Source organism: Nicotiana tomentosiformis, chromosome 7 (assembly GCF_000390325.3).
Source record: "Nicotiana tomentosiformis chromosome 7, ASM39032v3, whole genome shotgun sequence".
NCBI lineage: Eukaryota > Viridiplantae > Streptophyta > Magnoliopsida > Solanales > Solanaceae > Nicotiana > Nicotiana tomentosiformis.
In genome coordinates, this window is record NC_090818.1 from 51,874,426 (window position 1) to 51,946,514 (window position 72,089).

At 38.3% G+C, this 72,089-nt stretch overlaps 3 protein-coding genes and 1 long non-coding RNA gene across 5 annotated transcripts; 2 read left to right on the forward strand and 2 right to left on the reverse strand.

Moving 5' to 3' along the window:
* Window positions 1–19,020: 19,020 nt before the first annotated feature.
* On the reverse strand, window positions 19,021–19,494 carry LOC138895600 (protein MAIN-LIKE 1-like). Its single transcript, XM_070180308.1, has one exon. The coding sequence runs from the start codon at window positions 19,492–19,494 to the stop codon at window positions 19,021–19,023; it is 474 nt and encodes a 157-aa protein (XP_070036409.1).
* Window positions 19,495–36,048: 16,554 nt separating this feature from the next.
* On the forward strand, window positions 36,049–37,835 carry LOC104116078 (fasciclin-like arabinogalactan protein 1). Its single transcript, XM_009626867.4, has one exon. The coding sequence runs from the start codon at window positions 36,245–36,247 to the stop codon at window positions 37,490–37,492; it is 1,248 nt and encodes a 415-aa protein (XP_009625162.1). The 5' UTR covers window positions 36,049–36,244; the 3' UTR covers window positions 37,493–37,835.
* Window positions 37,836–40,433: 2,598 nt separating this feature from the next.
* Window positions 40,434–44,434, reverse strand: LOC104116077 (nudix hydrolase 10-like). 2 transcript variants are annotated; one of them, XM_009626865.4, is made up of 9 exons: window positions 44,235–44,434; window positions 43,408–43,590; window positions 43,160–43,225; window positions 42,612–42,749; window positions 41,943–42,020; window positions 41,802–41,852; window positions 41,612–41,646; window positions 41,003–41,111; window positions 40,434–40,919 (listed from the first exon to the last, which is right to left on the reverse strand). In XM_009626865.4, the coding sequence occupies exons 2-9, from the start codon at window positions 43,564–43,566 to the stop codon at window positions 40,731–40,733; spliced, it is 825 nt and encodes a 274-aa protein (XP_009625160.1). In that variant the 5' UTR covers window positions 43,567–43,590; window positions 44,235–44,434; the 3' UTR covers window positions 40,434–40,730. The 2 variants fall into 2 exon arrangements, with proteins under 2 accessions (XP_009625160.1, XP_009625161.1); XM_009626866.4 differs by having other exon boundaries at window positions 43,408–43,617; window positions 44,235–44,318.
* Window positions 44,435–69,420: 24,986 nt separating this feature from the next.
* LOC138895191 (uncharacterized) lies at window positions 69,421–69,930 on the forward strand. The gene is made up of 3 exons (XR_011409414.1): window positions 69,421–69,494; window positions 69,605–69,646; window positions 69,841–69,930. It is a non-coding gene; the product is annotated as an uncharacterized lncRNA (long non-coding RNA).
* Window positions 69,931–72,089: the final 2,159 nt, after the last annotated feature.

Genomic DNA, 72,089 nt, shown 5'->3' on the forward strand with positions numbered 1-72,089 from the left:
CTGCATTGCGAGTCTCCCAAACACTGCAAGCCTCAACTACTGGATGCATACAACCACTGCAAAGTTGTCTGACATATCCAGTGTTATTGCAGCACAGTCATCCACTCTGGTACCCTAGATTCCTCCGACAATTGAGGATACATTGAAGAAGATCTTGGAGAACCAGACCACCATCATGAACACCTTGGTAGCACATGGAGCACTGATTGAGGAGCTGGGGAAGCAGGTAAAAAAAATGAAGAAATCCTAGGCGTCTAGGAAATCAGTTGACAGGCTGAGGAGAGAGGTGACCAAGATAGCAGCAGTTGGTGATCTTTCATTTGATATGCTCGTAGGGTCAGACCCACCAGCAGATCCAGCTGCACCATCCCCTCCAGTGTTACCAGCTGGCCTGTCTGAGGAACCAGACCTAGCTGCCGACACTGCTGAAGCAGTGCACCAGATGTTTACCAACCCAGTTACTCCCAAAGTCGATGATGATGAGATCCAGTTATAGGAGACTGAGGGCGGTGGCGCTGCTATGGACAGGAAGGTGTCCAATGCCACATAGGGAGTCTTTTTCACTCTTACCCTTCTTTATTCTTGTTTTGATTAAGCATTGGGGACAATGCTTATTTTTATTCGGGGAGGGGGGGGGAGGGGTGGAGTTATTTGCTATTTGGATGACTTTTAGATATTTGGTTTGTAATAACTGGTAATATTTTCTTCTTTCTCTTTATTCTGTATATATATTCTCTTCGTTCTCTCTTGATGTATATATTCTCTCTTTTCCTCTCTCATTATGTATATTCATTATGCTTTCAGTAGTTTGCTTTTAACCTTCTTTATTCTGTTTTCTTATTAGTCTATGTTTAATCTAGTAGCTTCTTTTTAATTTTGTAGCTTCTTTTTATGTTTTAGTGAACAATAAGCCTTTGGTTTTCTTAATGCCACAGTTCTTTCCAAAGGTAATTTTTGTGTGAACCGGGTGACTCTTCCCAACGATGGATGGTGTGACAACCTTCTTAAGGGATTGAGTCTGTTTTTGGTGTTTAGGTAAGAATAGTAGTAATAATGAATAAAAACATCTAATTGAGTCTGGATCGAAGAGTCAAATATGCTTCACTTGGTACCAACACACTTAACTACGTGCGTATGGTTAAAAACAAGGTTTTTGGAAAGAAATAGCTCTAGTTAGTGACCTTGTGACTCTTGTGTTCACTTAGGCAATCATCGACTGGTTTAGTCGAAATATAGTGATTTTCAATCTTGAATATGGTCGTTGTGGGGCCTCGACTCTATCCGCTTTAACAATCCAGCTGCGTGAGAGGTGAGATGTTGTTAGTGCAAGTCCAAGTACCCATGCAAATGGTCTAAAACTTGTCCCGAATGTGTTTCTAGGCAAAATTTTAAGTTTTACTTGGCTTGAGAAGTGATTATAGGCTCTCCTTGACCCGTTTGAAATTTTCCATGGCCCACCAAAGTTGTTATCCCTAGTCAACCCAATTGAGCCTAAAACCTTTCTCATTTGATCACCAAGTTACAAGCCTTTATCCGTTTTGTTGTGAACCTCTCTTGGCACCCGAGCTTTCCTTAACACTCATGTGAAACAATTAGCTAAAAACGTAAGTTTGGGGGAGAGACGAGGAGTTTGAAAAAAAGTATCAAGGCAAAAGAGAAAAAAAATAAATAGAAGGAAAGTCAAGAAAAAGAAAGAACAAAAAGTAAAATGCAAAAAGAAAGTGAATAAGTTGAAATGTTGAAGGGATTCAAAGAAAAGTAATGATGCAAAGCATGGAAAAAGCGAAGATAAAGATGAATAACATCGCCAAGAAAGAGTGATGTTAAGTCTCTCTAGTTCCCCTAAGGAAAAGAAAATTCTTCAAAGAGTTGGAAAAAGCATGAGCCGATAAAAGAAAATGGAGTGCTTAAGGAAAGATGAACTTGTTCTATCATAGCGTATCCAACCTTATTCCAAAAACCTTCATTGCATCCCGAAAAAGCCCTACGTGATTTCAAGCCGAGTAAGATTACATTAGTGGTGATTCACATGAAAGGCAAGCCTATGGTACTTAAAGCCGTACTTGCGACATTCTTTTGAAAGAGATGAGTAAACCTTTCACAAACCTGTGAATTTAGTGCTATATTCTTAAGTGAGATAGGCAAAAAGAGAGTAGAGGAGGAGTAGGGGATCCACAATGACCTACATAAAAGAGCGAGCTTCCTTGATGAATAAAGTAAACTCTTGATGCTCAAGTGTCACATTAGAACTATTTGTAATTAAAAGTTTAACTTGTTGACTTGTTGATAATTCATAAGTGTTATGTGTAATTATTGGTCCCAATTGATGTGGGGTTGATTAACCATTTGATTAGCTAGAATGGCTCTTAACTTGTGGAGGTGAGAATTACCTTATTTGCTTGAGGACAAGCAAAAGCTTAAGTTTGGGGGAGTTGATAAATGTGGATTTTGACTACTTATTAGCGCCTTTTCGCCTTCGTTTTAGTCCAAAAGCGCTTAATTGTGTTTCCGAAAACTGATAAAATATGCTTAATTGCAGGAATATTGGAAAATGAGCTCCAAAGATCAAATCCACTTCAAGAAGGAGTAATCTGAACTTAAGGACAAAAAAGCACAAAAGCTCAAAGTGCGGTTCGCAGAATACCATCTGTGACCGCAGGTCATGGAGCAATTCCATCAGAGAAGGTTACAAGATGCGGATCGCACATGAAATTGTGCGGCCACAGAAACTGGGTAAAAGCCAAAGTTCAGAGAACCTGCATCTCAAGCTCAACAAGAGTGCAGACCGCACAATTATTATGCGGCCGCAGAAGATCGTGATACATCCGCAACCACATTTGTGCGGACCACAAAAGAGCATGGTGCGGCCGTATACATATTTGTGTTGTCCGCAGAAAGAGAGAACTGCAGTCGCAGTTCAGAATTGTGCGGCCACAGGTTTCCAATCCTGTCAGGCTAAAGCAAAATGCGGACCGCACATGAAATTGTGCGGCCGTAGAACCTTCGAAAGGGTATTTTTGTCCGAAAATTCTAGCATTGTATAAATAAAAGAGTTTCACTTTTTTGTTAGGTTTTGACATCAGCTGCTACAATAGACGGTTTCTTTTACTCTTTTTAGTAGTTTTTTCTATTTTGAGCTTTTTGAATATTAATTTCATCATTTTAATTATCACTTCTTCTTCTTTTTCTTCCAATTTAAGCATGAGTAGCTAGATTTTCACTAGGGTTGTGACCCAACCCTAGTGTGTAAACTTAATGGGTGTTTGATTTATTGCTTGTTTATAATTGGGTGTTGATTATCTAGTCTAGTTCTTATTTTTATGTGAAGAATTAATGGTTGCAAATATTATTTCATGCCTATTTGACTTGGTCTCTACTTGAGAAAGAGAGACTTAGTCTAGAAAAACTTGGCTAGCAAGAAATTGGGTCAATCGAGAGATTGATAAGCCCAATTAAAGGGTTGAACCTAGAGATAGTAAAACCCGACTTGAGCTTATTATCAATTATTTTGTTCAATACCCATTTGAATTTGAAAAAGCCAAATTGGGCAAAAACCACTCTCTGGCCGAGAGGTAGTAAGTGGGTACTTGAGTGTTGATAGCTATAATATACCCCGACCAATAAAACAAGCTTTAAAGTTTACAACCCATTAGGCAAACACCTAGGTGAAGGTCACAGCCCTAGGCCTTTTACATCATTTGTAAAACAACAACAAAAACACTTTCCTAGTTTCAATTTTTAGTTTGTAATTTTAGCTTAAATTAGACCTAGAAACAACCCAAGTTTGTAGAGGTGCAATTTGATATATTTCAAGCTCATACAATATAATATATACCCCTAAGTCCCATTCATAACTCCATGTGGAAAATTGACCCCAACTCCTTGTTGCGTATTACTATTGCATCGGCCGTTTCGTAACCTTAAATAGAGGTGTCAGTTGGGCGAGATCAGTCTTTCAACGAGTTATTGAAGTCTGCACGTGGATTTCATGTCACTGCCATGGTGCGGATGCCATTCAAGGAGATGGCGGAGAGTTTTGTTGAAAGATCTAGATGTGCATCATCATTGATGGAAATGGGTGTTGAATTTATGCCAATACCAATGAAAAAATTTGAGAAATACAGGAAGCGAGCATAGTGGCATTCATTTTTGCAGTATTGCAACGAGCAAAATATTTTTAAAGTTCGCACTACTATTCATCACAACCAGGGGAATAATACACACACTGTCAATGAAGCCAGAAGGTTATGCTCCTGTGGGAAATGGTCCATCTATCACATGTCGTGCTCACATGCCATGAAGGGCTTTCAACATATTGGTTTTGCGGCAACGAGGTACGTTGACAAAGAATATAGTGTTGCTGCGTACTTAAACACCTATAGTGGATAATTGCAGCCAGTGGGTGTTGAGCATTATTGACCGCCGGAACCATTTAAAATGGTGTATAACAAGGATTATGTGCGTCAACGACAAGTGCAAAAAAGAACGTGTATACGGAACCAAATGGATGTTGGTGAGACCGTTTATGCGCGTAAATGTGGAATATGTTCCCAAACAGGACACGGCCATTGTAAATGTCCTTCAGCTGGTTTGGACAGCGGTGGTAATTTAGCTCCTGGTGGAAGTTCATCCAATGTGTCAAATTATCAAGGATACACGTAGTGTTTTGTTGTAGAAATTTGTTGTAGTAAATGTTCAGGTTGCAAAATGTATGAAATAAAAATATTTTTCCATTGGGGTTAAATCTAATTGATATTTAGCATTAATACTTCAGTACAACAATTTAACATACACCCCAAGAAACAAAATTGTCATTTGCCATTATCGTCGCTGTATGGCACTATTTCATTGTCATTGTCTTCATTTTCTTCCTCAACATCGTGTACGCACCCACTGGCACTATTTCTCGTATTTCATCGCTATCATCAATAAGACCACTTGCTTGATTTGTACAACAATATGGGATTGCTACGTCCAACATCTGTGGTAAAAACTAAGGTAGTTCCTCCCACTCGATAACTGATGGGAAAACAGGATAATCACTGTCTCTGTGCAATTTTTCATTTTCTAATAAACCCCAGTACTGATCCTCCATTCCTCCCAGGTAGTTAAGATCATACATTTCATGATGAACAGCTAGTGACTTTTCCATCCCTAGAATCTCCTTCATCAAATGCCGAATCACTTTTGGTTCATTTTTGTGTGTGTTTGTTTGAAAGGTTGCAGACAGTGCTTGTGGCACAACAAGTTCATGCCAGCGACATAGTACTTCATAATCACATCGTTTTGAGTAAAGGGGAACTCATTATAGTTTTTCGCCCTAAATTCGCATACCTTCAGGCTTAATGTGCCCTGAACTTTGAGATCAGTATGTATATTGATAGGCTTATTTTCCAAGGGACGCAGAACATCATACCACTTATCATCAACCAAATCAGTATAGCAACCTAGCATATTTTTTTCAAGGTGGGGATCGATAGTGTTAAGACGTGTTCCAACGGGATCTGTTGAACAACGTTCACCATTTTGCCTCTTCTTGAACCACTTATTAAATGTTAGTGTCATTTTTGTAATGGATGTTGAAATGTTTCTTCAAATGGTCTTTGAATACAGATCTCTTGGTTCAGTTTAAGAAGCCATCTTATACCCTAAATAATCATTATCACGTGCAACATAGCGCGCCACCAATATGCGTAATGTGTATTGTCTTGTCGACCTGAAAAAACTGCCGTTCTGGAAAAGTTGTCTTGTACCCTAAAGAATCATTATCACGCGAAACATAGCGCGCCACCAATATGCGTTATGTGTATTGTCTTGTCGACCTGAAAAAGTTGTTGTTCTGGAAAGGTTGTCTTGTACCCTAAAGAATCATTATCACGCGAAACATAGCGTGCCACCAATATGCGTTAGGTGTATTGTCTTGTCGACCTGAAAAAGCTATCGTTCTGGACAAGTTGTCTTGTACCCTAAAGAATCATTATCACACGAAACATAGCGCGCCACCAATATGCGTTATGTGTATTAGCTGCCTATAAAAGTCTAGCACATTTTAGTTATTATTTGCTCTTAACGAAACAAATAGGAAAACTTTCCATTAATTTTTCATTTTTCTTACATTACAAAAGGTCTGGACGCAATGACGTACCAAGGTGTTATTGTGGCAAACGTGCGATTTTGAAGCCATGTTGGTCAAATTGCAATATGGGGCGCATACGCTGTATCTGTCAACAACTTGGTAGGACGAAAATCAATGTGGATTACAAGAATGGTATGATGAACCCATTAACCAGGAATACTACAAATCATGGTTGGACTATGTTTGGAATATGACCGGTGAATACGAACTCCAGATCTTTAAATTTACAACAACAACTTGCGGCACTGAAGGAGAAACTAAAAGAGACAGAAGAAGAAAAAAATAGGTTGGAAGAGAAATTTAAGTGGTTGAAGCACAAAATAATGGGCGATAGTGACTAAACAAACACATGGATGTGTTGATTGTAGTATTTTATCTTTATGTTTTACGTGTCATGTATTATCATTAATTGTACCAAATTTAAATTATGCTAAGTTGTCATTTTTTTTTATGTTGTAGTATTAAACTAATAAATAACCAGAGAAATAAAAACATATGCGCAAATTATGTAAGACATAAATAATGTTGCTATTATATATTTAATTTCATATATACAGATAATAATAAATGTCAATGTGTCCCACAGTCTGCATGCTTTAAAGCATTGGCTGGCCTGAGGCGCATCCCATCCTGTCCGGCTACGCTATCAGGATCATCCTCATCACGTCGCCTCTTTATCGGAGGATGCGCTGCAGCATGATCGTCGGTAAGGCTGACAGACTCGGTAGAAGCAGCCATCGGTTCAGCAGTAACCTACAGAATAATAATAATAATATATTTTAGTCTATGAAATATAAATTACTAACGTAGGTGTTAGCTAAAAATATTTTAATGGTCATACCATGGTCTCGGCGGACTCCTAAATAAAATCATCCGTCTCCGGCATGTCAGTATCGCACAAAGTGGCCTCTGTGACGGGCGATGATGATGTCTTTAAAAAAAATAAAAATGCTTTAGATACTAATGACTAATCAATGTGATAAAAACAAATAGAAATAATAGTAATACAAACAAACCTGAGCCCGAGTAGCGACACACTGCTCTGTCAGAACATCGGGGTGTACTGGAGTAGATGAAGTATGTGAAACATCCTCAGCATCCCTCGATGATGAGCCATAACTCAGTCGTCACCCACTATGCACCTCTCGTATCGGATGATCCTCAGCAACCGTCGATGACCCTGGTCGATCAGGAAAATACTGATCCCACTCCTGCTGCGTAATGGTCATGCCTGCGATCAATAATGGAGCTGATGGGGTCAACTGCGAAGTCCCTGGCAACAACTGCAGGTTGAATGATGGCATATCATGAGGAGCATTGTGTGGCTTAGGGTGGTCGCCCGGTTGATCATCTCTAATATCCTCCACGGGTGCCTCAACTCCCCCTTGCGGGGGACCTCGTTCTCGCCGACCACCACGACCTCGTGGGACACCCCTTCCTCTCTAGCCATGCCTGCTACGTATACCACGTTCAGGCTCCACTGGTGGCCCGCGATGGTAGTCCTCTGGCAGCACATATGCAGCCTCGTATCCTAATCGCTCATCATCTTGGGCACGCCTCAATGTCCGGGCAGCCAGATCTGTAACCTGACAGCCATACTCGTGCAAAGCTGCCGCTCCCTCGCCGGTATGCTACAGCATCTGCATTCCCAACTGGTAGAACTGATGTAATCCAATAGCCTGCAGAACATGTCAAATATTAATTACGGAATGATAATTTGACGTTATAAGTCAGTATAACAAATAACATACGAGTGCCTCATGCCTCCTAGTGTATGGAATGTACCGACCACCAGCGCGATGAACGGAATTCCCGACATGAAGTCAGGTAACATTATGATACCAGCCCATATACTCATGTTCGCCATCCGTACGCTCAGGTGCAGGGGGTGGAGGAATCAGGTCATACATATGGTCCCAAACCTCAATCTGGGCCTCTAGCCAGTCCAAGTATGGCTGCTCAACCCTGGAACGATCATCCCGATGGTAATGTGTCATAAGCCAAGCGGGCGGAATAGGTACAAGCTACGGTCGACCAACCTGGCGAAGGACTTGCTCGGTGGCATGATGCTCGACAATATCTAGACATATCAGTGGGACAGAAGAGCTCCACATAGCTGGGCCGCGGGAGCAATAATCGAGAAAACCAGCTATGAACGCAATGATGTATGGTGTCACGACCCAAATTAACCATCCGTAAGGTGTCATGATGGCACCTAGTCTTTACGACTAGATAAGCCTAATATTACGAAAAATGAAAAGAAAACACAACATTTTTAAAGATAAACAGCATATTGTGAAAAAACAAAAGTAGTACCACTCGGCATATACAAAAATAATTTCCCAAGACCCGGATTATATCACTAAGTCACAAGCTGCTATAATCTATGTATCTCAATACAAAAGTCTGAAGATAATAAAGAAAGTCTCTAGGCGAGGGAGTAGAAGGGGACTCCGAGGATCTACGGACGCAAGCAGAAGTACCTTGAAGTCTCCTAGAATCAGCCGCACGCACTAACCTCGAGGCTGATAGCTCGTACCTGGATCTGCACACGAAAACATGTGCAGGAAAGGGCATGAGTACACCACAATGGTACCCAGTAAGTGCCAAGCCTAACCTCGGTCGAGTAGTGACGAGGTCAGGTCAAGGCCCTACCGGAGTAAATATAATAAATTAAAGCGTAAAAGATATAAGTAAAGTTTACGGTAACACAGTTAAAGAAATTCTCAAAACTTTAACAATTAAGGGAGCCCTTGGCTCAAAACAAGGTAAACACAATGGGGAATCTCCCGGAATATGTTCGTAGTCCCAAAATAAATATGCAAGGCAGGGGGATCTTCTGGAATACGTTTGTAGTCCCAATTTAAATATGCAAGACTGGGGGATCTCCCAGAATATGTCCGCAGTCCCAATTTAAATATGCAACGCAAGATAATATGACAGGTATGGCATCGAGTTATACAATTTAGACTAACACAGATAAGGAAAATAGGGGTCTAACTAAGCATGGCACACAAAATGGCAAATAGGCAGTTAAAACACGTAAACATGCTTCCCTAATCTAAACTAAACAGTTTAAACGTATTAGTATAATTTAATAAGGGAAAACAATTTTTTTGACTTAGAAAGGAAAAACAGGATTTTTGTTTTTTGCAATAAATGCCTGTGTACGTACTCGTCACCTCACGTACACGGCACCCACGCATCAATTAATATCAAACATCCTAAGGGGAAGTTCCCCAACACAAGGTTAGGCAAGCCACTTACCTCGACCGCTCAAATCAACTTGATACCACGTTCTTGCCACGAGTAAACGACTCCAAATTGCCCGAATCTATTCAAATTAATTGCATAATGTAAATATAACTACAAGTAACTAATTCAACTAATTAATTCAAAGCAAAAGCGTGAAATTAGGGAAAACGCCCAAAAAGTCTCCCCGGGCCCACGTCTCGGAATCTGGTAAAAATTACAAATTATGACCACCCATTCACTCACGAGTTCACTCGTCCAAAAATTATCCAATTCCGACACCTAGAACTCGATCAAAAATCCAAAAATTCAATTAGGGAACTTTTCGCCCAAATTCCCACTCTTTCACTCAAATCCCTTGATTAAATGAGAAACACTTGCTATAGACTAATGAAATATACACGAATTAGAGTTAAGAATTGTTACCCACTGATTTCCCCTTCAAAACCCTTGCAAAATCGCCTTCTCCCGAGCTAAAATTCGAATTGGTGAAAAGTGAGGAATGAACCCTCGAATCTGTCTCTTCAACCCAGCGATTTCCACACCTGCGGACCTAGGACCGTACCTGCAGTCACGTACCTGCGGACAAACCCATCGCAGATGCAAAGTCCACTTACTTGGGCTGGGTCCGCACCTGCGATCCCTGGGCCGCATCTGCGGACAACCAGCCGCACCTGTGAGCCCAGGTTGACAAGCCCATTTCCGCATCTGTGAGCTTCCGATATGCACTTGTGAGTCCGCACCTGCGGACCTCCCCTCCGCAGGTGCGAAACACTAGAACCAGCAATGCACCAGATTTATTTTTCCAAGTCTCATTTCCTTTCGTTAAGCATCTGAAACACTCCCGAGGCCCCCGAGACCTCAACCAAACCTACCAACCCTTCCTAAAACATCCTTAAAACTCAGTCGAGCCTTCAAACCACATCGAACAACACCAAATACATGAATTAAGCACGGATTCAAGCCTAAGAACTTAGAATTTTCCAAATTCTACAAACAACGCCGAACCACGTCAAATCTAGTCCGAATGACCTCAAATTTTACACACATGTCACAAATGACACTACGAACCTACAACCACTTTCGGAAATCTATTCCGAGCTCGATATCAAAAATTCCACTATCAGCTGATATCGCCGAAAATCTATCTTTTGCCAATTCAAGCCTAAATCTACTACAGACCTCCAAAACATATTCCGGACGCGCTTCTAAGCTCAAAATCACTCAATGGAGCTAACGGAGTCGACGAAATTCTATTCCGAATCCGTCTTCATACATTTCAGACTACAGTCCAATTTCTAAGGCTTAAACTTACAACTAGGGACTAAGTCTCCCAAAACTCCCCGAATTCCATAACCAATCACTCCGGAAAATCCCAAAAGTAGAAATAAATGTGGGAAAAGCAGATATTATGGGATCGGGGCTCTAATTCTCAAAACGATCGGTCGGGTCGTTACATCCTCCCCCTCTTAAAATAATCGTTCGTCCTCGAACGAGTATAAAGACATACCTGAAACTGTGAAAAGATGAGGGTACTGGCTGCGCATATCCTGCTCGATCTCCCAAGTCGCCTCCTCAACCGGCTGACCCCTCTATTGGACCTTTACTGAAGCAATATTCTTTGACCTGAGTTTTCTGACCTGCCTGTCCAAAATGGCTACTAGCTCCTCAATATAAGATAGATCTTTGTCCAACTGGACTGAGCTGAAATCCAATACATGAGTCGGATCACCATGATACTTCCGGAGCATAGACACGTGGAATACCAGGTGAACTCCTGCTAGGCTGGGAGGCAAGGCAAGCTTATAAGCAACCTCCCCAACTCGCCGCAATATCTCAAAAGGACCAATGAACCTCGGGCTCAGCTTGCCCTTCTTTCCGAATCTCATGATGCCCTTCATAGGCGATACCCGAAGCAAGACTCGCTCACCAACCATAAATACAAAATCACGAACCTTCCGGTCCACATAACTCTTCTTCCTGGACTGGGCTGTGCGAAGTCTCTCCTGAATCACCTTCACCTTATCCAGGGCATCCTGGACCAAATATGTACCCAACAATCGGGCCTCGCCCGGCTCAAACCATCCCACTGGGGACCGACATCGCCTACCATACAAAGCCTCATACGGTGCCATCTGAATGATGGACTGGTAACTGTTGTTGTAAGCAAATTCTGCAAGTGGCAAGTATTGGTCCCATGACCCTCTGAACTCCATCACACAGGCACGGAGCATATCCTCAAGAATCTGAATCATGCGCTCGGACTGCCCGTCCGTCTGAGGGTGAAAGGTTGTGCTCAGCTCCACCCTAGTACCCAACTCCTACTGTACGGCTCTCCAAAATCGTGATGTGAACTGTGTACCTCTGTCTGAAATGATAGATACTGGAATACCATGAAGACGGACAATCTCTCTGATATAAATCTCAACCAACCTCTCAGAAGAATAAGTGGTCAGCACTGGAATAAAATGAGCTGACTTGGTCAGCCGATCCACGATCACCCAAATAGCATCAAACTTTCTCAAAGTCCGTGGAAGTCCAACTACAAAGTCTATGGTGATCCGCTCCCACTTCCACTCTGGGATCTCTAACCTCTAAAGTAATCCACCCGGCCTCTGGTGCTCATATTTGACCTGCTAACAGTTGAGACACTTAGCCACAAACCCAACTATATCCTTCTTCATCCGCCTCCACCAGTAGTGCTGTCTCAAATCCTGGTACATCTTCGCGGCACCGAGATGAATGGAGTACCACGAGCTGTGGGCCTCCTCGAAAATCAACTCCCGAAGCCCATCTACATTGGGCACACAGATCCGGCCCTGCATCCTCATCACACTGTCATCACCAATAGTCACATCTCTGGCATCACCTCACTGAACCATGTCCAGAAGAACTAGAAGATGAGGATCATCATACTGGCGCTCCCTGATACGGTCATAAAGAGAAGACCGAGCAACCACACAAGCTAATACCCGGCTAGGCTCCGTAATATCCAATCTCACGAACTGGCTGGCTAAGGCCTGAACATCCAAGGCTAAGGGCCTCTCAGCTGCCGGAAGATATGCCAAACTCCCCTAACTCTCTGTCCGGCGACTCAAGGCATCGGCCACTACATTGGCCTTCCCCGGGTGGTACAATATAGTGATATCATAGTCTTTAAGTAGCTCCAACCACCTCCGCTGACGCAAATTAAGGTCCTTCTGCCTGAACAAGTACTGCAAACTCCGGTGATCAGTGTAGATCTCACAAGGAATACCATACAAATAATGACGCCAAATCTTCAGAGCGTGAACAATAGCTGCTAACTCGAGATCATGGACTGAATAATTCTTCTCATGCACCTTTAACTGTCTAGATGCGTAGGCAATCACCCTACCGTCCTGCATCAATACCGCTCCAAGGCCAATCCTCGAGGCATCACAATAGACAATGTAGGACCCCGAACCTATAGGCAATACTAATACTGGGGCTGTAGCCAAAGCTGTCTTGAGCTTCTGAAAGCTCTCCTCACACTCCTCGGTCCACCTGAACGGAGCACCCTTCTGGGTCAGCCTGGTCATCAGTGCTGCAATGGATGAAAATTCCTCCACAAAGCGACGGTAATACCCCGCCAAACTAAGGAAACTGCGGATCTCCGTAGCTGATGACGGTCTAGGCCAACCCTGCACTACCTCCACCTTCTTCGGATCTACCTTGATCACATCACAAGACACTATGTGGCCCAAGAATGCCACTGAATCAAGCCAGAATTCACACTTAGAAAATTTTGCATACAACCTCTTCTCCCTCAAAATCTGAAGCACGGTCCTAAGGTGTTTCTCATGATCTTCCCGAGACCGAGAATATAACAGGATGTCATCAATAAACACAATGACGAAGGAATCAAGATAAGGCCGGAACACAATGTGCATCAAATGCATAAAGACTGTTAGGGCATTGGTCAGCCCAAATGACATGACAAGAAACTTATAGTGACCATATCTAGTCCTGAAAGCAGTCTTCGTGATATCCGGCTCCCGAATCTTCAACTGATGATAGTCAGAACGCAAGTCAATCTTGGAAAATACCCTGGCACCCTGTAACTAATCAAATAAATCATTGATGTAAGGCAAAGGATACATGTTCTTCACTATAACTTTATTCAATTGCCGATAATCTATACACATACGTATAGAACCATTCTTCTTCTTCACAAATAAGACCGGAGCACCCCAAGGTGATACATTAGCCCTGATGAAACCCTTATCAAGCAACTCTTGCAACTGCTCCTTCAACTCCTTCAACCCAGGAGGAGCCATATGGTAAGGAGGAATAGATATGGGCTGACTGCCCGGCAACACATCAATGCCGAAATCAATATCTCTATCGGGCGGCATACCCGGAAGATCAGCTAGAAACACATCAGGGAAGTCCCACAATATTGGGACTGACTCAACTGTAGGGGTATCAATACTGACATCTCTCACATATGCCAAATACGCATCAGACCCCTTCTCAACCATTTGCTGAGCCTTAAGAAATGAAATGACCCTGCGGGGAGTATACTCTAAGGTACCTCTCCACTCTAATCTCGGCAAGCCTGGCATAGCCAGCGTCACAGTCTTAGCATGATAATCAAGAATAGAATAATGGGGCGACAACCAGTCCATGCCCAAGATAACATCAAAATCTACCATACTGAGTAATAACAAATCGACTCTGGTCTCAAAACCACTAAGAGTAATCAAACACGATCGATATACGTGGTCCACAATGAGAGAATCTCCAACAAGAGTAGATACATAAACAGGGGAACTCAAAGAATCCTGAGATATCCCCAAATGTGGAGCAAAATAAGAAGACACATATGAATACGTAGAGTCTGGGTCAAATAATACTGATGCATCCCTATGACAGACAGAGATGATACCTGTGATGACTAAATCTGAAGCGACGGCCTCTGAACGGGCTAGAAGGGTATAGAACCTGGCCTGGCCTCCCCCTCTAGGGCGACCTCTACCCCTCCAATCTCCGCCTCGAGCTGCCTGAAAAGGTGGAGTGGCCGTTAGGGCTGGAAGAATGGCCGGAGGACCCGGTGGAGCACATGGAGGCTGATAAGTCAGTGGAAGTGCACCTCTCCTGGCTCTGGGGCAATCTCTAACCATGTGATGAGTGTCACCACACTCAAAACAACCTCTCGGAGGAAGCGGCGACTGATACTGACTTGGACCTGGCCTGCTGGACTAGCCGGTAATAGCACCTCGAGTAGGAGGCATACTGGATATTGGCGGTGCATAATAGGGCTCCTGAGGTTTAGAAGGAGCTGGAACACCGCTGGCTGCTGGAAGAGCTGAATTAACAGGGCGACTCACAAAACCCCTACCATAGCGTGCTGCTGGTGCACGAACTCCTGAATAATGACCAGTCTCTCGAGACCTCTTGGGCTCTCTCTCCTCTCTGTCCTGGGTGAACATGCCCTCCACTCTTCTGGCAATGCTCACTGCCTGCTGATAAGTGATGTCCATCTCCAACTCCCTAGCCATACTGGTCCGAATACTGGGGTGGAGTCCCTCAATGAAGCGACAAACCCTCTCTCTAACTGTAGCAACCAGAGTCGGTGAATGGCGAGCTAACTTATTGAAACGGACTACATACTCCGACACAGTCATAGCACCCTAACGCAGCTGCTTAAACTCTGTACGCCAAGCATCCCTGAGGCTCTGAAGAACATACTCATGCAAGAACATCTCTGAAAACTGAGTCCAAGTGAGTGAGGCTGCTCGTCCGAACTACTCAGCTCATAGGCATGCCACCACTGATATGTCGCTCCCCTCAGCTAGAAAGCGGTGAAAGAAACCCCACTCGTCTCCACAATGCCCATTGTGCGGAGAATACGATGACACTTCTCAAGAAAACCCAGAGCATCATCTGAAGCTAGTCCGCTGAAAGTAGGTGGGTGGTACTTCTTGTATCTCTCAAGTCTGAGTTGCTCTGCCTCAGAAGCAGCTACCCAGGTCTCATGTTGAACCGGAGCCACTGGGGGCATAGGAATATACTCTGGGGCCTGATCAATCTGGACCCTCTACTCAGGAGTGCGGGCTACGGGAATTTATGCCCCTCCCCCGACCTGAGATGTACCGGGAGCTATCGGAAATAGTCCAGCCTGAGCCAGAGTGCTGAACATGCTCATGAACTGAGCTAAAGTCTCCTGGAGGGATGGAGTAGCAATAGGGATCTCTGGTGCTGGCCCTCCAGCTGGAGCTGCTAGGGGCTCCTCTAACGCAGCTCTCGCAAGTGCTCGGGCTGCACCGCATGGTCGTCCTCTACCCCGACCCCGGCCTATGACGGCTCTGGCAGTGGGCTCGGATGCCTGATCGTCGGTCCTCCCAGTACGGGTCCTCACCATCTGTGAGAAAGAATAGAATATAATTTTAGAACTTTTGATGTCAATAACTCGCACGACAAGGAAATCAAAGAAATATAATTGTTCTTAACAGTTACATAGCCTCCCAAAGATAAGTACGGACGTCTCCGCACCGATCCGTGAGACTCTAATAAATCGGCTTGTGACTCGCGACTCCTATGAACCTAGTGCTCTGATATCAACTTGTCACGACCCAAATTAACCCTCCGTAAGGTGTCGTGACGACACCTAGTCTTTACGACTAGGTAAGCCTAATATTACGAAAAATGTAAAGAAAACACAACATTTTTAAAGATAAACAGCATATTGTGAATAACCAGAAGTAGTACCACTCGGCATATACAAAATAATTTTCCAAGACCCGGAATATCACTAAGTCACAAGCGGCTATAATCTATGTAGCTCTATACAAAAGCCTAAATATAATAAAGAAAGTATCAAGGCGAGGGAGTAGAAGGGGACTCCGAGGATCTGCGGACGCAAGCAGAAGTACCTTGAAGTCTCCTAGAATCAGAAGCACGCACTAACCCTGAGGCTAATAGCTCGTTCGTGGATCTGCACACGAAAACATGTGCAGGAAAGGGCATGAGTACACCACAATGGTACCCAGTAAGTGCCAAGTCTAACCTCAGTCGAGTAGTGACGAGGTCAGGTCAAGGCCCTACCAGAGTAAATATAATAAATTAAACAGTAAAAGATATAAGTAAATTTTACAGTAATACAGTTAAAGAAATTCTCAAAAATTTAACAGTTAAGGGAGCCCTCGGCTCAGAACAAGGTAAACACAATGGGGAATCTCCCGGAATACGTCTGTAGTCTCAAAATAAATATGCAAGGCAGGGAGATCTCCCGGAATACGTCTGTAGTCCCAATTTAAATATACAAGACAGGGGGATCTCTCGGAATACGTCCGTAGTCCCAATTTAAATATGCAAGACAGGGGGATCTCCCGGAATACGTCTGTAGTCCCAATTTAAATATGCAACGCAAGATAATATGACAAGTATGGCATCAGGTTATACAATTTAGACTAACACAGATAAGGAAAATAGGGGTCTAACTAAGCATGGCGCACAGAATGGAAAATAGGCAATTAAAACACGTAAGCATGCTTCCCTAATCTAAACTAAACAATTTAAACGTATTAGTGAAATTTAATAATGGAAAACAATTTTTTTGACTTAGAAAGGAAAAACAGGATTTTTTTTTTTTGTAATAAATGCATGTGTACGTACTTGTCACCTCACGTACACGGCGCCCACGCATCAATTAATATCAATAGTCCTAAGGGAAAGTTTCCCAACACAAGGTTAGGCAAGCCACTTACCTCGACCGCTCAAATCAACTTGATATCACGTTCTTTCCACGATTATCCGACTCCAAATGGCCCGAATCTATTCAAATTAATTGCTTAATGTAAATATAACTACAAGTAACTAATTTAACTAATTAATTCGAAGCTAAAGCGTGAAAGTAGGAAAAACGCCCAAAAAGTCTCCCCACGTCTCGGAATCTGGTAAAAATTATAAATTATGACCACCCATTCACTCACGAGTTCACTCGTCCAAAAATTATCCAATTCCGACACCTAGAACTCGATCAAAAACCCAAAAATTCAATTGGGGAACTTTTCCCCCAAATTCTCTTTCACTCAAATCCCTTGATTAAATGAGGAAATATTGCTATAGATTAATGAAATATATACGAATTAGAGTTAAGAATTGTTACCCACTGATTTCCTCTTCAAAACCCTTACAAAATTGCCTTCTCCCGAGCTAAAATTTGAATTGGTGAAAAATGAAGAATGAACCCTTGAATCTACCTCTTCAACCCAGCGATTTCCGCACCTGCGGACAAACTCATCGCAGGTGCAAAGTCCACTTACTTGAGCTGGGTCCGCACCTGCGACCCCTGGGCCGCATCTACGGTTCCGCTTCTGCGGACAACTAGCCGCACCTGCGAGCCCAGCTTGACAAGCACATTTCCGCATCTGCGAGCTTCCCATGCGCACCTGCGAGTCCGCAGCTGCGAACCTCCCCTCCGCAGGTGTGAAACACCAGAACCAGCAATGCACCAGATTTCTTTCCTAAGTCTCATTTCCTTCCGTTAAGCATCTGAAACACTCCCGAGGCCCCCAGGACCTCAACCAAACCTACCAACCCTTCCTAAAATATCCTTCAAATTTAGTCGAGCCTTCAAACTACATCGAACAACACCAAATGCATGAATTAAGCACGGATTCAAGCCTAAGAACTTAGAATTTTTCAAATTCTACAAACGACGCCGAACTACGTCAAATCTTATCCGAATGACCTCAAATTTTATACACATGTCAAAAAATGACACAACGAACCTACAGCCACTTTCGAAAATCCATTCCGAGCTTGATATCAAAAATTCCACTATCGGCAGAAATCGCCGAAAATCTAACTTTCGCCGATTCAAGCCTAAATCTACTACAGACCTCCAAAACATATTCCGGACACACTTCTAAGCTCAAAATCACTCAACGGAGCTAACGGAGTCGAAGGAATTCCATTCCGGATTAGTCTTCACACAGTTCCGACTACGGTCCAATTTCTAAGGCTTAAACTCACAACTAGGGACTAAGTGTCCCAAAACTCCCTGAATTCCATAACCAATCACTCCGACAAATCCCAAAAGCAGAAACAAATGTGGGGAAAGCAGATATTAGGGGATCGGGGCTCTAATTCTCAAAACGACCAGCCGGGTCGTTATATATGGCTTTCATAAGAATTATTAATTAAACACAGGAATCATGAGTAAACACAACACATATAAATCCAGGCCAAGTAAACTTAAGAATACATGTACCTGCGCGCCTTCAAGCAAATCCAACAAATCGTTGTAATAGGGGAGATGATGTCGAGCCTCGACCTCGCATTCGTATCCTCGCCTATCAACCCACCTCCAAGCTAAAGAGAGAAACGGTGGAGGTGATGAATCCGGAGCGATGGGTGGTAGAGGTGGATGGAACTACAGGAACCGCTCCCAGACCCAAACCTAATATAGATTGTGGATGTAAAATTTAAGGTATTCTCACTCTATGTATGTTATAATCATGAAAAATAATTGACTATGTTTTCACCAGCAGCAGCGGTAAAAATTCGGCAACGTCTCTCTAGGTGCACATGGACGCTCGGCACATCTACCTATACAGGTAACCTAGAATAGTTGTACCCCAGCTATAACCAGGTAAATCATCTAGCTACTCAAGATGATGTAAAAATCTCAAGCTGACTAGGTTTCCCGAAGTGTTCGGGAATAGTACACCACCAAACATCAGCAGCAGCACCAATCTCGTGTGTGGATTGATAACCTCCAGCGGTGAATCATTCGTAATCTCTGCATCCATCGCCTCCAAATGCTGTCGGACGGGCGTTAGCTGCAAACGAGTGGCTCCACTCAATGTCGTCTCCTCTGCTGGATAGAATCCGGTGAGTCGTTGCAACATATGCAGGTAATGCAATCCCCTATAGTCTCTGAGAGCATGCGGGTAAGCTACAGGCAACCCATCAACCGGCAGTCCGAAAAGAACCTCCATGTCCTCAAGCGTGATGGTCGCCTCGCTGATGGGTAGATGAAACGTGTGTGTCTCCGGTCGCCACCGCTCTATCATAGCCGTGATCAACGCCCAGTCGAACTGCAACCGACCGATCTCTATGATCATGTAGAAACCCATATCCTGAAGGCGTATAACTATACGTGGATGGAGTGAGTGGGCCCTAATGAACTCTCACATATCGTCTATACGTCTAGCGTAAAATGTATGGGACAAACACTGGTCATCCCATATGTATGAAGACCTATGCTCGGCCTGTAACAACAGTAGCTCTAGCGATGCAGGTCCGGGATGCACAAGCGGAACCTCCATGATGATGACGGTAAATTGAACAATATTAATTAAAGTATTTTTCTTTTTAATTGCTTAACATCTTTAAATATATTGCAATATCTTTAATATTAAAATTTATTCGATATTTTTACTATATTGTTACTTAGGTTGATATATTTTTTATATGTTAATTTATTATTTTATATATTGGTTTATCATCTTATATGTTAGTTTATTATTTTATATATTTCATATGTTAGTTTACTATTTTATATGTTAGTTTTTTATTTTATATGTTAGTTTATTTTATATGTTTGTTTTCTTACTCACTTATTTTTTTAGTATAATAGTATTAAATAGTTAATTTTCATAACTATACATGCTTTAATTATTAAATATTCATATAAAAATACTTAGTTTGACAAATATTGTTGTTTTTAAATGTTATTTTCTTACGTTTGTTGACTAAAATTCGAGAGAGTTTGTGTTTGAACTATCATCTTTTTCAGATATTTTTGGGGCTAACAGATAATTAAATGTTTAATTTCAATAGCTACAAAGATACTACGCAAAAGGGCACTACATTTTACTATACTAAAGGGCACTACATTATAATTACGGGCACTATATTAAAATTACGTGCACAACATAACACTACAGGGAACTAAACAGCATTAAAGTCACATATTAATATATGTACAATAATAACATCTAAATAAGATTAATTATTCCTAAAATAACAATTTATCTACTTTATTAATCTTTTAGCACATAAATAATCTAATTCGGATAAAAAATAACAAATTGATTTAATTACAAAACAATCACGAAAATATATATACCATAGGAAAAAATAAATAATTATCATTTTTTATAACAACTAAAAATATTAATTAATCATAAAATAACAATTTCTCTATTTTACTACTTTGTTAGCACACTAATAATATAATCGGATAAAAAAATAAAAAATTAATTAAATCACAAAACAATCACGAAATAACATTGAACACAATAAAAAATAACTAATAGGCATTTTTTATACATGAGTTTTAATAAAAAATAAGTCGAAATACCTCGATTTTAATTTTGTTGAAAGTTGAAGATTTGATGATTTGGAGCCGAAACGAGCAACCCACTACGCGATAGCACCTTACAGCTTGTTTGGATTGTTGTTACCTATTGTATTGTATCGTATTGTTACTTTAAATACGATGTTTGTTTTGGTTGTTACTTAAATTTTATTGTATCGTATCGTTAAATCCATCGTTACGTAACGACGAAATGTGCCACTTTATGTAACGACCGATTTGGCGTGGTTGCGTTGTTATCTTGTCTTTTTCTCTCATCTCACCCTTCATTATTATTAAATAATTTTATTTTATCATGTACCCCACCTTTTTATATAATAAATTTACCTCTCTCATCTCACCCTTCATTATTATTAAATAATTTTATTTTATCATGTACCCCACCTTTTTATATAATAAATTTACCCTGTATCATAATTTTTCTTTATAATATTGCAAGTTTATTCTCCATATTGCTGGTGTGTGATATCATGAAATAACAACAAACGATACAATCTATCCAAACATTGTATACATCAAATAATACAATACAATACAATACATTATGAAACGATGTGTAACAGCCATCCAAACAAGCTGTTAGATACGATGTTAGCTTGCTACAATACCAAGAATCTATACTTTTCGTGGGACCGGTGGGCTCCAATGAAGCTTTTTTCGTTAAAAATGGGGGGGGGGGGAGGAGGAGGGGGGCTGTTGTGGAATAAAAAATTGAAAGGGAGGACTACTGGTTCGCGTCTGGTGGGGAAGGAGAAGGGCACATTTTTTATATAGGTATAGCGCGCATATGTACCGCGCTATACTATAGCGCGGTATATATGTACTCTATACCTTTCCGCCCATTTTAAGTTCAAATATAGCGCGGCTATTCACCGCGCTATACCTTAACGGACAAACGTATCGTTAAAGTATAGCGCGGTGAATAACCGCTCTATATATATAATGGTACCCAGTCTTTTTGTTTTACCTATTTTGGTCACTTGAGTCCAAAAATACCATAATTAGATTTTGAACTCCTGTTAGGACACATTTTGGTCAGAGCCACTGACCTGGCAACAAAGGTTTGTGGTTCATAATCAATCATTATTGGAACATAAAATTTTACATAACTCCTTGCTAACTCAGATAGCACAAGAGGTCTCTCAGGTTAAAATTGGTCAAGCAGTTTGGACTCCTCCTCCACAGATCCAATGCTAGCCAAGATTCGGAACAAGAACCTGCCTTGAAAGTCTCCTTCACTACTTTGGAGAATTATGAAAGGCAGAGTGCGAACCTGTTAGGGTTAAAAGCTTATTGCTAGATTGATCACTTAGTAGTTGTTTATGTTATTGTCGATATATATAGCTCTCCCGATGAAAGGTGAAAGATCCAGCTTAATAAGAATATTGAACAGCTGTACATTGTTCAACATTTTATAAATTTTTAAATTAGCTTTTATCTACCTAAGATTTGAACTTAACAACATTTGTGGTTTATTGGTAGATTTTTTTCAGAGTTTGTAACATTTTCACCAAAAAGATATGGATGATTATATACATAGAATTAAACTATATTATTAGTGTTCAGAAGGGGTGGGTAACTTCTAGAGTCAAAATGTGTATACAAATTAGACACATATTGCTGATTTTGCAAGTAATTAATTAGTAAGTAGTATAAATCGTACAAGAAATTAATCACTTTAGAATAGTGTACAAGCTTCATTAATTTCGCAGATTAATATTCAGCAGACAGCTAATTCATGATGCGTTGTCTATTGCAACAAAATTAATACTTAATTAAATCATCTATTCAAATAGGAATAAGAGAAACTCTTCTTATTTATGCTTGAGCAATTTCACGTACTACAATATGGATTCACACCGGAAAGATGACTCAATTATCAGGGTCAAATACAAGAATTACCTCCGGTTAAGAATGAAAAAATACCACAATCTTTGATGATCACGTGCTACAATTTTAAATGATTGTTAGCTAGAAATTCTCTTTTGTGTGTGCGTGTGTTTTTAGAAAATTTCTTTAATGATTTTTCCTCTATCTTCTCTTAGGATGATTATCATTTTCTATCATCAACAAGCAATCGTCAAACTCTCAAAATCAACAAGTACGTTGGTACATGAAGAAACTTGCGCACGCAGACAAACTTTACTTGTCACGACCCGAAATGTCACTTGTCGTGATGGCGCATATCTCAATACTAGGCAAGCCGATAATCTCAATAAACCACCATATCTTTTAAGTTTGAAAACATAATATCTAAATTCAACGGAAGAAAACTCACAAATACATATATAAACACTCCCAAAATCATGTGTCACTGAGTACATGAGCATCTAAATGAATACAAGATCTGACTGATAAAATCACTGTCTGAAAATATAGAACAGTACAATAACTAAAAAGAAAGGGAGTCAAAGTCTGCGGACGCCAAGCGGCTACCTTGATAATCTCCACAGAATAAATTCCAAAATCTAGCAACCGCCATTTCCGGGAGCACTTGGATCTGCACGCGAGGTGCAGAGTGTAGTATGAGTACAACCAACTGAATAAGTAACAAGAATAACCTTTGGGCTGAAAGTAATGACGAGCTCAGCAGGTACAGTCCAGTATAGAAATAACAATACAGAAATGTAGGCATGCTTTCAAGTTCAACAGTTATATATATATATATATATATATATATATATATATGTATATCCATCAACTGACAGTCAGTCACTCAATACTATATAAAGCTAATCCAGCTCATGGGAAGATCCATCCCCAAATATCAATGATTCGGACAAGATCCATCCCTCAATGTAAATACTTCGGGCAAGATCCATGCCCAGGGAAGATCCATCCCTATATATATATATATATATATATATCAACTACACTCACTGTGGGGGTGCAGACTCCGGAGGGACTCCTTCAGTCCAAGTGCTATAATAGCCAGATCCAGGCATAAATATTTAAACATAACTATCACTCAGTATCTCCAGTCTCTCGGGCTCTCAATAACATGAAGAATCAACCCAACATGTTGAAATGAAATATCAATGAATGACAACAGAGACTGAGTTATGATATGCAAGTAATAAATATGACTGAGTACAAAATTATAAATTTAACAAACAGTTCAACAATAATACGACCCATGTGGATCCCAAAATATATCGGCGCGTAGCCAAATCGTGATCTTTAACATGAGTCTTAGCTCAATTTCTCTAACGCGTGGAGGATATGCGGATAATGATATTTATTTAAGTATGCAACTCCACGGAATTAATTAAGTCATAATTCCTATGATGCATGCTCACACGCCCGTCACCTAGCATGTGCGTCATCTCCAAACAATTCATACAACATGTAATTCAGGGATTCATACCCTCAGAACCAAGTTTAGAAGTGTTACTTACCTCAAACAGTGTAATTTCTCACTCCGCTATGCTCTTACCGCGTGAATTGGTCTCTGAAAGCCTCGTATCTAGCCACAATTAATTCGATTCAGTCAATACAAATCATAGGAATTTATTCCATATGAACATACTAATTTTTCCAATAAAATCCGAAATTTAACTCAAAAATCGCTCGTGGGGTCCACATCTCAGAACCCGAAAACAGTTATAAAATATGAATGCTCATCCAACCACGAGTCCAACCATATAAATTTTACCAAATTCCGACATCAACTCGGCCCTCAAATCTTAAGTTAAAGTCTTTAAAGATTTCTACCATTTTCAACACAATCTTTACCAATTTGAACTCAATAATTTTTTCACAAATCTTATTGGTATGTGTATGTATAACTAATACTCTCACACCCAAGAATCATACTTTTAATCACCCATCTTTTACTCCAAACCCAAAATTGAAGAATTGGAGAAAGAAATTCTTACCTCTTTGAAACCCTAGCAAGATCCTTGTGAAATCTTCAAATCTTGAACAAGAATTGATGGATAAATGACTAAGTCTTCACTTTCTCCCTCTAAAATGCTCTCAATTCTCTCTAAAATATCAGATGAAACCCTTCAAAATGACTCCCAATAGTGTTTTATAAGAATGCGGTAGGGTTTATAAAACCAGAAAAATTAAGCCCCGAAACACACTCTACGGTCGCATACGCGACCGCATAACGCTTCTGCGGCTCGCGAAATGGCCGTGAAATGTGGCCTCCGGAACTGGGCAAGGTTGCTTCAGTATGCGGTCATTATGCGGTCCGCATACCTGTTCTGCGGTCGCATAATGCACCGCATAACTGATATGCGATCGCATAATGCGACGCAAACTTTCCTCCACACTTTCCCCACTCCTGATTCACTCTGCTGCCATTATGCGGTCCGTAGAATGATTCTGCGACCGCATAGTGGGCCGCAGAAATGACCCTTTTTCCGGCGAAAAATTTTCTTTACACATCGGTGCATTGTTCAACCCAAAAAGTCCGAGTCGTGGCTCGCAAGCTCGCCGCGAGAAATTTATACAACCTTTGTACTAATTAATCTACCTCAGCACCACAAAACCTTTTCAACTTAAGTTTTAGACCATCGAACTAAATGTTCCAAATCATTCCAAACCTCACCGAACCCGAACCAATTAACCCGATAAATCATAAAACAACTGAAAATCATAACTTGGGCAGTAAATAGGAATACGGGATTGTAATACTTGAAACAACCGGTCAGGTCGTTACAGTTGTTTTCCTCTCATTGCTTCACTAAGCATTTAGTTCTTCTTTTCTATTTCGATATATACAAGAAAACGAATAACAAATAAAACTCAGTTGTGTAATAAATGAGATTTGGGGGAAAGAAGAACTTGTACCAACTCTAATTTAAAGATTAAAGGTGGTATTTGAGATCAATAATGCCAAATTGAGTTACAAGAATGCAAAAGACAATGTCATATAATTAAATTAGGAATTTTTACATTTCTATATACTATTTGAAATTTTATTACCCTCCCTACTCAAGTTTAAATTTAATTACATCCTATATATAAATTTACCAATTATATACATTTTAGGAATTAAATGAGTATCCCTTTATATTAGGAATCAATTATTTCTCATCCTTATTCTCTCTCTCTCTCTCTCTCTCTCTCTCTCTCTCTCTCTCTCTCTCTCTCTCTCTCTCTACGTCTCTCTCTATCTCTCAATCCCTAATTCCAGTAATATAGAGCAAAGGAAAAGAGATCAGCAATTCCACCATTGACAGCCATTAAAAAGTTTTGAAGCTTTAAATTCGAATTTTGATTTTCAAAAATTATTATTTGTTTGTATTGGGTGTTGTTGCAAATAATTTAGAATATTTTTTGGAGTTTATCTCTCAATTTCGAGGGTATTTTGGTGAAGATTAGACTTGATTTTGGCTGAATTTCAGATTGAAACTCGAAGAAGAAGACATGCTATACATTATACTTATGAAATTGTAGTAAAGTTGTAGTAAAATTGTAGGTAAATTATATTCTGTTGTTTTTATATATATTTTTATTTAAATATTGTATGAAAGTTGAACAATATTGTATAAAATTTGTATAAAAATTATATTTAAGTTATATGATATTGTAGTTGTATATAACTGGGTAGAAATAATGTATGAAAGTTGTAGATAAGTTGTATAATATATAATTAGTTGTATGAAATTTGTTTTTACTGTGTATAAATCATATACAAAATATACAAAAGACATATTGTATAAAATTTGTATAAAAATTATATTTAAGTGGTATGATATTGTAGTTGTATATAACTGGGTAGAAATAATGTTTGTAAGTTGTAGATAAGTTGTATAATATATAATTAGTTGTATGAAAAAGGTTCACATTGATATTAGAAAAATAAATTTGAGTTAAACTAAAATAAATTTCCTAACTTTGAGTTGTTCGATTAATGACTTTCCATTACCTGCCCTAAGCTCAGTCACGGGATTTGACCGTTTGATTTTTAGTTTCGTCCTTGTTTTAATGTGAACCTTTTTCTCTGTCTCAAAAGGCCAAGGAGTAGGTCTATCAACATCAGAACTTTTGCCAAAATTCCAAACGGTTTTCACATGTAAAGAATACTACTACAGTAAATGGAACAAGTTCAGAGCAATTGACCAAACACTGAAACCTCCTGTGATTATTCTTTGATTTTTTTTCCATGTTTGTGAGGTCATCTTCTTTTATAATAAACAAATATTTGTTCACTTTTTCTAATATTAATTTGTAACAAGAAAATAACTTTGAATAGTTTATTGAGTAGACACATCTGTTCATGGATCCCAAGGGTTCAAAGCAGTCGCAGGAGGGATCCCGTACCAATATTTCGGAGAGAAGAGGAGAAAAAAAAAAAAGAAAAATGGTGTAACTAAATCACTTGATTGAAGGCACTAACAATGGATTGAGAGCCTTTTAAGGTGGAATGTATATATTTTATAGATAAAATTTATTTAGGTCGGGTAATTAATTAAACATGAACATTTTTGGTAATAAAGTTTCAAATAGTGTACAGGAACGAAAAAATTCATGTATAATAGATTCCAACTAACATAAAATTTTAAAGTACAAATTGTGATAAACATAATTATTTTGAAATAAAAGATAGTTCGGTACATGAAGTATTTCATGTTTATGTAGAGTCCGAAAAAAACATCAAAAAGAGTTAACAAACTATGTAATCATCTCCAACATATATCAAAATTTTCAAACAAGAAGAAGAAAGTTTAGGAAGCGTTTGTTTAATTTCCATTAATAAACTTGTCTTTGGACTTTGGCATAATAACTACCCATTAATAATATTATCCTAAAGTGAAAAATTTTATGTGAATGTAATGATCTAGATTGTCAAATTTCTAAAATTGTTACGATCTTTTTGCAAAATGCCGCATGTACATTTGAAGAAAATGAGGTTCACGAACATGAAGCACGTTTTGTCATAAACTAAGGGTGGAATTGAATGAGTTGTAATAATTTATTAGTAAATCATAATCTAAACAGCTGTGGTAGCGTACAATATTAAAACGTTACAAAAGCTGAGGCTGTTGCAGAGAATCCTACCCGTCAACCGAAAACTTAGCAGAAGCCCCGGAGCTTTTGTCGGTACGCTCCTTGGCTTGCGAAATTACCTGTTGTGAAATGAATGAGATGTACTTATTCTTAACTAGAGGTCTACTTCATGTATTCGAATTCTGGCAAAGAATTTGGTAAGCAGCGCTTTCCAATGGATCTTATAAGATGCGAATTAAAATGAGTTGGATTCAAGCGAGTATAATTCACCGGGTGAAAAATCAAAAAAATATATCACACCCATAATTTGTACATGTGACGGTCTAGTATTGGAACTTCAGTTTCTAAGCCTTATTTTTCTCCTTTGAGTTCTGTGATCTGCTTTGGGTCCCCCTTTTACCGCAACACAAGTCATTCGTGTTAGAATATGCGCAACCAAATCAATCATACAATTCAGGCATCAAATACATATAAACTAGATAATGATACAATTACGAGATTAAAAATCACTAACCTGTTGAAATCGTTGCACAGGTCCTCCATAGAGTAAGAATCCAGGGCTACAGTCTTCTGCTATGGTCCTAGTAATACCTTGGACGAAATTGCTTTGAGTAGGCAAGAACAATACAACTCTAAAAAGTAAGTTATTGGGTAAAAAAAATCTTCCTTATGTAGACTCGTTTTTCAGCCAAAAAGAGCTCCAAAAACGTGTAGGATTCTGCTTGTGCAAGTAGAATTCTACTCTAACTCTACTAGATGACTATTCTCCCAAGTCACTTTTTATCCAAGTCAGTCCAGATTTTTACTAAGTATAACAGGGACCACAGAAATAATAAGAGGCTACTAATTATAGTATTAATTCAAAATTTTGCATGAATTAATTTCTACTATAATTAATTGCAGTTTATTCCACTAAAAACTGCAATTGAACTTCTCAATATGAATTTCGAAAATTCACCAACACTTATTTTAACTCCCCATGTTAAGATCCCAAATATCAATCAATTAAATTAAATCACTGACAGTTTAATTTAATCAACTAATTAAATCATTTATAATTCCGTTTAAACTATTTCATGTGACGGATACAAAATTCACCGGCCACATTTTCATATGAAAATTTATAAGCTTACATAAAGGGGTATCATCAAACTCAAAAACGAATCATGAATTCTATCAACTAATTATTATTTCACAAATGTTATTCGTTATTGTCCAATCTATCATGCATACACTAACTCTAAATAGAATTGTATCTTTTGATAAATCAAAACAATAAACAAATCACATTGATCATAATAATTATATCAAAATTGGGAGTATAAGCTCATTCAATGAATTAGATAAATTTTTTATATATATTCAGTACAAAAACATCTTTTCTCTACTTGGTCCGTCCAATATACACTAAGTATACTAGCACAAGAAGTCGAAGTAAAACCACTCCCATAATCAAGATAAATTATACTATAATCTTGTGCTACAATCATCAAGATATTTTGCCCAATAATATTTTCGATTGTGAACATAGTTTATTAATTATGAGAACCGACAATTTACTCTTGTGTGCATGAGCTAAGAATCCATACACTAAATTGTCTATTAGATAACTAAAGGATACACATGTAACAAATGATCTATTTAAAATAATACTTTATTGAATTGCATAAATTAAATAAATAATTGTTCCATAAATCATAAAATATTATATTATGTCTAAAACCGCATGGTTAATAGTATATCCCAACAATTCGACGAATTAAGAAATCGCCCTCTTGATTTTCTGATATTGCTAAATCACCCTCTAACAGTTTTTTCTAACATTTTTACAGCAATAGCGGACGAAAATCAGCAGCTTTTTAATATCTGTACAGATCAAAGGATTAATATTTCGTTCTAAAACTGATCACAATGTTGATACGTCATACCTTACGAGTCCAACTGTTTTTGCCTTCAACTTTAATATTATTAATTTTTTAATTATAAAACCTGCTTTATGCAGTTTCAAAATATGGGAGTAATATTTTTTAAAGAAATTCAACAATGGACTTCCAAATTTAAACGTGTTGATGCTCATTCGTCATTCATTTTGGAACGGATAGAGTAACATTTTAAATTGGATAAAAATTCTAAAATTTTAATGAAATTTAAGCCCAAAATATATATAAAAAATGCAACCTCTCCATTTTAACTAATTAATTAGTAGAGGAGACAAACTATCCATTACTAGGTCAAGGTCTCGAAGATTAGCACATTTAACGCAGTGGTGTTCTCAAACTGACAGCCGACATGATCACTATTTTCTTAAATTATTTAGTGAAATCAAAGATTAAACAAATTAGGAGAATAGGAGGATAGTCCTAAAATATCGTAAATGTAAAACATTTATATGGTCTAGCAGTTCTTTCTATTTGACAAGTTAATGGATAGATTTTATCCGTACTTTACTCATTAGTGGGTATTGAAAATAATATTTTAAGTAAGGTATATGTGTGGATAGATAACTTAAACGAATATTTTGCCAACAATAGCCTTAAATGACATGAACATTCCAACTAATGCAAATTGAAAAGGAAATTAGAATAAGAGACTTTCTTTTTACCTTGTATCTTCTTTTTGTACATGTATGAAGCATGCCATAAAATGATTTATTTTCTATTACCCCATTGTGGGGCGGCTCAACAGATCTCGGGGCCTAAGACGAAATTATATTCAGAGACCCTTAATACCAGTATAATCTTACTAGTGGGATCTTGGGAGAGTAGTTTGTACACAGACCTTACCCCTAACCTGGAGTAGAGAGGCTATTTCCGATAGACCCTCGGCTCACTCCCTCCAAGAACTCTCCAACTTGCTCTTGGGGTGACTCGAACTCACAACCTCTTGGTTGAAAGTTGAGGATGCTCACAATTAGAACAACCCACTATTGTCAAATATACTAATTAATGAGGGAAGAAAATTATCATAATTTATAAATTTATTGTATAAAATAACCTCAATCAAATAACAAAAAATATATTGTAACACATTTTTATTCTAATTATTTATATAAATTATATAATATATAATAGTAATAATAATAAGCATTTAAAATAAATTTGGGGCTTCAAAATTTAGGGGCCTAAGGCGGCCTCAATTGCCAAAGCCTTAGAGCCGCCCCTGACCCCACAGAAAGCTAGATAGAGTAAAAAGAAACAGATAAAAGAGAAGGAATGGATCGTTTTGTGCCAACGAAGAGAATTCATAAGAATAAAAGTGGCAAAAACTCTTAAAATAGACGCATTTCATCACTTTAAATATCGGCAAATAAAAGGTAAGGTAGAGTAAAATAGACCAAAGGCCCTTAACTTTTGAAGAAGTTTAAAGGAAAAAGAAATAATTGTTCTAGCATTATTCAAGGTCCGACACTTTAATATTAACTTCACATAACCTCTTTTCGTTAATTTCAAGTAACAAAATAGTATTCCTCCCGTTAACTACACAAATGTCATGGCCCCATAAAACTTTGAAGATCACAAATTTCAAAAGTCTTCCTATTTTTTCTTAAATTTTGTGCTGAGTCAAACTATCTCATTTAAATTAAAACAGAGGAAGTAATTAATTTTAGAGCTCCTTCACAGAAAATAAGATTTTAATGCATGTTAACTGCAACCAAACTTTTTAAGTGGACTATAAAGTTCTCTTTCTTTTTCTTTTTTTGGGTAAATGACTATAAAGCTCAGTTATACTAAACTACAAAATTTAAGTTTTCTTTTTTTGGTTTCCCACATGTGTCTAGTACTTTTTTGGTGGCCATTTCATTTCAATTAAGACAAGAAACCTCAAGTTAAGAATGGATGTATTTATCATTTTACCACAATTGTGGCTGTTACGGTATTTAAGCTAAAGTTTAACTTTTATAGCTATGTCTAAATAAAATTTTATATTTATCCAAAAGAAAGCTACGCGTAACGGTTTATAATAGATGAATCAAAATTTGAATTATAAGACATGTTACTTACTATAACTAGTAATAGTAATTAGTAATGAAAAAAAGTTATTTACACTATTATTTAAGTATTTTGAATTAAACTTAGCATAACGATCACCTTCATGGAATTCCACATGCGTATTTGTATTTGTTTGTTTGTGAAGAAATGAGTGTAACTGAACCCGGATAATATGGTAATGCTATTATTCAGTTTCTTGGATACATTCACTTAATTAATGTGAGTGGTAAAGTATTTAACACCAATGGACTGATGAAGAGAACCACTTATTTTTATAAAAAAAGGAACATTGAGTTCTTAAAGGGTGTGTTTGGTACTAAGCAAAAAATATTTTCCGAAAAATATTTTTTAATTTTTTCATGTTTGATTGACTTAAATGTTTTGAAAAATATTTTATTTTTTGTATCAAAAAAAGGGTCAAAACTCTTTTTCAACCTTCTTCACCCTGTTTTATCATCTCCACCAACCCCCACCTACCCAACCCACCCCAAGCCCCACCCCCCACCACACCACACCACACCCCAACCTCGCCCACCACTCACGCTACATAGATTTATTATTAAGAGTATTTTCTTTCATGTTGTACTTTTTTTTAATTTCAACAAAATGAGTATATTCTTTTTCAACCTTCTCCAATCTCCACCATATTCTACATTCCACCACCCTACCACCAAACCACCCCTACCCCCACCACACCCCTACTCCCACACATCCTAAATAGAACTATTATTAAGAGTACTTTCTTTTCATATCGTAGATAGAGTACTTTTTTTTCTTTCAACAAAATGAGTATATTCTTTTTATGATGTAATAAAAGTATTTTCTTTCATTTCAACAAAACGAGTACTTTTTTCATGATGTAGAAAAGGTATTTTCTTTCATTCAACAAAATAAGTCATTTCTTTTCATGTCGTAGAAATGATACTTTCTTTTTCAACAAAATAAAATATTTTTTTAGTTATCGAGCTCAAATTTCAACATTGTTCTTGTGTGAAAAAGTAAAGTAACACATTAGTTCCTTTGGGTTAGTGTGAATTTTAAAAGGAATAATTAAATTCTTAAAGAAAATAGATTCGGGGGTGGGGGGGGGGGGGAGGTGTACAAAAACATGGGGATTTTGGGGAAGGTTAGTTGATGAGAGTAGCATAAAAAATTATTTTTACCAAACACTAAAAAATATTTTTATGAAAAAATTTCACCCACCAACCAAATAAGGAAAAATAAGTGATAAAAACATTCATTTTCCTGGAGAACATTTTCCTTTCATACCACACATACCCTAAATCTGCATATCTAGAAAGTTCTTCTAACTAACCAAACAAATACTTTACAATGTTCTCAAGTTTTTCTATGGGAAGAAGTTAATTATTACATTAGGTTAGGGGATTGGGGATGGGGAAGGAGATAATAGAAATCGAACTTACACTCGGTGATCGTGTGAAAAATTCTCCGCGATATTATGGTACTATAAGCTTTGGTCACTTGATTTAAGATAATGATATCACATTTAAGAGTATTATTTCAACCAATAAAATAGGTCTTTTAACACATTTAACCGGTCGGTCAAAAATATTCACAGTTAGTAATTAAATATATAAAAAATTATATATTGATTATGTTTAAAATATTATAAGCATATTATATATTAATATAAAAATAATATATATGTTTATCAGCTATTGTTTCTGGGATGGTTATACTGTGTTAAAATCCCAACAAAATATCTTTAAAAACTTATTTTCTCAAACCAAATTAATGTGTCATTTTTATTCTGCTTACTACTGAATATATAACCTTATAAAAGAACTTGCGCGTAAGTTACCATGACATTAGTATTACCAAAGCCAAAACAAAATTAAGTCTAAGGTTTCGATCCTACAAGAATCCTATGTTCTCCTTTACATATATCCATTTCAAAAGTGTTTAAAATTTCAAAATAGAGAGGAATTTATAAATAAAAAAAGGAGAAAATCATCTACATCCCCTAATTTAAAAATTAAATTCATCCTTCAACTTTGAACAATTATTATTCTCCTTCTCTTATCAAAGTTGATTGATTAAAATAACTATTTTACCCACAATAAATTTTATTTTTTAATTTCTTTCATATAATGATATCTTTTTATTTTAATCTATGTTATGGACTTACCTATAGACAAAGAAATATGTTTTGAGAAAAAGGTGAGAAGTAGTAATCAAGCATATAAGCTAATGACGTCTTATAATGAAATAAATAAGAAAAATAAAAAATATATAATTAATAATTTGCTCGTATCAATAATTTTGTTAATAGAAATCAAAACTCAATCTATTTACAAAATTGAGAATAAACAAGAATGCAGATTTTATAAAGCATGCAAATGCATGTAATAAAAAATTAATGGATGGAAATAGATGTAGATCTTATAATAAATTCCTAAAAGTTATTTATTTATACTTTATATGAATTTTATATTACAATAGAAAAATTCTATTAATAACAATCAAAATACAAGATCTATTTACAATAAAGAATAAGAGACAAAATGGAACTTAAGTCACGCACAGAATATACATTATATGCACTTAATGCACAAAGTATTAAAATAATAATAATAAGTTACAGTAGATTTTATAATAAATTCATAATATAATTGTTCTATTTATAATGTTAATGAACTTAAATTTAAGTATAATAGAAGATATAATATTAGTTAAATTCTGAATAAAATACAAACATTAAACAAAATTTGATAATATAATATAAAATTTTGATAATATAAAAGAGTATTACATATATGAGAAATCAAAAATATCAAGGATAAAATAGATATTGCATAGAAGGAACAGAGGAGGATGACAATTGTTCAAAGTCTTGATATTTAAAAAGAACTCGAGGATGTTCATAATTTTTACCCATTAAAAATTTCCAAAAACCTGAACAAGAAACAACCATTTAGATAGGTAACTTTTTTCGTATATATACAAGATTTTAAATTTATTTACCCGATTTTGTTTAAGTTTTCATATTTACAGTAAATAACGAAAGTTTTTTACAAAATATATACAAATTCGGTTAAAATCTATAATTTATCTACAACATAAATACACATTTTTTGTACAGAATCAGATCAAAAGCTACAATTTACATACAATTTATATACAACTTATATACAATTATGTAAGTTGTAGATATTTTGTATACCATTTCTACATTCGACATACAAAATATATACAATTTGTTCATGTCTTCTTTTTCGAGTTTCAATATGAAGTTTCAACCAAAATCACCTCGAATCTTCACCAAATTATCTCAAATTTGAGATATAAACTCCAACGGATATTCCCAATCATTTGCAACAACACCCAAACCAAACAAAAAATAATTTCATAAAATTCCATTTTCGAATTCAAAGCTTTGAAACTTTTTAATGGCTGTCAATGAAGTTTTTAATGGATTAACATAGTTTCCAATTCAATCTACTCGCTTCTAATTAATACTATTTTGTTTATTCATTCCAAAAAGCTAAAAGAATAATAACTAAAATGATTCTCTTCATCAAAGCTAATTTCTTTCTTATTTACTTTCTCGTTTTCATAGGACCTGACGCAAGGACTTTGCTAGGTGTTAATCTTCTCTCTTTTTTCACTTAACATTAGTTTTATTTCTTCAGTTAATCCACATGAAGATATTAGTATAATAATACTGATAGAGAATGAGAGACAGAGAGAGAGAGATCGAAAAGAAAGAGCGAAGAGGGAATTCCCTATTCAATTCATAATATCATGGGATATTCATTAATATTAATTTGTATATAATTGATAAATTGTATGTCAACTTGTAATTAAGTTAAAAATCCCAAATATATATATGCACTAATATTTACATCAAATTATAGTAATATAAGTAATTTGGGATTACAGTATAGTTATTAATTATTATCAGTTTATTATAAATAAGTGACAAACTAATGTGATACAATAACAATTAGTAAGACTTTATTCCAAACAAGTTAAAATCACTATTAAAATCCTCAGTAATTATGTTAATCCATATATATACACCAAGGGCTCGTTTGGTACGAGAGATAAGGAATAATTAATCTCGAGATAAAATTTAAGAAGAGTTTATTCTATGTTTGGTTGAAAGAAAATTACAGTATAATTAATCCCGAAATTAATTATTTCGGGATTGTAGTATTTTTTATCCCTATAAAAAAGTGAAATAATTAATCTCGAAATAATTTAATCCTAGGTTAACTTCTTTACCACCAAACTACCCATAAAGTATAATGTACATATAACAATTTAGCAATATTAATATATGTGAGGTACGTGTAAAAACACATATTATACACATCAAGTGGTAGCCCTTTCTGTAATTTTAAGGTTCGTACTTGGTCAATAAATTTGCAGTCACTTGAGATCTCACTAGCCCCAATAAACTCCCTTTATTTCCACTTCACTGAATTAGTGAATATCACCCTCTCTCTCTCTCTCTCTCTCTCTTTCTCACAGTCCACTTCTTCACTCCAACACACAGTCGCCGGAATTCTTCTCTCTTGCAACAATAACATGCAGCTTTTGTCGTCGGCCGCTGCGGCCGCGGTGGGTTTCTCTCTTGCCCTTCTCCTTTGTGCCACTGAAGCACACAACATCACCCGCATTCTAGCCAAACATCCACAATTCTCCACTTTCAACCACTACTTAACAACAACACACCTCGCCTACGAAATCAACCGCCGTCAAACCATCACCATCTGCGCCGTCGATAATGCCGGCATGTCAGATCTACTCTCCAAGCACCTTTCCATTTACGCCATGAAAAACGTGCTCTCATTTCACGTGCTTCTCGATTACTTCGGCGCCAAAAAGCTTCACCAGATCACTAACGGCACTGCACTTGCTGCCACTATGTTCCAAGCCACCGGCTCCGCTTCCGGTTCTTCCGGCTTTGTCAATATCACTAACTTAAAAGGAGGGAAAGTCGTTTTTAGCCCCGCCGATTACGATGGCCCTCCTCCCGCCAAATTTGTTAAATCCGTTGAGGAGATTCCTTATAACATCTCCGTTATCCAAATAAGTACGATTTTGCCCTCAGCCGAAGCTGAAGCTCCGACTCCAGGACCAAGTCAGATGAATCTCACTTCGCTAATGTCTGCTCACGGCTGCAAAGTTTTTGCTGAGACGCTTTTAGCTTCTCCTGCTGAAAAGACTTTTGAGGACAATGTTGATGGCGGATTAACGATATTTTGCCCTGGAGATGACGCAATGAAGAATTTTTCACCTAAGTTTAAGAATTTAACCGCTGAAGGTAAACAGTCGCTGCTCGAGTATCACGGAGTTCCTATTTATCAATCGATATCGAGTTTGAAATCTAATAACGGCGTTATGAACACGTTAGCTACAGACGGCGCTAAGAAGTACGATTTTACCGTTCAAAATGACGGCGAAGATGTTACACTGAAGACGAAGGTTGTGACTGCGAAGATCACGGGGACTTTGGTTGATGAACAGCCGCTGGCGATATTTTCGCTTGATAAGGTGTTATTACCAAAGGAATTATTCAAGGCTGCTCCTACTCCGGCGCCGGCGCCGTCACCGGAGGCTGACGCTGAATCTCCTAAGCACTCTAAGGATAAACACAAGTCGCCGCCGGCACCTGAGTCTTCCGCTGATTCACCGGCGGATTCTCCGGCGGATGGTCCTGGTGATGATTCTGCCGATTCGACCGCAGATGATAACGGTGCTGTTAGGTGCAAAGCCGGAGCATCGCTTACCGCCGTTTTCAGTATATGGTTTGCCTTCAAATTATTGATGTGAGTTTTATTTTTATTTCCATAGGTCTTTGAAAAAAAACAATGTCTGTTTTTCCTTAGGTTTTAATTGTTGAACTCTAGGGGCTTTTAATTAATTGTGAAATAAGTGGATTTGTAACGGTAGCAGTGTAAGTTTCTATATTGTCTAACAGGCTTTATGGTGCTTTTGCTTTTTCTTTTTTTGCTTTTGTACTAAGTTTTTAGACCCATTTTCTTCTTTGTTAGTGTGTCTTTGATTTTCTCTGTTAAGTGTTAAGTTGATTCAGAGATGGAATTGATTCTGTAATATGAGTCCTTGTTTGCGTGTTAACCATTAATTATGAATTTATGATCAGCTTTTCATATAATTCCGTTGCCATCTTACTCTATGTCATAAATTTAAATTTTTCTTTCGCTGTTATGCATTATTCCGAAGTGGCTTTACTCAATTTGTTTGGGAGATTTTGTCTCAATTCAAGAACATGACTATTGAATCTATTCAGGTACATATTGAACCGTTGTAAGTTGTAAAATATTACTCCTATTTATTTTCTTTTCTAGATTGCTTATCACATTTAAACAATAACTAAAAATTTACTCTGCACTTAGTATTCGTATCAAATCATTAGATACACTATATATGTTTATATATAGGTTTCTATCACTTAATTATGAGTAATTAATATATATTTTCACTTTATTTAAATCACTTAACCATAGTAACTTGATAAGATTTGATAAAAACACACAAATTTTTACTTACCTACAATAACCCGTAAACTAAGTTTTAGTTGATTGACAGCTACATTAACAAATCGAGGAATTCTAAATTCGTTATTGGCATTGGGGTTGCGGAAACTGAAAGAGATGAATTTTATTGCTACCATGATTTTGTGGAGTACTTTTTAATTGGCTCACTGATCTCTAGATTTCAAACTCAAATTTAAGATTCCTTCTAGAAATGGTCATTGAAATTGGAGCATCGACTCACTTGTCCAGAGAAATTCTGGCCTTTCAATGTTTGACCGTGGAATTAGCAGTTGGGTTAGGCACCGTTTGAAGCCCTGTTAGGGACTGACTTTTGATAAAGTTGGTAAGGCCCACTAACTGGAAAATGCAGTACTAATAACTGATCGACCTTTTCTTGAAAATGAGTGCTATATATTGTTCCTGCATCTCTCCACTTTTCAGTTTCAATCTAGAAATACAAAACTTCCTGTGATAAGACACCTTTTTAATGAGCTTTATGTAGCAACAAATCTTAATTAGTTGAGTTGATGGATTCTAAATACAAATGGCTATACCAACAAAAAGGACAGTGTTATACTGCCCTTGGATTCATCTTCACTTCAATATAGTAACTTTATTAGTCCAAAATAATGGTAAAGCTCGAAATAAGATCAACTCATCTAATAGTACTTTCTAAATAATTATAGTGCCATCTACAACAACAAAAAATCTAGTAATTTTCTACAAGTGGGGTCCTTACCCCTATTTAAGGGTTAATAAAAAGCATAATTATTAACTGCTGATTAAGAAAATCAGCCCTGAGGAGTCAACAAGCAACATTCCGAGACTCAAAACAAGTTCACCAAGTTCAATTTCAGTTAACAGGTTTTGTGACCAACACTGTCTCTTGCTTGCAGAAGTAGATCCCACTGAGGACCAGGCTACAGCAGCATTTAGAATGGCCTCCTACTCCCCTATCACAGTATTTATGCCTAACAGTTCAAAGTTGGATATGTATTTACTCTTCAATCGGTTCTCTTTAGTGTACATACTTATAAAGCAGTGGAATGATTGACTTTCGGATTCCCCAATGTTGGCTCTCCAAAATTTCATGAATCATTACAGATTCATCACCTCATCTTAAGTTGCTTTTGTTTTACGTTGCATTAGAAAAATGGAAATAGTAAAAGGAATCATTTATGTCCAAAACTAATCCCCCCGCGCACGAACCCCGGCGATAACAGCTAAAACACAAAATTGGCTCCAAAAATAAGAAAAATTCTAATTTGCAAAATTGTTGTCTGAAGTGAAAACACAAAGGATAACCTAAGGGTGAAAACTAACGACTGTAACTTTGAAAGAACTACCCAAAAACATTTGTCAGAAAATGCTTTAAAAAAAATCCAAAGAACATTTTGAAGAGACTGCCTAAGGCCACTGAGCCACTCTCTATCTTAAATCACATTATTTGTTAGAAATACACCGTCTTTGATAGTGTAATCATTATCCTTAAGGAATTTAAGCCTCCCACGTCGTTGTTGCAGCGATGGTAACACAATTCCTCCAGGAATTTACCAAGACAACAAAATTCGAATAGTAGCAATTAATCCGAATTTTCACAAGAACAAACTTTGTGAGTTGCAAAAATAATAGAAAGAGAGAGGAAGAAATAATTCTGTAGTTGTTGATGTATATAGTTTTTGGAGAGACAACAGGTATTTGTAATACCTCTAGGAGCTGTTGGAATCAACGGGCACCTTTAAATTTAAAATAGAACTATTGAAACGTTTTGAATAATTAATAAAGACTTTTTAATTAAATAAAAGAAATAATAGGTGACTAAAATTAAATTAAAATATAGCCACAATTGGTTTCCCTCCAAATATCCCTCAAATTATTCAAACCAAATAAGACTAGAAGTGTTTAAAAGCACCTCTACCTTTCTCTATTTTTCTAACGAGGGACAAGCTTCCTTCTCTCAAATGCTAACCCATAAACTCTAACTAATCCAACATTATTATAAACAAAATAGTAGCATTATAAAACCTTTTCATAAATTAGCACCTCATCAGGATTCCTTTAGTTGTTTCCTTCCGTTCAGTGTAGTCAATACAGCTACACACTCGGGATAAAAATACAATTACACTCCTCCAACAAAGTACTTGCTCCATAGGTAAGGATTTTACATGAGAAATTACTAATTAGATGAACAAAGAATAAGAAACGAAGCAAGCAAATTGGAAGAAGTATGCCTTCTGTGGTTCATTGGATACACTACGGAAAATGAGGCATACAAGACTTGGAAACTACATTTTATTTCGGTGTACGAGCAATCGATACGACTACTATAAAACATCAATTATAGGATAACAGAAGATCTATGCTATCACTTATCCTACTTCTTAGTTTGGGAACTACTAGTATTAGAATGAAATGAGACCTGAATAGAGCGGTGTAGATAAAAGTGAGTCATACCGTTAATCTGGCATATGTGATTGCCCCACTCTGTTTCTTCATAGATGAATTACAGAGTTTTACTGGACCAGACCATCTTCATTGAAATAAAGGTAACTCGTAGGATCATCAAAATAAGATTTAATCGGTACAGGAGTAAACCCCAGGTAACCCCCTTCTGCCTTTGCCAAGCACAGATCTTTGATGTATTTGAAAATGCCATGTTTCAGAACAAAAGGTTGAGCACCATACACTTCTAGTGACATCCACTGCAACGCAGTAATATCGCATAACATTTGCTAAATAGGATTTGAGAATACTGTAACAAATCCGTAAAACAAACTAGAAATACCTGAACTGCCTCAATTTCTAAATCTTGCTTTTGTAAGTTAAACGTAAGAGGGCGCATCATGCAAATGAAGAATAAGTCTGACTTTCCAAAGAATGACTTGTGCATCTGCCTGTCAACAGAAATGTCATGACGCCATAATATTCTAGGTTCTGAAAAATTAAGAAATTTTACACCAATCCTTCAGATACTCCTACTAGTCAATAGGTCCATTTAATCAAACATGAATTTCCAATGCATATAAAGTTACACCTTATAGAACTTTAAAAAGATTAAAACTTCTGAACTTTTCTTTTCAAAAGGTAGTTAACTATTTTTTGATTATCACCGTGGAAGGTGGTTAACCTAGGTAAACTAAACAAGATAGTCAATATGGAGGAGAGGCAATAGTATCTTGCAAAATTTGTCTGCACAGGCACGGCTTTTCATTTTCTTCACACATAATATATCATGATGAGTAAACCCACAACCTTGTGAAACAAACAGCCAAGGTATATCACATTAAACTTGAATCAATTCCGTTCTTTTGCCAGTGCCAACGGGTTAGCCACTAAATGAAAAAATGACATACATACTTGGTCAAATAATCAACGAAATGCACAAATTTCCTACCTGAATGCAAGCACTTCTAGAAATTCAATATCAATCTGCACCAAAAGAAACCCAGATAATCTCAGAGAAACAATAACGGTTAAATGTACGGCAGAAAACTTAGATGCATTGATTGATTGATTCATTATGTAGCATTTTAGGTCAACTTTGACTGTTGAATGTTTTACTGTTGTATATAGTATATACTTACTCCTGTTTCTTCTTTTACTTCCCTTATTGCAGCTTCAAATAAATCCTCACCCTGCAGGACAAAAGCTTAAAACAGTTTAAAACTTCAAGTTGATATATGACTTGTATTTAAAGCTGACTTTAGCTTCAACATTGAGCATACCTCTTCAACAACACCAGTAGGGATCTTCCAAATCCCCGTTCCCTTCATTCTGCCACTACTTTCTTGGACAACAAGCAGCTGAAAACAAGAGTTTGCAGTTAAGAGAATGGATGACGAACCTACGAAATAATTACCTCCAATATGCTTAAGCATAGTGGTCCAAGACAAGAGGGATGTTTCTAATGATAAAGATATGCTTTGTTCACGGAGAGTTACCACAGAGGGCCAATACATCTAGTTAGACATAGAGATATATGCAAAATAGGTTAGTGGACTTACCAAATATGATGCTAAATAGCTCTTACTTTTTTTACATGATATTTAGTGGCAAGTGCATTCACAATCACTCTCCTTTGACTAAGAACGGTAAGATGCTAGCAGAGAATCAAGATTTGACAAATAGGAAATGAAGTGTCCAAATTGTCTGTATGCATGAAGTGACACTAACGCAGAACGCCAGCTCTATCACAACGGGCAGACTTTAAAGATCAGATCATCTTCAAAAGCAATTTGATGCATCAGGACTATGATATACCATTTTAGGTAACATAAGTCTGACATTCAAGGAGGGAAATATCGTATTGAGAATTAGAACAGATACAGATTAAGTGAAGTATCATGTCCATGTGGATAACTACTAGAAGAGAATTTATAGCTGATTTTAATTACCTCTCTTTTCTCATTCAAGACGACAGCCCCAATACCTACTCGATGTGAGGCATTTGCAGGGATTGTATTCCCAGTTTCAGGAATCCAATACACAAGCATCAGGTAATGAGGTTCTGCATGGTGGTACCAAAACCCTTCCTGCATCCAATGTTAAGAATAAGATCAGCATGATTGAACAGATAAGATATTATTTCTCAACCCAAAGGATGATATAAGCGGCAGCTTTGACTTTTGAGTTTGTGAAAACAAGGTTGGTAAATACTTTACTGCTGTAAATTTCAAAGAATAAAATTAAGCAATTCCAATTTGGATCAAGAAGACATTGTTTCATTATACTATGGCTTGGGTTTCACTGCAACTTCATTTGTTCGAAACAAACATTTGAAAATTGCATATTCTATGACACATTGAAGTAGCTTAGCTGGAATTCCATGTACTTCATTTATCAAGATGAACTATAACATCAAAATCAAGTTGATGATAAAATTCATGGGCGTTCCAGTGGACATTATGCGCTTGTTACACAACAAAAAGTAAGAATACATTACCTTAACTGCAGGTTCAACCAGATTTGCAAGTTGAATGGGCATTTTAATCCACACGCCCTTTTTCCCCTGCAAAATAATAAATGTCAAAGCAGTAGAAAAGAATTGAAAGAGAAAAAGGGAAGCAAAGTCAACCATATATATATTACACAAGTATTCCAGCACAGTGCTCTCATTGACTGTATTATCACGTATAAACAGAAAAATAATGCAAATAGTTGCTCCTAATAAGAGTAACAAGATCAATATACCTGCAGCTTCCATTGATGTAACGAACTTCTAAGCATGTTATGAAAGATATTTGGGTCCATAGGCTCCTCTAGTTCTACTATAACACCTCCATGGTCATCATTTACCGCCGGAAGCAACTGTACCTTTTTAACACCATTTTGAACTAACATTTGCTCCATAAGATCTCAATTTAGTCACAAGTTCTGCAGCCAAATTTTTCATTTAATCACCTGGTAAACACAACAGGATAGAAATGCAAATAAACTCGCATGCCCATATGACTTGTGCTAACAATTTTGCGCAAAGCTAATTGAAAGTGATAATTAATTAGCAAAAGCAAGAACTAAAGCTCCTGCCGGTCCTGCGTGCAGTGAAACTTACACATTTCATGATGCTTAAAACCGTTACAACTAGGACTATACTGTTGAATTGAATTATGTGAATCGCCTCGTTTAATATCATAAAATTTTAGAGAAGGCATACTTTATTCATGCCTGCAACACACCTCTCAGGTGCGGACGTGATTTCTTTTTTTCTTTTTCTTTTTTGTAATGGACGATGGTGAAATTCCAACCCGAAGAATCTGGCATTTTGAGTAGGTGACACTATTCAACAAAATAATTTAGCAGCAAACAAAAATTTTAACAGGTGCTTTCTGAAGCATAAAAAAATAGTACATAGTTAGAAAAGAGAAGGTAGAGTTATAATTTGCGAAATGATTGGTAAAATTGTTCAAAACCTCTTAAATGAATAAAAGTAACAGTGTCCGTCTCTACCAAATCAAATATACTTCCAGATATTTTTAAAAAAAATAAATAAATGACACACTGATAAATTTGAAGAGTACCTTCAAAATGGAAGCTGAAAAAATTGGGAAGAATGGAGAGTTTTGCTACTGATATGAAGTAAATGTAATGCTACTACGAAGTTGAAGAGGGAGGAATTTAAATAGACAGGTGCCTACCCATGCGTAATGATGGCCTTCCCACCGACCACCGCGCCTCTCAGTTAGTTGATTGCGTCATCTGGGTCCCGTTTCCAAAAGCCGCCAGCACAAAACGTGGTCGGAGTTTATATGCAATAAAACGGGACCCACCCGCTTTTCCGGGTTAAACCCATGGGCCAGACAATTATGTGGGTGGGGTGGGGTGATTTGCACAAATAGGATGATACTTCAGTACCACTCTTAATTTTTACATCTCTCAGCCTATATTCACAACTTAAAATTTATTAAGTATTCATTATGTCATTTGAGACTTGTGTGCAAAATTTGGGTTCACTCCGAGTTGATTTAATATATTTCGGTGCGAGTTTTGGAAGTTGAAAGTTCAAAGTTCATTAATTTTTGATTCGAGGTACGATTCGTCGTTTCGCTATTGTTATGCGTGATTTGAGGCCTCGAGTAGGTTCGCGTTATATTATTGGACTAGTTGGTATATTCGGACGGGGTCCCGAGTGGTTCGGAAGAGTTTCGGACGAGGTTCGAATCGTTGGGATCAATTTTGGCCAAGGCTACTGGTGGCAAGATCTGGTGTTATCGCACCTGCGGCTAGTTTTGCGCAGGTGCGATGGTCGCAGAAGCGACAAAGGAGTCGCAGAAGCGAGGTGAGAGTTGGTTGAGGAAGATCGCAGATATTGGATTTGACTTGTTCGAGGTAAGTAACACTTTTAAACTTGGTGCTGAGGGTATGAAACCCTGAATTACGTACTATGCGATTGATGTTGAGGTGACGCGCATGCTAGGTAACGGGCGTGTGGGTGTGCACCGTGTAAGTTGTGATTTAATCAATTCCGTAGAACTGTGTAGCTATCTTATCTGAATATTTTTACTGTACTCTATGTGTTAAAGCACTTGAGCTGTAATTTACGCTAAAAATCACGTCTAGGCTATATGCTGGTACTATTAGGACCCACAATGGTCGTTCTTGGTTGTTGAATTATTTGCTTAATTGCAGTTATGTACTTAGTCGCATTCATCATTTCATATCATATCTCAGTCTTTGTTATTGTATTTTGTCACATCTCATATCATTGATTTGGGCTGCTTAGCATGAGTGTTGTGAGCTCGAGAGACTGGAGAGATTGATGATTGAGTGAGGCCGAGGGCCTATTGTGAGGTTATTGATACTATAGCACGTGAGTTGTCCGTGTGGATCCTTGTATTGGTACTATAGCACGTGAGTTATCCGTGCAACACATGAATTATCTGTGCGAATTCAGATATTGATACTATGGCACGTGAGTTGTCTGTGCGAATTCATACCATGATTGGCTCATTATAGCGCTTGGGCTGAAGGAGCCCTTCCGGAGTCTGCACACCCACAGTGAGCGCAGGTACCTATTGAGTACGAGTGCGAGTGCCGAGCGCAAGTGCCGAGCGATTGGGAGGATTGAGTGACTGTGAGGACTGAGTGACTGGGAGGACTGAGTGGATTGATACTCTGAGAGTATGCATATGGTTATTCACTATGTTGTATTGCATTCGACATGCACACTTGACATACAAGCATAGAGATGTATTTTTTTCACATGCTGTACGGTATCACGTCATTTATGACTTCTCATATACATGGACATGTAGGCATAAAGATGTATTTTTCCTCATGCCATTTGATGATGAAACATTTACTTGTTGAAAGGTTTTGGAAAGAAAAGTCATGATTTTACAAACTTACTCATATTTTGGTGCTTTCGGTAAGAGATTTGGGTTTTTCACTATGATACTTGAAAAATATGCCTATTTTCCGGAACTATGAACGAGTTGAACATTATATCTCTGAGTTATTTCCTATTCCACTTTTATTATATTGTTATGAACTGTTATTGGCTATTGGTGTTGGATCTGACCTTTGTCCCAGTTCGTCACTACTTTCAACCTAAGGTTAGGTTTGTTACTTATTGAGTACATGTGGTCGGTTATACTCATACTACACTTCTGCACCTTGTGTGTAGATGTTGGATGCTGATGTTGCTTTTTTCTATGGGCGCTGGATTTGAAGATGTACCTGCATTTCGGTTATAGCTGCCTCTTATTCATGGTAGATCTAGACTTACGAAAGATCTGTTCATGTATATTTCAAATAGATGATGTACTTTATTTCATACCACCTTTGTAAATTTTAAATTTTAGTCGCTCATGATTTGTACTACCAGTCCTTGGGGAATGTATAAGATGCAAATATTTTCTTTACTTAATTGTCTTATTAAATTTCATTGGAATTGGATAGTTGTTAATTAGCTTACCTAGCGGGTTGGGTTAGGTGCCATCACAACTAGTTAGATTTTGGGTCGTGACAAGTTGGTATCAGAGCTGTAGGTTCATAAGTTCTACAAGTCATGAGCAAGTGTCTAGTAGAGTCTTGCGGATCGGTATGATGACGTCCATACCTATCTTCGAGAGGCTACAAGGCATTTAGGATAAACTTTCCATCTTTCTTTCCTTATCGTGCGACATTGATTCAGCTTCAAGCGTATCTTTTTGAATCCCTTCCATGCATTCGTATGTGCATGTGAGCACTCGGTATCAGTTGTACATCGACGACTTATGATTCCATGGATGAGGTGCGAGATGTGATTTTGGCGTACTAATGATAGGCCAGTCTGGAGGACTTGGGGCCAGGTTTTGACCGTAGCTTGAGCATGGGGGTTTCAGCTATGTGAGCACGTGCTTTTAGACTTATAAGTCTGGTAGTGTCCCTATTAATGGAATTTGTGGCTCGATGAGTGGTTGGTTGACTATATGATGAGTATGATATGACTGCAGGATGTGTTCAGATGGTTTGAATGTGACGAGAAGAGTTTGCTTGGGATGTGAGAAGGACTATTGGGTACTTGATTTTCGTCTTGATGTGACGTATAGTCTCGAGTTATGAGTGTGTTGAAAGATTTTTCATGATTGTTTAATTGTGGAACGAAATAGATTTTCATTTCTTGTTGTGAGTTCAGACTCAGGAAGATTAAGTGATGGCGTAGTAATCGTGGCTGTGAAAGGGTATAGCAAGATGCCAATTTGAGGCTAAGCAGGTGGATTATCTCTTACGGAGTAATCTGCGGAGGTGTGATACTTATGATGTTGTGTGGAGAGTTTCTTTTCTACCAGCGGGGTATTTGTGTTGAGATTTGAATTTGAATTTGGTTGAGAAAGTTGACTTTATCGTCATGTGGATGTCTACGAGCTTAGTAGATGATTGGCAAAATACATAAGTTACCCCCTAAACTATGGACTAAATCCCTATTACACACTTTTTACGGATGAAAATTATCTTACACACTCAACCTTTCTAAATTGTGCCTAAGACACCACTTTTTACAGCTGGCACAGGCGTGTTTTACACTTAAAAGAGGCAAGTGAATGTAAAAAATTTGGGTCAAAACTATGCCACATGTCCAGCCTTTTTTATTTTCTTATTTCCCATTGTTTTTTACACCATTTTACCCACCCCCTTCCACATTTCATTCTCTTCGTCTAAAAAGAAGAAATAGGAAAGAAATCAGCCATTAACATTCTCCGGTCTTCATTAATGCCACCATACAAAGACCACTACAGAACTTTACACCGCAGCTCTTTCATTTTCAAAATTCTGTTTTTGTCTCAACACTAAACCACTATCACGGTATCTCCCACCCTAGAATCCTTCACCCCCAATCCCCAAATTAAATCCCTAGTCGTGACACACTAAAATGGGAGTCTAGTAGAGGTCAGGTTTTCGTTTATGGCTCCGCAACTCTCACCTTAATTGTTTTCTGGCCGAAATCCATTGCCAATTCTCAATATTTGCTCTGCAAATCTAAAGAAATCTTCTGTCTCTACAGTATATATACACAAGATCTCAAGCTAAGGTAATTACAAAAACTCAATTAAAAATCTGGAAAAATGATCAATGATAGTGAAGGTTTGGCAGATTTCCAATTAAAAATTTTCGATGTTCTCTTTAGTTCGAGCGAAAAAATTCAGCTAGTTATTTTCTCTATTTTCTGGTGGCCGGGTTTTTTTACTGGTCTATGGTAATTTATGTTTAGTTATGGAAGAACGGCGTGGAATTTAATGGTGGTTATGGAGGTTTAACAGGGTAGAAATAAAAAGATTTTAGTTTTGTTTGCGGTGGAGAAAGATAAGGTAGGTGGAGAAGAAAGAGAAAAGATGAGGGACAAAATATAACAATAAAAAGTAAATGAGAATAGCCACAGTCACTTTTTAATTCGTTGTTTTGCCATGTTAGCAACACGTGGCATTTTTAACTAAGTATTTTATTTTTTCTTGAGTTATGACACATGTCACGACTTTATTGGTGCGTGATATCACACATATGTTAAAAAATTGGTCAACAAAAAAGTGATGCGTCTTAGGTACACTTTAGAAAGGTTGAGTGTATAAGATAATTTTCGTCCGTAAAAAATGTGTAACAGGGATTTGGTCCATAGTTTAGAGGATAACTTATGTATTTTGCCTAGATGATTTGAGGTACTATATGGTTTGTGTTATGTGAGCTTATGAAGGATTTAGTTGAATTTCCTTGCGGTATTATGGTAATAATAGAGCATGGGTATTGCGAATTATCGAGTATTTTGATCTATGGCTTTGAGCCAAGTGGGGGAGTCTGCTATCGAAGATTTGATTGCATGGTTGCGTGTTGTATTGGTTTTGGTCTGAGGCATACTTGTGGATCGGTTATGACTTGCAGAGGTTGATATCGAGGATGAACCGAGTAAGGTTACTTCTGGATATGGGTTGTATTACACTTTATGTGTATATGGGAATTATGGGATGATTGAGTTGTTATTCGTGAAAGATGTAGTGCGCATGGAGTAGGAAATTGCTCGGTTGTTGAAAGGGGTAGATTACTTCTTTAGGTGTTGTTGTGCTAATGGGGCACAGGTCGTTCGGCCCGTCTGGTCGGTGCAATTGAGATTTGAGCATAGTGGATGACTCTCGAGAAGGTTTTAATGGATTCAAGATTTATATGTAGCAATTGAGAATTTTGCATATTTGTATATGTGTTAGAATCTGAGATTTAAGTTGGATGATGTCGAGACTTGTGGCACATCTATATCATTATGGATTTACATTTCGGTATCAGGAAGGTGGAGAAAAATGGCTCCAGATTTACAGAAGGTCTCTTCAGAGTGGGTATCTCGGTTGTGGTACCTTTGGGGTACTTAAGAGGGAATTCAACGGCTTATAGGCCTTAGGGCGGTGTGGTTCTATGCTAGAGTTCATGGGGTGAGTTTTGGCTAAGGATCGTGGTGTTCTAGCAAGGAGAAGTGTCAGTTTGAGGGAAATTCGGAGAGAACTCGGAGAAATAGGATAGCTTGGTAGTAGGTTGGATCAACAAGGTAATATATATGATAGGTTCTTTGGGTACTTATGATGTGGTGAGGCTCTACAGGTGTTTTGGTATCAACACTCTTGGGTTTGGCGACCTCTGTGGCTTGGTTGAGTTAGAGAGACTCAGTTATGATGGTTTGGTTATGGGCAAATGGGTTTCGAAGAGTTCTCGATGGTTTCTATCATGGCTTGAGATGGATTTTTCCTACTGGCGTGAGAAACATGTTGCGTATTGAGATTTTCTCCTGGATGAGATCAAATTGAAGGTTTCTGACTGATCAGGTATGTATTCTGCTTGTGAATTAGGGTTAGTTACGAGATTCTTGTACTCTTCACATGATGGCATGATTGATGCGGTGTGTCGTGTGGGATTAAGATTTGCATGTGCAAGGTCACAGTCCAATTTTGAAGGGAAGGTCATAAATTCTTATGCAACATGGATGGTTTCAGATGACTAGGTGAATGGTATCACTACTTGGTATTGCCTGATAAGGGTGTGCATTTCAGAAGGCGCATTGTGTTTTGTCTTGCGGATGCTTCATTGGTATTGCAGTACTCTCCTGGTTGATCAACTGCCAATATTCGAATTTTTGCTATGTGGCACGGGAGAATTATTGAAGTATCCCTCATGGGATGATCGTGTATGAGAGATGTGTTAGACATTCGGGAAGTGGAGTTGGGATCATATATGGTGATTCGTGTGTTCTATGAATTTGGAGACCGGGAATTTTCATAAGCAGATTATTTCATGGTTGTGGACTGTGAAGATATAGCCAAAGCTAGCCAGACGATGGTATGTGTTATGATTCAGTCATTGTGGACTTTCGAAGTGTTATTTATCTATTGTGGGTGGCCAGAGTTGATTTGGGGTCCATTAGTAGGCCCAATAAGGATGTGTGTTCTGCACCGGGTCAGATTGGTTGACTCCATACTGCCATTGTGAGGGATGTGCCATTCAGTTAGTGTTGATCTTATTCATGTTCTGATATATTCTATGAGTTACCCTTCTATGCTACGAGGGGTTGTGATTCGTTGGTTATATGCACACATGGTGCGGTTCTATTGGGGTCTTATAGTAGAATTTAAGCGAGATGAGTATTTGGGTGATGCATGATTGATTGCGCATTGGTTATGTTCTTTCAGGTTGTGTGGCATTGTGTCATTTGCTTCTCCGTGGTTATGGTCATGCACATTGGGTACTTGATGTCGAGTTGCGCGTGGTTATTGATTTTGAGCAGAGTGGCTTGAGGTATTTCATATGGACTAGTGTTTGGATGGGGTCACGCATTGCACCGGAGTTATGTTGAGATATGATCCTTTATGTTAGATTCGTGTGTTATGGTTCTACGGTGTGTAATGGTTTTTTTATTAGTATTGCGTTGTGGTGGTACTTGTTGAACTTGCGGAGCGGTTCTCTCGTTTGAGTCATTTTCCATGTTTGGGTACATTTGAATTGTTGCGTATTGGTGCAAGGATTGCACGGTTTGTGGCTCTGGGTATTATTGGTGTGGCATGTCAGTAGAGTAGCTAGTATTTGATAAGATGAGGTCGTCGGATCTAGGAGGGGTGCTATCGGATTTGATTGCGGTATATTTGGAAGGATAATATCGGAAGTCGGCTTAGAAATTGGTTATAGTTCTTGTCAAAGGGGAGGGAGCTCCATGGTTTGTTGATATGATGAGTAGTTATGAGTTGTTGTGTGTTTATTTCATCATCGGCGGTGTACGAAGATTTTAAAGCGGGGTTTTGTTCGATAAGAGGCTTATTACAGGTATTGGGTTGTTCTAAGCAGCTACTGTGATCGGGAGTTATTGCTATGATTATTGGAGTTATGTGGTATATCATGTGATTGTGCCTTAGGTTATGATTATGGCTTGATACAGCTTGTTCAGACTTATACAGTGCGTAAATGCGAGATTCAGATCTTATAGGAAATTCTCTGCATAAGTAATTTAATACTATTCTCATCTTCGTATGCAAATGATATTTTATTGGCTAAGAATTTTAAGATATTAGTAAGACTTATTATATAGCTAAGAGTGAAATAGAATATTAAAAAAAATAATTAAATAGATGGAAAAAATTATAACGACCCGACCGGTCGTTTTGAGCATTTGCACTTTGCTCGGTGGTTTGAGGGCATGACTAGCTCTGTATGATGTATTATGACTTATGTAAATCGTCGGTTTTGATTTTTGAGGTTATTCAGAATCGATTTGAAAGAATGAATTTCATGGTTTAAGCTTTAAGTTGGAAGAGTTGGCCAAGTTTGATTTTTAGTAAATTTGACCCCGGAATGAAGTTTTGATGGTTCCGTTAGATCCGGATGGTGATTTTGGACTCGGGTGTATGCCCGGATTTGCATTTGGATATTGATATTTCTAGAAAGTTTCGGCGCTAATTGGCGAAAGTTAGAAATTTGAAAGTTTGGAAAGTTTATAAGTTTGTCCGGAAGTTGACTTTGTGGATATCGGATTCGGATTGTGGTTCCGGGAATTTGAATATCTTCGTTATGTCATTTGGGACTTGTGTGCAAAATTTGGGTTCATTCCGGGTTGATTTAATATGTTTCGGCGCGAGTTTTGGAAGTTGAAAGTTCATTAACTTTTGATTCGAGGTGCGATTCGTCATTTCGCTGTTGTTATGCGTGATTTGAGACCTCAAGTAGGTTCGCATTATGTTATTGGACTAGTTGGTATATTCGGACGGGGTTCCGAGTGGTTCGGAAGAGTTTCAGACGAGGTTCAGATCGTTGGGATCAATTTTGGCTAAGGTTGCTGGTGGCAGGATCTAGTGTGATCGAACCTGCGTCTAGTTTTGGGTAGGTGCGATGGTCACAGAAGAGACAAAGGAGTCGCAGAAGCGAGGTGAGATATGGGTGAGGAAGGTCGCAAAAGCGGAGATTTGGGCGCATGTGCGGATGCGCAGGTGCGAAGGGATGGAGCGCAAAAGCGAGGTCTTGCGCAGGTGCGGATGATGGCTCGCACCTGCGATGTCGCAGAAGCGGAATATGGTTCCGCAGGTGCGATGGGTATGTGCTTAGTGTATTTCCGCAAAAACGGATGTCTTGTTGCAGAAGCAGCTCTTTTATCGCATATATACGTAAAGGTCTGGGCAAAATAGTATTAAATCGAGGTTTTTGGTTCTTTTATCATATTTTGAGATTTGGGGCTCGGATTGAGGCGATATTTGAAGAAATTTCCATCATGTGGATTGAGGTAAGTGTTCTACACCCGGTTTTGATTATATTTCGCGAATCTATCTTCATTTTTGACAGTTGGTTGATGAATTTTAAAGAGGAAATTGGGGGATTTTGTCTAAAATTTTATAAAGTGAATTTTTGAGTTTTGAACATCGATTCGGAGTCGGATTTGAGTGAAACTAGTATGGTTGGACTCGTAATTGAATGAGTTGTCGGATTTTATAAGTTTCATCGAGTTCCAAGGTGCGGTCCCGGGTTGGACTTTTGGATTGATTTTGGACTTTTGATTAAAGATTCGACCTTTATCGATTGAGTTTATTTCCTTTGACATTATTTGATGTATTTGAGTTGCTTTTGGATAGATGCGAGCCGTTCGGAGGTTGGTAGGCGCGAGATGGCATTTTTTGAGCATCATTTGGCTTGCTTATTATTGGATTTGGCTTGTTTGAGGAAAATAACACTTCTAAACTTGGTGCTGAGGGGTATGAAACCCTGAATTACGTGTTATGTGATTGGTGTTGAGGTAACGCGCATGCTAGGCGACAGGCGTGTGGGCGTGCACCATGTGAGTTATGATTTAGTTGATTCCGTGGAATTGTGTAGCTATCTTATCTGAACATTTTTACTGCACTCTATGTGTTAAATTACTTGAGCTGTAATTTAAGCTAGAAATCACGTTTAGGCTATATGCTGGTACTATTGGGACCCACAGTTGTTATTCTTGGTTGTTGAGTCATTTGCTTAATTACAGTTATGTACTCATTCACATTCATCATTTCATATCATATCTCAGTCTCTTTTATTGTATATTATCACATCTCATATCATTGATTTGGCTACTTAACATGAGTGTTGTGAGCCCGAAAGACTAGAGAGATTGATGACTGAGTGAGGCAGAGGGCCTGATTGTGAGGTTATTGATACTATAGCACATGAGTTGTCTGTGTGGATCCATATATTGATACTATAGCATGTGAGTTGTCTGTGTATCACGTGAGTTGTCCGTGCGGATCCAGATATTGATGTTATGGCACATGAGTTGTCCGTGCAATACGTGAGTTGTCCGTACAGATTCATTCCATAATTGGCTCATTATAGCGCTTGGGTTCAAGGAGCTCCTCCGGAGTCTGCACACCCACAGTGAGCGCATGTACCTATTGAGTGCGAGTGCGTCTGCCGAGCGGGAGTGCTGAGCGATTGGGAGGATTGAGTGACTGTGAGGACTGAGTAACTGGGAGGACTGAGTAGATTGATACTCTGAGAGTATGCATATGGTTATTCACTATGTTATATTGCATTCGACATGCATACTTGACATACAGACATAGAGATGCATTTTTTCCTCATGTTGTACGGTATCACGTCATTCATGACTTCTCATATACATTGACATGTAGGCATAGATATGCATTTTTTCCTCATGCCATTTGATGATGAAACATTTGCCTGTTGAAAGGTTTTGGAAAGAAAAATCATGATTTTACAAACTTACTCATATTTTGGTGCTTTCGGTAGGAGATTTGGATTTTTCACTGTGATACTTGAAAAGCATACTTATTTTACGGAACTATGAACGAGCTGAACATTATATCTCTGAGTTATTTCCTGTACCACTTTTATTATATTGTTATGAACTGTTGTTGGCTATTGGTGTTGGATCTGACCTTTGTCCCAGCTCGTCACTACTTTCAACCTAAGGTTAGGTTTGTTACTTATTGAGTACATGTGGTCAGTTGTATTCTTACTACACTTATGTACCTTGTGTGCAGATGTTGGATGTTGATGTTGTTGTGTTCTACGAGAGCTGGATTTGAAGATGTACCTGCGTTCCAGTTATAGCTGCCTCTTGTTCATGGTAGTTCTAGACTTATGAAAGATCTGTTCATGTATATTTCAAACACATGATGTACTTTATTTCATACCAGCTTTGTAAATTCTAAATCTTAAACGCTCATGATTTATACTATCAATCCTTGAGGAATGTATAAAATGCAAATATTTTCTTTACTTAATTGTCTTATTAAATTTTATTGGAATTGAATAGTTGTTAATTGGCTTACCTAGCGGGTTGGGTTAGGTGCCATCACGACTAGTTGGATTTTGGGTCGTGACAAAAATATACATAGCTTGTAGAGTTCTATGGGTTATAGATCCCATTTGGATTGGCGGACTAAAACTGATAGGCATTAAGTGTTGAAATTGATGTTAAGTATTTAATGTGTTTGATAAGAAAATATTGATAAGCATATATTTTTCTTTTAAAATGAAACTCTTAAAGTTATTTATAAAAGTTATAAATTAAAAAGTATCTATACAATGACAAGAACGAACAATGAAAATGGAATAGAGAGGGAGTTAGAAGGTTTGTTTTGTATAGTATTTGAGAGAGAAAAAATATTAGGAGTAAGATAGTAAAAAGACTATGTAATGACCCGACTTGTCGTTTTAAGAATTAACGCCTCGTTCGGTAACTTAAGGTCTCGAGCAGTTTCGCAATATGTATTATGACCCGCGGGTGTAGTTGAGTTGAATTACTGAAGATTCAGAATTAAATTAAAAGAACAATTCTTATTTAGAAGTTTAAATGTAAAGAGTGGACAAGAGAGTTGACTTTTGAGCAAACTGCTCCGGAATAGAATTTTGATGATGTCAATAGCTCCGTATGTCGATTATGGACTTAGGAGCGTGTCCAAAAAATTATTTAGAGGTCTGTAGTGGAATTAGGCTTGAAAAAGCAAAAGATGAATTTTTGGAAAGTTTGACCGGGGGGTTGACTTTTTGATATCGGGGTCGGAATCCGATTCTGAAAATTGGAATAGCTTCGTTGTGCCATTTCTGACTTGTGTGCAAAATTTGAGGTCATTCGGACGTGGTTTGGGATGCTGGATGCTGATTTGCTGATATCAGGTGTTGTTCTTCGCGTTCGCGAGGAGCCTCTCGCTTTCGCGAAGAAGGATTTGACTTCTCGGATTTTGTTCTTCACGTTCGCGAAGAGACTCTCGCGTTCGCGAAGAAGGAAATCTCTGTTGCAATAGTCTGACTTTGGAGGCTCATATCTCGCAATCTATAAGGAATTTGGAGATAATCCAAAAATAAAAATTGTAGCTCTTTGTGTCTAGTTTTCAGAAAGGTAAACCATTTGGCATTTGGAATTGTGTACCAAATGTTATGGTGGATACACTTCAGTCTGTCTAGGAAGAGTTTGAAAATCTCTGTTGCACAAGACTGACTTTGGAAGCTTATATCTCGTAATATATAAGGAATGAGGAGATAAGAAACAAATGAAAGTTATAGCTCTTTGAGTCTAGTTTCCAGAAAGTTAAACCATTTATCATTTGAAGTTTTGTACAAAAGATTATGACCATTATACTAGAGGCTATTTGAGAAGAGTTTGAAAATGGTTGTTGGAGAATTTGTTCATTGCGAACGCGAGGGAAGGGTCGCGAACGCGAAGAACAAATCCCTGGGCAGCAGAATAAAGTCCAAATTTGTCTCATTCTTCCATTTTTGAACCAAGGAAGCTCTGGTGAGGCGAGTTTTCGAGAGTTTTTCAAGAAAAATATTGGGGTAAGAATTCCTAACTTGAATTTGATTAAATTACATGAATCTAGTGTTGTTTTTATCACTAAATTAGTGAATTGGGTTGAAAATGGTAGAAATTCTCTAGACTTTAATTTAATATTTGAAGGGAGATCCGTCATCGAAGTTTGATAATTTTGGTATGGTTGAACTCGTATCGGAATGGGTGTTCGGATTTCATAAAAATTTTGTCGGGTTCCGATGGGCGGGCCCCACGCTGACTTTTTAGAATAAAATTTTAAGTTGATGTTTTATTATCCGGAATTATTTTTGATGAATTTTAATGAAGTGGTACAATTAATTTGGATAGATTTGAGCTGTCCGGAGGTCAATTCAAGCAAGAAGGCGATTTTGGAATATCAGCATAACTTCAATAAGGTAAGTATCTTGCCTAACCTCGAGTGGAGGAATTACCCCTTAGGTATTGAGTCTTATGTGAAAATTATATGATTTGAAAGCCGTGTACGTGAGGTGACGAGTACGTATTCAGGCTTATATGTGCAAATTTTATTGGTTTAAAGTTTTAGGCATTCTTATGTATTCAATTAGATAATTGTTGGCATTAGTAAATCCTTGAATTATCACGCCTCATTCCTTATTTGTCAAGTTTGTATTTTATATAATAACTTGGTGTTATTGTCATTTGGATTTTATGTGAATTACGTGTGTTTGTTGATTTGATATTTTTCTTGGAATTAAATTCATGATGGAATCCTTATCTACAAATATTTATTAAATAAGTTTAAATTGAAGAGTTAATATAATTATCAAGAATTTGGATTGATGAAGGTATTGCCCTATACTGAGTATTTTTCACCTCTGTTGATTGTTTTAAGATTTTATATACGTTGTGTGGAGCCTTGGTCTATTTGTTGAAGAATTTATTGATTCTGCTACATATTTGGAATTTGATTTTGGTCAGTGGCAAATTGTGATATGAATTATTGTATTATGTTGTAGTTTAAACACTCTCCGTGATGTTATTTATACTTTCTACCTTGCTTGTTAATGATATACATGTGCTTGGTAAGGAAGAGTGTAAAGCATGAAGGGTGATGCCGTGCCATTTGAACTATATTATCATGCGAGGGAGAGTGTAAAGTACGAAGGGTGATGCCGTGCCATTTGAGAGTGTAAAGCACGAAGGGTGATGCCGTGCCAAGCACGAAGGGTGATGTCGTACCATTTGAGAGTGTAAAGCACGAAGGGTGATGCCGTGCTATTTCATTTATATTATCATGTGAGGATGAGAGTAAAAGCACGAAGGGTGATGCCGTGCAATTATTTTTATATTATCATATATTTATGGCACGAAGGGTATTTTCGTGCAGGCGAGGACGAGAGACATACATTATATTGTGATATCGTTTTGTTATGTATACATTCATGCCTTTATCTTGAGATGTTATTGTGCACCTTTGTTTTTTATGTGACTTGTAGTCGTTGTTGCTTCTTGTGTGCCTTCACTTTATTTCTTTTATTGTTATTGGCATTTCTCCTACCTAGTTGGTACTGTTATATGTATGTACGGTGAGAAAGATATAAATGCACGAAGAATGTTACCGTGCCAATTAATTTGATCTACATATATGTATTGGGTGAGAATGAAATAAGTACACGAAGGTATTGTCGTGCCATTTGATGTGATACGTTGAATATATTTCTCATGCCAGAAAAGTTAAATGAGGTGTTACAAGGTGACTTTTATTTGAAAGAAGTATATTTGAAAGATATTTACTTGAAAGAATTATATTGGAAGGATATTTACTTGAAAGAATTATATTAGAAAGATATTTATTTGAAAGAATTATATTAGAAAGATAATTACTTGAAAGAAGTATATTTGAAAGATATTTACTTGAAAGAATTATATTTGAAAGATATTTACTTGAAAGAATTATATTCGAAAGACATTTATTTGAAAGAATTATAATGGAAGGATATTTATTTGAAGGAAGTATATTCGAAATATATTTATTGAAAAGGATTATATTCTAGAGACTTTTATTGAAAAACTTATAGATAAAAGATGTATATTGAAAGGACTTGATTAATAGGTTGTACCTGTGTTTATTATTCCTTCGAGTAATATTTACGGTATTCCTGTTGCCTTGCTGTTTAAATCACTAGTTGATTTGTGTTGCTATCACTGCTATTTGTTTTCTATTATTTTGTATATCATATTGCACAAGTTATTAGATTAGTGAGTGTCTTGACTGTACCTCATCTCTACTCCACTGAGGTTAGTCTTGATACTTACTGGGTACCGACCGTGGTGTACTCATACTATACTTCTGTACATTTTTGTGCAGAGCCAGGTATTGGAGATATCGAACTCGGACAAAGTTAGAGTGGGATCGCAAGGATTCAAGGTAAAGTTGCTTGGTCGTCGCAGTTCCTTGGAGTCTTTCCATTTTATTGTACTGTTATTTATTATTCAAACAGTATTGAGTATTCGATCCTTGCGATCATTTCATGTATTCAGTTAGAGTTCGTGACTCAGTACTACCAGTCTTAGGAGGTTTTTAAAATTATTTTTACTTTTGGTTTCGACACGTGTATTAAATTATATCTTTATAAAAAAAATGGCTTGAATTATGATTATAATCGGCTTACCTAGTCTTAGAGACTAAATGCTATCACGACGCTTGTGGTGGGATTTTTGGGTCGTGACAGACTAGATCAAAACTATATAAAAGTATTTATAAGCTAAAAAGTTATAAGTTGAATCGTCGATATTGAGGAAGCTATTTTAGATTAATAATGATTCAAATGGATCTATAACAATAAAAGTTATTCAAATAGGAATTTGAAGTTGAAGGTTATTAGATTTGATTTTAGAGTCTTAGTTTTTATTTTTTTACAAAAGCCACCAACTTATGGCTTTTGATTAATTTTCACGCGTATAAGTACTTTTTATGTTTAATAAATACGTAAATAAGTCAAAAAATACTTACCCAAATATCAAGATAATAATATCAGGTTAAACGTACGTATGGGGATGATTCAAATAATATTTCATAGGGTCCAAATTTATATGCCAAAGTTTTATTCGCAGGCTGTCTCAAAAGAAAACTGTGCTATACTTTCGAATAATAAAAGACAATTATTAAATTAATTAGTACTAGAATTACAAAATGGGTTGTTTTCCCGTAGTTAATCACAAGAACAAGAATTACAAAGATCATGTCCAACATATTTTTCAAAAATATCCTAGTCAAAACATGTCACTCAGGGGCGGCCCAATACGTTGGGTGGCCTAAAGCAAACTTTAATTAGAGGCCTTAAATTTTAAAATATTAGTATTTATTTTGATTTAAAGTCTACTTTTTAACATTTCGATATGTAAAGTTATAAGTAATTTTTTAAAATCTACACGTTTTCTATTGAGGAAAAACAAAGAGAGAAAATAATAATTGTTCATGTCAAACCTATCCCCCAATTTATTCACACCTAAAGGATTTAGGGAAAGATTCACATTACTAATTTTTTGTTGAAACATTAAATCAAGCACTAATTAAAATATTACCTTTTTATTTATTTATAAAGAACCTTTATATGTAAAAGACTTAATACAAATATAATTAAGTACAATATTAAGGGTAAAATTTGGGGGGCCCAAAAGGGTGAGTGGCCTAAAGCAAATGCTTCGCTTCACTCATCAGCCGGCGCTGCTTTCATTGCGAAAATAAAATTTTCACCAAAAGAATTTATCTATACTATATTAAAAGCACGAAACCCCTATCGAAATGTCGTTCGCCATTTTTATCCTTCGTAATTATATTCTACATTAGATAAAATTGTAATTGTGTTTTTTAAGAAGTATCAAAACTGTCATTTATTACCCCATTTTTGTTGGACACGGTTTTTCTATACTTAGGTTTTAGGATTCACTTTATATTTAGGATTCTTCTACCAATTAATGTTAATTATATTGTGTCTTTTCTTTGTTTTTTTGGCTTAGGATCCCTTGACCTAAATAAATCGCCGTAGGCTCTAAAGGAAAAAGTATGGTTTAGGATTCAACAATTAATATTGGTATTTGTATTTCACTTGAACATTATTTATATTATTGTACTATCATTGTTTTAAGAGTCTATTTTTTGGTCTTTTGATTTGTGGTGAAATCGTTGTTCATGGTTTGTTCATTGCCTAACTTGGAAATCTCTTATCTTGGATTCTCTTTCCTGATCTTTTTAGTTTGTCCATATCATTAGTAAGATATGTGTTTACCCGAAAAATCGGATAAAGTTAAATTTATGTATGGTTCTAAGGACAAGTAGATTCCTCTGATATGAAAATAACAATGTACGTATTTATGGTGCAAAAATAGAAGATGATGAACAAAGACACTAGGTGAGCTTTAGAAAGATAAACACAATGAATTCTTAATCCCCAGTGAAAAGTATGTTCTATTACAAACTCTCCTGGCCTTTATAGCCAAGGATTGCTACTTTATCTATAGCAACATGATGGAATAAAAAATTACTAGTGGAGGACCCATGATGTTATGTCTCCTCCTTAATTCCCGCAGAGATTCTCTCTTTTGGTGCGGTTGTAACAACTTTTGTCTGTGAGCTCGATACCGACTCGAGCTCGGTACCGGATCAGAACCTCGGCCTTGATTTCGAGCTAGGTGATCACTTTTGGGTATCGATGTTCGGGACCTGTATCGACCGATGTTACCTCGGTCGATTCGAACGCCCGGGCTCGATGCCCCCATCTCGAAATTCGCTCGCGATCTCCATGAAGGTACCCCTCGATTGAAATGCCGTCCTCGATCGATCTTCACGACCGAGGATCGGTTTTAACCGTATACAGATAGCTCCCTCGTTTCTCGGAAAGGAGATGATGAGGAACGATGTGATTTCCCTAAGGTTCGACCGAATCGACAATGACGTTTCTATCGGCTTTGACCATGACGTGCGTGATAGCTATCCCATCGATTTTGTTTTATCGAGGCATTTAATGCGCGTCAGTCGGTGGTCGGCCACCGCTAGATGAATCGCCATGCCTTATAAATGATTTTCGCATACAATGTTTTCCACTTCTGTGCTTCCTCTTTTCCCAAATTCTCTTTGATTAGTTTCTCTTATTTCGTCATTTTAGTGCCGTTTGTACCGGAGTTTTGGTGTCGTCCCCTCTTTCACCTTTCTTTGTGACTTTTTCTTCTTGTATTAATGGCGAAAACTTCAAAAATCGTACCTCTTAAGGAGAAAGCTTCTTCCTCACGGCCGTGTGACGATAAGGCGCCGACCGAGCCGTCCGTTCAAGATTATATTCCCGGCCCGTGTATTTTAAAGGCTGATTTTAAAGTGGAGAATCCTTCGTCCGTTCCGGGTTGGTGCGAGCACGTATCGATGTATATGCGCTCTATAGCGGAGGTTAACCTCGAGGCCGTCAGGAAAGATTGCGGCTGGGGTTCTGAGGTTGTGATACAAATCCCCTCCTCCGATGAGAGCGTCACTACCTATGTGGAGGGATTTTTGAGTGTTTACACCTACCCCTTCATGTTGGGAGCTGTCGATCCTGTGATTTTTGATTTCTGCAGGAGATATCAGGTCACCCTCGGCCAAATTCATCCTTCCTTATGGCGTATAGTCATCTTATTGCGTTTCTTCTCTGTCAAAGCCGGAGGGTTGGATTTTTCTCTGAGCCACCTTGTACGACTGTATCGGCCTCAGATTTATCGTGGACTTATTAGGCTATATCGTCGGGCATCGAAGGCTTTGATGTCGAGCATCGATGAAGACAAGGATTGAGGCTGGATGGGTCGATATGTTTGGATGAGGACTCGTGATCTTATCCCGGAGGAAAAGATGCCGTTTCCTGAAAAATAGAACTTCGACCGTAAGTGATCCGTGTTTGCTTTTCGCTTCTTTTTCCGTGTTTGCTAATATTGTTTTTCTGATGTCTAGCTGCACCCTGGATGCCACAAGTTGTGCCTGATCTCGAGGATTGGGTTCGAAAGTTAGCTTCGACTTCATCCTATGCCGAGCGCACTTGGCGTGATTTGGCTAAAGGTAGATGGGAGGCCAAGAATCATGGTGAGGTTTGGTTCCTGTTTCTCTCGAGGTATATTCTGTGTTTATTTCGTTATTGATTTTTCCCTTGTATATAGGTGTAGCTAGGGATGCCGTTCTGCGGCCTTTGAGCGTTGATGAAGGCAACAAGCCCCCGGTCCTGGAACAGGGGAAAGAAAAGAAACGAAGGGCTTCCTCTCGGCCGGAGGACCCTAAGCCCAAAACTCGAACGGTGAGGAGAAAAATCATTGCCCTTTCGATCGACTCGATCCATCGACTGAGGGAGGAAGAAGAAGAAGATAGCTCCTCGGCTTTGGTAGTCCGACCCGCGGAGGCAGTCGAGGTTGTTAGATACGCTGAGCTGATGGCGGCCGTGCCCATCGGGGTTGGTTCCGAAGACCTAGATCTCGATCGAAGTACTCCGAGTGATTTGCTCGGGGCAATGGCAATAGTCCATTCACCTTCCCTTCCGTCATTTTCTGAGGAGGCGTTGAAGGAGGCTCGAGAGCTGAAGGCTCCCGATATCGGTGCTGGCTCGGGTGCAGCGGATCCTTTTAAGGATTGTTTTACCGGTGTTGATGACAGTTCCGATATCGGTGATGCCTCTCTTTTGTTAGAGGAAGCTCAGCGTTTTATTACTCGGGTAATGATTCTTTCGTACTTAGCTTCTTTGTTCTTTTCCATACAGCTTTTGTTAGAGGAAGCTCCTCGTTTTGATGACAGTTCCTAACTGTGCAGGTCATCGGTAGGTTTTGAGTTGATCTTAGCCAGTGTGAGGCCGAACTCCGGAAGGTCTTAGGTGAGAGGGATGACCTTCGGCTTCTTTGTAGCAAGAAGGAGGAGGCTATCAAGGACCTTCAAGCGGATTTGGCTAAGGTCCGTGAAGAAAGGGTCGAGCTCGATCAGCAGGTGAGCCTTGTTCTGTTAAAGTATGGATTCGACTCGACTGTGGAAGTTAACCATCCGTTGTCTCAGTTGCAGCAAAAGATCGAGAAGATCGGGCTACTTCGAGAGGAGGTCGATCAAATCCGGGCCGAATGCAACCAGTGGAAGGAGACTATTGACCGCCTGGCAGCGGAGAAAGAAACCATCTTAACAAAGTTACTATCAGCCGACGTTCAGCTTCGAAACGTCAAGCAAAAGGTGTTGGCTCAGACTAAGAAAATCGATGAGCTTGAGATACGACTTGCTGAGGCTAAGGCGGAGGTTGAGTCGTCGAAAGTCTTGGCGGACAAGTCTATCGCTGTATATCGAGCTGATGCTGAGGCCGCTCAAGTGGAGGCCCGGGAAGCGGCAAAGATTGCCGATGCTTGAGCTCATTGGGTTGCCGAACTTGTTAAGTGTAGATCTCGGAGGGAGACCCTCGAGGAGATTCATGCTCGAGGTTTCGATCTTACCGAAGAGGTAAGAAAGGCAAAAGAGCTTGAAGCGGAAGCTGAAGCCTTGGCTTCTGATGATGATGACGATGATAACGATGATGGTAGCAAAAGCGGGTCCGAGGGTGGGGAAGACCTCGACCCAGAAGCTTAGAGTCTAATTCTCATTACCTGTAAATTAATTACGTAGGCAATTTTGTATATATATGACAAGGTTGATTTTGCTTGTAGAGTTGATGATGATTCGAATATTAACGTAAACTCGTAGCTTTTCCAATGTTTCAAATTCGATTGGGTCTTTGTTCGAACTTGCCAGCCCGTAGGCCCAACGGTCGATTGAGTATTTCGAATATGATATAGGAGTAGCCCGTAGGCTTAATGTTCAAGTGATTATTTCAAACTCGAGATAATGTGGAAGCCCGTGGGCTTAATATTCGAGTGATTATTTCAAACTCGATGTTGAAGTAACCCATAGGCTCAATGGTCGGCCGAGTATATCGAACATGATATAGGAGTAGCCCGTAGGCTTAATGTTCGAGTGTTTCTTTCGAACTCGAGATTATATGGTAGCCCGTAGACTTTATATTCGAGTGATTATTTTGAACTCGAGATAATGTGGAAGCCCGTAGGCTTAATATTCGAGTGATTATTTCGAACTCAACATTGAAGCAACCCGTAGGCTCAATGGTCGGCCGAGTATATCGAACATGATATATGGTAGCCCGTAGACTTAATGTTCGAGTGTTTTTTCTGAACTCGAGATTATATGGTAGCCCGTAGATTTAATATTCGAGTGATTATTTCGAACTCGAGATAATGTGGTTGCATAATAAATCTCAAGCCATTGTACATATGTTTTGGGGCAATCAAATATGAGCATGGTTTATTTTGACCATTTTGGCTCTTACAATTTTTTCTCTATTGTTGTGAGAAGATTTTGTTGCATCTGAACTCGATGTATTTGAGGGCCTGGTGCCCCCCCTGTATTCGAGGCCGTTCGGGCTAAGCTTCGAAAGCCTCGGATACTATTTTGTCAGCGCAACACGATCGATGGTTGCCTCATTAAAAACCTTGCCGCAAAAAACCCATTTGGGAAAAGGCCGGTCTAAGGAAAAAAGAGTGCAACATGTGCTTTTGAGCAAAAGAATACTTCTGTTCTTTGTTTGAACTTCTGTACGGGACAGATGAATAAGGTCGGACCTTAGCAGTAGTACCATTTTAGATGTGATACATTCCAACTGCTTGATAGCTGTTTGCCGTTTATGATGCCGAGCCTGTACGATCCTTTCCCAAAGTGCTCGAGCACCTGGTACGGTCCTTCCCAATTTGGTCCTAGTTTTCCTTCGTTTGGATTCCGAGTATTGATAGTGACTTTCCTTAATACCAAGTCTCCTGGCTTGAAGTGGCGAAGTTTAGTTCTTCGATTGTAATACCTTTCGATTCGTTGCTTTTGTGCGGCCAACCGGATGAGGGCAGATTCTCGTCCTTCGTCCAATAATTCAAGGCTGGTGTTCATAGCCTCGTTATTTGATTCTTCCGTCATGAATCGAAACCTGGGGCTAGGTTCTCCGACTTCGACTGGTATCAATGCTTCGGAGCCATATACTAAGGAGAATGGGGTCGCCCCTATACTGGATTTCGATGTTGTTCGGTACGCCCAAAGGACTTCGGGCAGGATTTCTCTCCATTTTCCCTTAGCGTCGTTCAATCTCTTTTTCAGATTTTGAAGAATAGTTTTGTTTGTTGATTCGGCTTGTCCGTTTCCACTGGGGTGGTATGGGGTTGCTAGTATCCTTCTTATTTTGTGATCTTCGAAGAATTTTGTGATTTTGCTGCCAATGAATTGCTTCCCATTATCACATACTATTTCGGATGGTATTCCGAATCGGCATATGATATGATCCCACAGAAAGTCGATAACCTCTTTTTCTCTTACTTTCTCAAACGCCTGCGCTTCAACCCATTTAGAAAAATAGTCAGTCACAAACAAAATAAATCTGGCTTTACCTGGGGTCGATGGCAGGGGGCCGACGATGTCCATTCCCCATTTCATGAATGGCCATGGTGATAGGACCGAGTGAAGTTGTTCTCCGGGCTGATGGATCATCGGAGCAAACCTTTGACATTTATTCGCATTTACGAACAAATTCTTTTGCGTCTTTGCCCATATCGATCCAATAATACCCTGCTCTGATCACTTTTCGAACTAACATGTCGGCACCGGAGTGATTGCCACAAGTGCCCTCGTGTACTTCCCGGAGGATGTAATTGGTATCTCCCGGACCTATGCATACCGCCATCGGTCCATCGAATGTTCTTCGATATAACGTTCCGTCCGCAGTCAAGGTGAATCGAGCAGCTTTAGTTCTAAGGGTCCTGGACTCTTTGTGGTCTGAAGGGAGCTTTCCGTCTTTTAAGTATTCAATATACTTGTTTCTCCAATCCCAGGTTAAGCTAGTAGAATTTATTTCGGCGTGCCCATCCTCGATTAGAGATCTTGAAAGTTGAACGACAGTTTCCGAGTTCAAATCATTCACCTTGACCGATGATCCCAAATTAGCAAGCGCATCGGCCTCGTTATTCTGTTCTCGAGGAACATGTCGTAGACTCCATTGTTTGAAATGGTTCAAAGTGACGAGCAGTTTGTCCAAATACCTTTGCATTCTGCCTTCTCGGACTTCGAAGGTTTTGTTTACTTGACTCACCACTAGCAAAGAGTCGCAATTGGCCTCAACGACCTCCACTCCCAGATTCCTAGCTAGCTCGAGACCTGCAATTATTGCTTCATACTTGGCCTCGTTGTTAGTTAACCTGATAGTTTTAATAGCTTGCCTAATAATGTTACCCCCAGGAGATTTTAAAACTATGCCTAGCCGGGATCCCTTTACGTTCGAAGCTCCGTCCATAAAGAGGATCCATGCCCTCGTTGATAAATTTGATTTTAACAGTAGTTCTTTTTAGACTTCGGGTACGAGGGTCGGCATGAAATCGGCCACGAAGTCTGCTAAAATTTGAGATTTGATGGCTGTTCGAGGTCGATATTCGATATCGTACCCGCTGAGTTCGATGGCCCATTTGGCCAATCGGCCCGATAGTTCGGGCCTATGCAAAATATTACGAAGTGGGCAGGTGGTTAATACGCTTATGGGGTGGCATTGGAAGTATGGTCATAATTTCCTAGAGGCGCTAACCAGCGTAAGCGCCAATTTTTTCAAGTGCGGGTATCTAGTTTCCGCTTCCCCTAAAGTCCGACTTACATAGTAAATTGGAAATTGCGTACCTTCTTCTTCTCGAACTAGGACACTGCTTATGGCGACTTCCGATACTACCAAGTACAGGTAAAGTTTTTCGTCGGTTTTTGGGGTGTGCAGTAGTGGTGGGTTCGATAGATATCGTTTCAGTTCTTGTAATGCTAGTTGGCATTCCGGTGTCCAAGCGAAGTCGTTCTTCTTTTTTAGTAGGGAGAAAAATTTGTGACTTCGATATGATGATCTTGAAATGAATCGTCCTAGGGCTGCTATTCTTCCTGTTAACCTTTGTACAGCTTTCATGCTGTTCACGATGGTGATGTCTTCAATGGCCTTGATTTTGTCTGGGTTAATCTCGATTCCCCGATTTGACACCATGAAGCCGAGGAACTTACCCGTGCCGACTCCGAAAGCACATTTTTCGGGGTTGAGCCTCATGTTGTATTTCTTCAGTATATCGAACGTTTCCTGCAAATGGGTCAAATGGTCCTTTGCACGCAGGGACTTGACTAGCATGTCATCAATATAGACTTCCATTGATTTACCTATTTGTTCTTCGAACATTCTATTTACTAGGCGTTGATAAGTAGCTCCTGCATTTTTTAGCCCGAAGGGCATTACGTTATAACAATATGTTCCGCATCTGGTCACAAACGAAGTCTTTTCTCCTTTAGCGAGGGTCTCTCCGGACTTTTTCAATAATACGGACTCGATCTCACCGTCTTCCAAATCGTTGCCTTTGATGGCACATGTATAGGAGGTGAGATGTTCGTTAGGATCGGTCGTGCCGTTATATTTGGGAATTACGGGCATACGAAACTTTTTTGGGATCGGTTTCGGGGCCGCGCTCGATGGGAAAGGCTTTTGTATGAATTTTTTCGAATCCAACCCTTTCATCATGGGCGGAGCCCCTGGGATCTGATCGATCCTAGCATCATATGTTTCGAATTTTTTGTCGTTGGCTTCGACTCGCTTTGTAAGATCCTCGAGCAATTGAGCAATTTCAGGAGCGGTTCCTGACTTTCGCTCGTTCGGTTTCACTGTGTCGGGTTCCGTTCTGGGGGTTACTTCTCAAAGAAGCGGATTGGAGTTTGGATTACTCCGCATATGAGTTTGGCTCTGCAACTGAGCTATCGCTACTTGTTGGGCTTGTAGCATTTTGAAAATCATGCGCAAGCTGACCCCGATCTCCCCCGTTCTGTGGGTGTCTCGGGCTATGGGTCGAGCACCACCCTGAACACTTCTTTCCTGCTCGGAACGTTGATTCGCTTCTAGAGCTATTCGTGAATTGATATCTACTGGTACTTCGGCTCGAATTTCAGGTTCCTCGATTTGAGCCTCGTTGACGTTGTTGGGTAGCCATTCGGCCATGGGCACCAAGTTGTTGGTTTCATCCTGAAGGCCGGCTTCGAGGTCGATTGGCAGAGCCATTGCTGACATGAAGTTGTAAGCTGGAATGTGCTGTATATTTGTATCAAATAATCACTTGTTATCCTTAGCCCCATGGTGGGCGCCAAACTATTTACCCGAAAAATCGGATAAAGTTGAATTTATGTATGGTTCTAAGGGCAAGTAGATTCCTCTGATATGAAAATAACAATGTACGTATTTATGGTGCAAAAATAGAAGATGATGAACAAAGACACTATATGAGCTTTAGAAAGATAAACACAATGAATTCTTAATCCCTAGTGAAAAGTGTGTTCTATTACAAACTCTCCTGGCCTTTATAGCCAAGGATTGCTACTTTATCTATAGCAACATGATAGAATAAAAAATTACTAGTGGAGGACCCATGATGGTATGTCTCCTCCTTAATTCCCGCAGAGATTCTTTCCTTTGGTGCGGTTATAACAGCTTTTGTCTGTGAGCTCGATACCGACTCGAGCTCGGTACCGGATCGGAACCTTGGCCTTGATTTCGAGCTAGGTGATCACTTTTGGACATCGATGTTCGGGACCTGTATCGACCGATGTTACCTTGGTCGATTCGAACGCCCGGGCTCGACGCCCCTATCTCGGAATTCGCTCGGGGCCTCCATGAAGGTACCCCTCGATTGAAATGCCGTCCTCGATCGATCTTCACGACCGAGGATCGGTTTTAACCGTATACAATATCATTGCTAATTTTGGTTTTTGATTTCTCTTTTATATTTTGAATTTGGTATTGCATGACACTTGTGCTTTCTTCTTCTTTTTCCCACTTAATTTTTGTGGATCCAGGTTTTAGAAGTTTTTAGGTCCTTCAATGCTAATACTACAAAGTTTATTTCAGTAGAAATTTGAATTACGGTCAGTGCTTTCCCCAGCTTCAAGTTTCTTGCTAATGGTTGGCAGAAGATCTTCCTATATGGGGTAATCTTTCAATATTATTTTCAACAATTTATTTATGATTTTTTTTCAACAATTTAATTCGTGAATTAATTTTGCATTTGAGTCGAGATAATTATCTGTGTTTCTTTCAGGTTTCTCGCTGATGATTGGGGCAGAAAATTTTCGTATCTTTGGTAATCTTTTGATTTCATTCTTCAGCAATTAAATTCATGAACTAATTTTGTATTTATTTCTAGATGTTAGAATAATTTACCTCTTTTATTCTATAAAAACTCTTCATACTTTGATTTTAGTAATTCATTAGTTTTAACTCATTATTATATTCGGTAATTCTTCTTTCTTCTTGAATTGTGATGCTATTTTGAAGGTAATATTATAGAAGAAAATTTGAAATGATTGTATTGGGTCGATGTGAAGAATGTAGTTGTCCGCCCTGAATTTTGCCCTAGAAACTAAGGTGAGTTACAAAATAATGTTTATATTATCTTTTGTAGTCTGTAATATTTTCTTCTTCTACCCATGTTAAAAGCTGGTGCTTCATACTTTTTCTGGATTGGGTTCTCTCTTAGAGGGAAGATAGATGAATTCCACATTTAAATTTACTTATTTTAAACGAAAACTAATTCATTCTGCGGAAATGTGATGACCCAAAAGGTCATCTCACGTTTTAGAACTTGAATCTGCGCTCTTAAGCCTTAAAAATCTCATTTTTATCCTCCTCGATTTGCGTGTGTAGTCCGGGCATGTTTCCGGAAAGCTTTTATGTTGAAAACTAATGAAAATAAGAATTTTTGCCTTAAAAGTTGATTTTAGTTGATTTCGGTCAATATTTTTGATAAACGGGCCCGGATCCGTATTTTGATGGTCCCGCTATGTCCGTATCGAATTATGGGACCTGGGCATATGCCCGGAATTGAATTCAGAGGTCCCTAGCTCAAGTTATAAATTTTTGATGAAAATTAAAAGTTTGAAAATTAATTATTTTTAAGAATTGATTGATGTTTGGCATTGTTAGTATCGGGTCCGTATTTTGGTTCCGGAGTCCGGTACAGTTTCATTATGATATTTAAGATTTGTCTGTGAAATTTGGTGAGAAAACGGAGTTGATTTGACGTGATTCGGACGCCCAGTTGAGAAGATATGGATTTTAAAGTGTTCTTGAGAATTTCATTTGATTTGGTGCTAAATTCGTAGTTCTAGGTGTTATTTTGGCGATTTGATCACGCGAGCAAGACCGTATGACATTTTTAGACTTGTGTGCATGTTTGGTTAGGAGCCCCGAGGGCTCGGGTGGGTTTCGGATAGGCTTCAGGGTGATTTGCACTTAGAAAATCTGAGATTTTTGCTGCAGCAGCTGTTCTGGTATGCCCTTCTTCGCGTTCGCGTAGGTAGTGTCGCGAACGCGAAAGGTAAAATGGGGGCAGGAAAAATTTCTTCTTCGCGAACACGAAGGACTGGTCGCGAAGCATTGGGGATGGTACCCTTCGCGAACGCGACCAGTCTCCCGCGAACGCGATAGGTTAAGGGACCTAGGGGAAGGGGGGGGACATGTTTTTCTACGCAAACGTGTCCACTGGGTCATGAACGCGAAGGCTTGGGGGAGTTGCCTTACGCGAACACGAAGGCCTTAGGCCACTGTGCATCGCGATCGCGACAGGCCTCTCGCGAACGCGATGAAGGCATGTCCAATGACTTAAAACAGACTCCAAACACGGGTTTGAGCCATTTCTTCAACATTTTTCAAGAACCAAACGGGTAGAGGCGATTTTCAAGAGTCATTTTCTTCCCCAAATTATTGGTAAGTGATTCTAAACCAATTTTTTTCAATTACCCATTACATTTCTTGTATTTTCAACCTAAAATCTAGAGTTTTCATGGTAGAATTAGGGGTTAGGGTAGAAACTAGGGATTTCGGGAATTTGGGGATTTAGACCTCAATTTGAGGTCAGATTCTACAACCAATTATATATTCGGGCTCGGGGGTGAATGGGTGAATGGATTTTGGTCTGAACCTCGGGTTTTGACGAAGCAGGCCCGGGGTCGATTTTTGACTTTTTGGAGAAAAATTTAGGAAATCTAAATTTATGCAATGTAATTGATTCCTTTAGTAATATTTGATATTATTGAGTCATTTTTGAATAGATACGAGTGGTTTGGAGGTGAATTCCAAAGGAAAAGCTATGATTGAGAATTAAGTGGCCTTCGGAGCAAGGTATGTGTTGTGTCTAACCCTGAATTGAGGAAATTAGGAACCTTAGATTATTTGCTAAGTGAAATTCATGTGAGCGGCGTATATGTGAGGTGACGAGTACTTATGCGCGGCCAATTTATCTGTTTTTCCATGTTTCTCTGTTTTTCTTATATTGTCTCATTCCTATGCCAAATTGATACGTGTTATACTAGTGTTGTTCAATTTATCGTTCTTATCATGTTTACAGATTTTCTGGTGATAATTGAGTTTTTATTTCAAAGTTGAGATTGATATTATGGATCCAAATATTGAAGTAAGGTTTGTACTTATTATTCTATCTCCCTGTTGTTATTTATGCATTGCATTATAGTAAGGGAGAATGTTAATGCACGAAGGGTGATGTCGTGCCATATTGTGAGTGTTAA

Excerpts from the sequence above, each read along its gene's own strand:
- LOC138895600 (XM_070180308.1), bottom strand. The coding sequence starts at position 19,494 with ATGGGTTTCTACATGATCATAGAGATCGGTCGGTTGCAGTTCGACTGG.
- LOC104116078 (XM_009626867.4), top strand. The coding sequence starts at position 36,245 with ATGCAGCTTTTGTCGTCGGCCGCTGCGGCCGCGGTGGGTTTCTCTCTT.
- LOC104116077 (XM_009626865.4), bottom strand. The coding sequence starts at position 43,566 with ATGGAGCAAATGTTAGTTCAAAATGGTGTTAAAAAGGTACAGTTGCTT. Across the intron at positions 41,853-41,942 it reads CTACTGGTGTTGTTGAAGAG|GGTGAGGATTTATTTGAAGC; the intron begins GTATGCTCAATG and ends TTTGTCCTGCAG. Across the intron at positions 41,112-41,611 it reads CTAGAAGTGCTTGCATTCAG|GCAGATGCACAAGTCATTCT; the intron begins GTAGGAAATTTG and ends TTCTGTTGACAG.